The sequence below is a fragment of the Miscanthus floridulus genome, chromosome 4 (assembly GCF_019320115.1).
Source record: "Miscanthus floridulus cultivar M001 chromosome 4, ASM1932011v1, whole genome shotgun sequence".
Taxonomy (NCBI): domain Eukaryota; kingdom Viridiplantae; phylum Streptophyta; class Magnoliopsida; order Poales; family Poaceae; genus Miscanthus; species Miscanthus floridulus.
This window is the reverse complement of record NC_089583.1, coordinates 31625112-31697200: the sequence shown is the minus strand read 5'-3', so window position 1 is coordinate 31697200 and position 72089 is coordinate 31625112. Positions and strand designations below refer to the sequence as shown.

The 72089-nt window shown below is 42.8% G+C and overlaps 2 protein-coding genes and 1 pseudogene across 2 annotated transcripts in view; all 3 read left to right on the top strand.

Moving 5' to 3' along the window:
- Positions 1-364, top strand: part of LOC136551251 (uncharacterized) — a 3013-nt gene extending 2649 nt beyond the window's left edge. Inside the window, exon 3 of the mRNA XM_066542836.1 lies at positions 93-364. Within this exon, the coding sequence (XP_066398933.1) occupies positions 93-98 (6 nt within the window). The 3' untranslated portion in view covers positions 99-364. The remainder of the gene's footprint in view (positions 1-92) is intronic.
- Positions 365-43669: 43305 nt separating this feature from the next.
- Positions 43670-56961, top strand: LOC136551250 (guanosine nucleotide diphosphate dissociation inhibitor 2-like). The gene is made up of 13 exons (XM_066542835.1): positions 43670-43832; positions 44297-44359; positions 44618-44701; positions 45263-45370; positions 45462-45634; positions 46387-46498; positions 47368-47448; positions 47535-47597; positions 55564-55665; positions 55938-56062; positions 56173-56383; positions 56461-56535; positions 56722-56961. The coding sequence occupies exons 1-13, from the start codon at positions 43746-43748 to the stop codon at positions 56776-56778; spliced, it is 1341 nt and encodes a 446-aa protein (XP_066398932.1). The 5' UTR covers positions 43670-43745; the 3' UTR covers positions 56779-56961.
- On the top strand, positions 48170-50215 carry LOC136550646 (uncharacterized; annotated as a pseudogene).
- Positions 56962-72089: the final 15128 nt, after the last annotated feature.

Genomic DNA, 72089 nt, shown 5'->3' with positions numbered 1-72089 from the left:
ATGCCGTTGTTTTTATTTAGAAAATATGAGTTCTTTTTGTTAATTTTGCTTCTTACTCTGATCTAATCTTGCGTATAATATGTTCTATGCAGGACTAGAAATGAAGGAATTAGCTTTCCTGAAGCAGATAACAAATAAGAAATATTGCCCAGTCAGTTTAGTTTGCTATTTAAGCTATCCTTCCAGCTTATAATCTCTAGTTAGCTTTACTCCATCCACTATTTGTTGTATACATCTGTTTTATCTGTATTTCTTATCTTGGAACTCACCCATCTTCATATATAGTGCTTCTTTGTGTATGGTCATAGTTTTGCATCAAGGACATCAAAGATGTGCAATGAGACAAGGTTACCCTTATTATACACATAGTTGATGTATTAAAGACACCCATCTAGTCAGTGGTGCTATATGATGTTTCTCGTGTAGAATGTAGTGGTCTAAAGTACCGATGTCCATGCACCAATTAAATAGATAGGTCCATGCATAGCATTGTTCCAAGTCAAATTAACATACACTTTCTATGGTGATGTATATCATTTTTTTTTAGAAAGGATGGCAAAAGCTTTGCCGCAATATATATTAGAAGAAGAAAATAAAAACAAGAGTTTGCCCAGTTTTTTGGGGAAACTGGACCTAAAACCCCTACAACCAAAGGTACAACAACTCATCGGAACAACTCCAAACACATCGACCGACCACCACTAAAACCGCTACCTACACGGTCAAGACAAAACACAAAGACCAGCCTGTCCAAACAGCTGACTAAACAACACTACTTACTCAGCCATGCATCTCACGACCACCCTGACCACAAAAATAAAACGCAAAAGGCTACAAAGACCACAACTCACTAAGCTATAAAACCACCATGCACGCCTAAGCAACAAACAACCAGTGACGAGCACCAAAGCCAAATCTGTACGTTGACAACAGCCCATCAAATAAAGCACCAGCTGCATATGAGTACTTCCATCAAGCCTCTAATTGTTCTTGAATTATTCTAGATTCCACTTTGGTTAGCTTGCCCCTCTTCTTCTTGCTTTTTTGTTGCCCCAGTTCAATTAGCACCGTGAGGGCCTCCATCTTCTCCTTGTTGAGTGGGCGCTCAAAATGTTGTGCATAAAACTCCAACTCCAACTGGTCATCTTCCTCTTGAGTTGTTGGTGGCGATAAGTCTCCCAGTTTTTTGACCAGCAACTCCTCTGCAACTTGGATTGCTCCTTTTCCTTTTGTGGTTTTGGATTTCTTGGCTAACCTACTGCTTTTACGTTGTGGGGTAATAACAGAGGGTCTTGGTGGTGGTGGGGTTTGAGGTGGTTTAGATGTGTTTCCTATTTCCTGATCATTGGGTTCTTCCTCAGGAATTGCTTCTGGTAGTTGTGGGATTAGAGGGGCTGGTACAGATTTAGTAATTGAAGCTATGAACCCATCAATTGTAACTGCCTTAGCTATCGCAGTTGGGTCTTGTGGCGAAGTGGAATCAACCTCATTCTCAACAATATTGGAAGGAATTTGAGGGAGAGCCGGCTCCTGCAGTCTAGAAGAGCTGGTATTCTGATCGTTGACGGCTTCCACACCATTACCATGTTGATCAGTGTGGCTCAGATTAGAAACTACACTTTGTTTGCCCATCTCTGGAGGTACGCTTCCCAAACTAGCACCAAGCGTTGACGCCCTACCAACAACAACATCTGTAGCCTCCTTTAAAATGTGCATTGGTTCCACTGCAAAACGTGGTGGATGCATAACTTCAACTGCATCCACTAGAGTCGTCATTCCGCCTTGTAGGATTTTTGTCGGTGCTTCTGTTTCTAGGCCCAATCTTTATCAGATGGTATCATTGACATCTCCAATAATCGTGAGTTTGCAGCAAGGGATGGGGTAGGATGTTGGGCAGTTTCCACAAATGTGTTGAAGCGGGATTCGAACAACATGGGATCACAAATGTATATACTTTCATTAAAGAGCGGGGGAGTACCTAGCAGATGAGATGCCCATCATCAACAATAGTAGGTGCCTGTTCCCCCCATGAATTGGGAAATAGGCGTCGTGAAGGAAACCCTCTTGAGGCTAGGTGCTTGCTTCATACAATGCCTATTGCTCCTACTACTAACATGATCCTCAACCTCCTCCAAGCCCATGTTGTAGTGAGTCCTATCCAGCTCTTTGCTATATTTGCAATTGAATCCCCTTCGCACTCCCTTCTACGGCCATGACAACTCTGGACTCTCTTCTCTCTCCCAACATTGAGGCAAACGATGAGAGTCGAAGTCACTCTGATGGGACGAATGCATTCTGGGTTGGTGAGATGCAATGTACTCCGAACACCGGTAAGGAGGAAATCTAAGACTTGGGCAAAAATTTGACATGTGTCCCTCTTCCAAACAACACCAATAGCGAGTGTTACTTCTGCAAGACACAACCATGTGCTTGGTAGAGAGGCAACTAAAGCAACGCCCTTTCATATGATGCAATAATTTCTGTCTCCTCAGCCCATGTTGTTCAGCTCAGTGAGGCTGTGACCTCGTTTGAAGTGTTTCCTGAAGTGGTATTTGTTGCTAGACATGTTGCTTGGCTGGTGGTTCCTGCTCTGAAATGTTGATTTTTCTCTTTCTTTTCTCCACCAGCGCTCTGGGCAAACTGGAGACCAACCATCTTCCATTTCAGCTGAGGCCAACAACTGATGTAGCAGCTACATGCTAGCACGCTCCCCATCGGCCTAGTCTTCCACTGTCTGTAATTGCTGGTGCATGTGTGTGCCTCGTCCTTTGTCAAATTTGCAGCTGGAGTTTTCCCAAGTTTGTTCATGGCATGCTATCTTGCCATTACTAACAGGTGGGTTTTTTGTTTGAGTTTTGCACTCCTTGTTGGCTGCAATTGCAACTGAATGATCATTGTTCACCAATTTCTCTTTCTTTTCATATGGTATCCTTTTTTGAATTAGGTCCTTCTCGATCCTTGCGAACACCTCTGGGTGCAGCGGATCTGATCTTCTATGGGCCTTTGTCTAAACAATCTTCTTCTAAAGCATATCTTCAAGTAAAAAATCATGGTGCTGCTGACGACCTTTCACTTGAGTAGTCGCCATCAATTCTGGCTGGCATTGGAGTAGCCCCTACAGCTCCTGAGCCAACTCTAGAAGGAAATCCTACACGCTTGCTTGTAGAGCCGGATCAATCTCTAGGGGACTAATTGCTCCTTCTTGATCTTGCTTGGAGTGCGGTGGGTCCATCTCTTGGGCCTGTAAGGCTTCATTGTTGGACATTTCATGAGATGTCTCCGTGGCCTCCAACCCCTGCTTTTCTGTTGAGTTGAGTCCAGCCTCGTGTAGATTATTAGGCAGAGCAGGCATCGAATCTAGAGTGAATGAGGACGGATTCACCGTGGTTTCGCCGGATCTGGGGTGGAGTGGTGCAGGGAGGGTGGCGGCATGGGGGATGCGTAGGCGAGTGGGGGTCATGGGGATCCATAGACGATTTTGTCATTGAAGATGAACTTGCTGCCGTGAGGATCTTACACAAGACCTGAGTTGTATGCTCACACGAGACCTACGCTGGATGCTCACATTGATTGCTTCTGCTTGCAGCGATGTCTTGACCGAAGTTGCTCCCTCCCGTCGATTGTTGCTTTCTCTGCAGCGGCGGTGCTTTCTCAGCCTACACTGCCATCTCAGCTGTCGCTGCATCATGGGGCAAAAGCTTGAGATCTTGTGGAAGCTCCACTGGGAATCCCTCCCTTGCTAGGTCGTTGACATCCTCCTTGTTGGTGACTAAAATTTCTTCTGATTCTTGGATGACAGTTGGGGGAGAGTCCACAAAACACCCATGGATCAGTAGATCAGCGCGTCGCGGACCTGGATCTATTTTTGGCTTGGGTGGATCAAGATTTTGGCTTTCGATTCCATGGTTGGGGGCAGAAGCGGCTGTGGGGGGGGGGGGGGGGGAGCGGAGGCACCTGGGTCAGGGTCGTCCATGGGAGATGTATGGTGATGTATATCGTGAGAATTAATCTTTAGCAATTTGAGAACCTTGACAAAACAACCTAATTTTGAGATATCTTAAAACATTTTAAGGTGGACATATATTATAATGTTCTATTATTAATCATTTGAAGATCTGCTTAGTTATATTGCGATACACGAAAAGGAAAAGTTTTCTCTTTGAACAATAGGGATGCAATTACATATAGAGTAGAGCTGCTTTGTTCAGTCACTATACCAGAAAACAAAATTTTCATGAGTGTGTGTCACAAAAATGATGCATTGGTGGTGAAGCGTCATGCAATAACCACAAAAAACTAGATGCTAGTGAATTACACTTTCATGACTATTGACTTCCACGATTTTTTATGACAGCCACACACCTCTACGAAAATTAAGGCATCACCATATTTGTGGAACATATTCATGGCAGCACCACTGTCATAAAAGCAATTTATGAGAGTTAAAAAACTGCCTTGAAAATGTATTTGTACTGCCATGAAAATATTTTTTCATGCGAGTAAACAGTCACGAAAATTCATCTATACAACAAGAAACACTTAATTTTCATGTGAATAGAAGATTGCCAAGAAAAAGCATCTCACGTTGCAAACCGAATCACAAATATGAATCGCAGCCACCACGGTGAAACTCACCAACAATTTTAGGCCACCACCATGAAACTCTGCAACAATTTGCATTGTGCTAGACAATTCCAGCAATAGCTGAGTGGCGTAGTGATAGGCGAAGTTAATCTCACCCAAGCAAAGATGAGGTGATTGTACCCAAACAAACCAGTCAACCAAATAACAAGACATACCTAGTGCACGCTTAGCTTATACAAGGAAACCAAACAATTTTGATATAAAGTTTGTCTTTGTTTGACTTCATATAAAAATATTATAAACTTTTTTGGGACAACTATTTCTAGAGTCGGTCTCTTCAGTGTGCAGTCTTTGTAATCGATTAACAGAGGAAGACATCTTTTAAGGCAACTGTCTTTATAAATAGTCGATTAATAGACTCGGTTTCCTTAGGATGCCTACCTTTGTTAACCATTAACAGATTGAGGTGGGCGTTTGCCAGAGGCCGCCTAACCATTTATAGAGGCAGCTCCTAAAAATACTCGTTTTTTTATTAATTAGGGGACTAGTCTCCTAAAATTATTTTTGTAGTAGTGGATGTCTCCAAGCTTCCATGTGGATGAGGAAGAGGATTCCAGAACCACCTTCATGTCTCTAGCAATGTAACACCCTAAAATTTGCCTCTTTTGAAAATAAGTATAAAATAATTTATTTCTGAATTTTGTGCTTATAAAATATAGGAAAATAATTTTTTTCAATTAATTAAAATTCATCATAAGGTTTAGCAACATGTTTGTGCATACATGCCCTTACATTTGATGTATTTGATTGCGTGGTTTTGATTAAAAAATTAAAATGGTTGAAATTGCTTTTGCAAATGAAATTAAAAATGGCTTTGAAGAAAAAGAAAAGAAAGAAAAAGAGAATTTGAAAATAAAAGTATTTTTTTAAGTTGTAAAATTTATTTTTGGGAACTTACCCAAAATTGTTCATTTTTATTTGACCTAAAAAATATATTTTAAACTGTGTTCAAATTTGATTTGGTTCATATTTGAATTGGATTTGAAAAGAAATTAAAAAGGAAAATGCTCTCTCTCTTTTAGCCAAAAGGCCCGGCCTCTTCCCTTCTCCTCAGAATTCTCCCTAGCCAGCCCAATTGCTCCCCTCCTCCTCCTCTGGCCCAAGCAGATCGAGGTCCAGCTCCTCCAGCTTCCTCCCGCGCCCCGCGTCTCTCTTCCTCTGCGCGGCCCGTTCCAGTCCCACGGCCCAGCTCCGTCCGTGTGGCCGCTTCCCACGTTGGCCCAGTCCCGCCGCGCGCCTCATTTTAGCTCCGCTCGGCCCAAGTCACGCCGCACGCCGCACGCCGCCTCCCTTCTCCCTCTTCCGCGCTCACCGACAGCCCGGGCCCACGGGTCAGGTCTTCCTCCTACCTCGTGACCCGCTCGGACTCTACTGACGCCGCCGTCCGAGTCCACGCTGTCCCCGTCCTCTATCGATGTCGTGTGCCCCAAGTTGCGCCAGCCTCTTAAATAGGGTGCCCCGCGCTGTGCCGCCTACCCCACGCCCAATCCCGCACTGCCCTCGCCCTGAGCCAGCTTAGCGCCGTTGCTCGAATCCCGCCGAAGGAGCTTGACGCCGCCGTGTCGTCTCCGTGCTTTCTCCGTTGTCGGAACCCTCTAGGTGAGCTCGCCTCAACCTCCTCTCTCCTCCCATGTCTTCCCTGTCAAAAACCATGAACCCTAAGGCCATTTTTGAGTTTTGCCGCCGAGCTCCCTTTGCCGGTCATGGCGCCGCTGCCGTCTGTGTCACCGCCAGTGGCCTCATCTCCCCCTCAGCCGTCCGATCTTAAATCAAGAGTCTAGGTTAGATCGTACCCCTTCTGATAAGGACATGAGCTCCATACATATGACTATGCTTGGAGATAGAGGCCAAGGAGATCAGCGAGGTTGTCCTAACTGAGAAGGGGGCCCGAAGCTCATCCGGTTCGAGTCACCGAGGTGGAGGCCCAAATCAAGTTCGAGCCCATCTCGGGTTCCAGGACTAGTCTATCATAAAACTAGTCACACAGGCGCGTACGGGCTCTGTTTTAGACGATCCGCATATGGATGGAAAACTAATTCGATAAGAAAGCCAATGCAAGTGGTCTCACATCAAAAGCCCTTTGGAATCAATATGAATCGTCGAAATAAGTCAGTGTCCAAAATCTGCCAGGGTGCTGCGACACCGTCTTTTGGTCCGTTGGACCGTGTATCATGTTTAGGCCCATTAGGGGGCGCGTCCATGGGGGTGACGCCCAAGACTCTATAATTAGTAGCCATCGCTCTCCTTAGGGTTTAGAGTTTTATTTAGTTCTTGATTTTCTTGTGAAACAGATGTCGTTTTGCTGCAACTGTGCCGCCAAGGTCGCTTGTTGGGAACCAAGGCCCTAGTTCTTGATCTTGTTCGCCTATGGCGATTAGTCCTTTTGAATAAAGACTTGAACTCCTTCTTGTTATCATAAGCCTCATATTTATTTGTAATTTCAGATTGCGTTCATCCCGTTCTTGCTTGTGTTCTCGATTCGCTTGCAGGAAAGCCTTCTCGGCGAGGTCAATCGCGTTCGCGTGGTTGATAACCAACGGAGCTGTGGTGTAACGGTTACGGGGTCCAAATTAGTCTCGGTTCAAAGCATAGATCATGAACGTCGAGTCTCTACCAATCGACGCTACCATACCTTTCGGAAGATCGGGCCTTGTCTACATCAAGTGGTATCAGAGCCCTTGTTGCCTATTAGGTATAACTTTGTGTTCCCCTTTAGATTGTTACTATTTTTGCATTACCTATAGTCCACAAAAAGCCAAAAAAATATATACGCTGCCACATATTCTATGTCCCATAGCCTTGTTGTGCCATGCAATTTCGTCTCTGTTTCGCGTTGTTGAGTTTGTGTCCTAGGGCAAATTCTGGTTGCTGGTTTTAGATCGTTTTTGAGTCCAGTTTGTGTCTTTCCCTTTGTTTTTTATCATAATCTGTGAACACCTTCAAGTCTTGCTATGTTTTCTTTGTATCCATCAAATTCTAGTCCACGCCATCTAATTTGTTACACTTATCTTCACTGTGTGCATTTATCCATAGCCGCCGCAACAACTTTTGCGCGTACTGTTCCCGTTTTGTCCTCTAATTCGGAGTTAGTTCTTAAAACTAATCTAGTTTTCGCATATGGACTCTGATTTCGATGTTACATATATCAAAATCGATTAGAAAAAAAATCAGATCTGTCAATTTTATTTTGGCTAAAAACTGGTCACAAGATCCTCTTTTCGTGGTCACAAGCTTTTTGTCAATTTTGAGCACGTCTTCTGAATTTTCCACAGGCCACGCCTTTCACTTGTTTAAGCTCATATTTTCTGTGGTTACTTGTTTTGTGCTCCTAAGTGAAGAAAAAATATCAAAAAAAGAAAAAGAAAAAGTCAAAGAATCCCAAAAATACAATGACAGCCCAAAAATAGAGAAAAAAGAGAGAGGCAAAAGTGGAATAATATCTAGAGGATCACATAGAGAGCGCCAATTGAGCTGTGTTTGCGTGTGCTGATTTCTGTCTTATTCCTAATCATATTCCTACTGTTCACATATCTTGATACATCTAGTACTTGGAACATGAATAGGCCAGCAATTAAGACAAGTATTCGGGATACTTATTCAGCTTTGCTATTCAGTTGTGAATATTGCTATTTCTCGCTACTATATTATGCCTGTCCAAGCTCCACTTTCTTCTAACCAAGTATATGTTTGCCTTGCAACTGTTACACTCAAGCTACAACGGTATTACAGTCACCGACCGATTGCATCGCCTGTTGCTTTGGTAAGAACACTTGTAAGACCGTGGTAAGATGCTTGAGAGTTGAGTGCCTTGTTTTTCCTTGTCCACAACCTAAGTAGTTGATAGGGATAATATTTTTTGTGTTGTCTTTTGCTGTTTTTTAACAATGACATGTTGTTTGTATCCACCGACTTATGATGGTATAGGTGCTAATGAGTACATAGAGTGGGAAATTACCATAGATAACATATTTGCTACTCGCTTTATGTGTCCAAGGAGGAAGGTAAAAAATACAGCTAGTGTTTTATGATATTCTGCTTTATCTTGGTGGGAGTCTTTAGATCTTTCTGATAAACCTCAAACTTGGAATGATATGAAACTCCTTATCCAAGAAACCTTTGTTAATCCACCTCTTGTTTTGACTTCATATGTTGAGGTGCACTATTTAAAGGAAGAGTCTATTGTTATTCCTCTTGCTATGACTAACCTTCTGCAGGATAATATACATAAGCGAGAGGATGACATGGAAGAAAATAAAGACCTCATAACCTCATATGCAAATTCAGAACCATCACTTCACAATGCACCTATTACTCCTTCTAAGAACACAGGTAACGCCCATGGTGCTACTCTCATGGAAGGCGAGAATTGTTTTAATGTACTAAATTTTTCCACAAACCATGCTATCATAGAGCAATTGTTAGTGGAACCCTCTCTTGATTTATCTTTGTCCCATGATAATTTGCTTGATGTTCCTTGTGATAAAGATGAATTGGTTGATGATGCTTCAGTTTTACATGTTTTGGAACCAATCACTTGTGCTGAAAATAAACATGTTATTCATATTGCTACTAAACTAATGAGCTCAAACTATTGTCTTATTTATATACTTTGGGTTACATTGAATTTGATGTTTTGTGTAACCTAGATTGTTTGGAGGAGAGCCTTTTTAAATATGCTGATTCGCCTTGGTTTTCTAAACACACATATCATGTTATTGGCAAATATAACAACAAAGGACAATATATGATACATCGAGTATACGTTCGTAGTAATATGAATTCTCTTTTTATTGTACAAGATTATGATCATTTAGAGGGCAGCCATAATAATACAAACATTTTCTCATGTTCCTCAAAGAAACAAGTTCACTTCCAAGAAAGGGACCATTGTTGGTTGCTACCTATGCCTGCTAGACCATTTATTCCTACATTGTCTTTGATTAGTTCTAATCTTTTATAGGATAGTGTTGACATACATCGTGTGCATTCGAATCATGGAGTCTACATGCTTGTTGAAATTTTTATGTGAGATGACACGCTAGAAACTTGGAAACATAGTCATGTTCCTTCTCACAATTATTTTAGTTTCCTTTGTCTTCGCAACCCCGTTCTCCTTTGTGTTGTGCAGGATTAGCTTCAAGCACAATCGATGCTGAGGACGGCTTTTCATCAAGAAAGGAAGGATGATAAGGACATGAGCTCCATACATATGACCATGCTTGGAGATAGAGGCTGAGGAGATCAGCGAGGTTGTCCTAACCGAGAAGGGGGCCCAAAGCTCATCCGGTTCGAGTCACCGAGGTGGAGGCCCAAATCAAGTTCGAGCCCATCTTTGGTTCTACGACCAGTCTGTCATAAAATTGGTCACATAGGCTCGTACGGGCTCTGTTTTCGATGATCTACATATGTATGGAAAGCTAATTCAATAAGGAAGCCAATGCAAGTGGTCTTACGTCAAAAGCCCTTTGGAATCAATAGGAATCGTCGAAACAAATCAGCATCTAGAATCTGCTAGGGTGCCGCGACATCGTCTTTTGGTCCGTTGGACCATGTATGGTGTCTGGGCCCATTAGGGGGCGCGTCCAGGGGGTGACGCCCAAGACTCTATAATTAGCAGTCATCACTTTCCTTAGAGTTTGGGTTTTTGTTTAGTTCTTGATTTCCTTGTGAAACAGACGTCGTTTTGCTGCAACTGTGCCACCAAGGTCGCTTGTTGTGAACCAGGGCCCAACTTCTTGATCTTGTTCGCCTGTGACGATTAGTCCTTTCGAATAAAGACTTGAACTCCTTCTTATTATCATAAGGCTCATATTTATTTGCAATTTTAGATTGCGTTCATCCCGTTCTTGCTTGTGATCTTGATTCGCTTGCAGGAAAGCCTTGTCGACGAGGTCAATCGCGTTCGCGTGGTTGATAACCAACGGAGCTATGGTGTAACGGTTGCGGGGTCCGAATCAGTCTTGGTTCGAACCCTAGATCATGAACGTCGAGTCTCCACCAATCGACGCTATCATACCTTTTGGAAGATCGGGCCTTGTCTACATCACATTCGCTGGCGTTTTTGCAAAAAGGCCATTACAACTAATTAAGTCTCAACCCGTCGTCCCAGTTTTTTTTAAAAGAGCCACTCTAGTTTTCTGTTTTCAAACCTACAGTCCACAACACTTTTTTAGAATCCGTTTTCTTGTTTGGAAAGCGTAGTTTCGTCGATTTGATCCAAAATACTTTTTCACTTATTTACAGATTTGCCACTAATTTTGTTTTAGCCATAACTTCTCCGTTTTAACTCCGATTTGACATGTTCAACTTGCGTTAGGTTCCTAATTTCATAATCTACATGTTCATACTACTGTTAAGTATGTTTTCAACTTTTAAAATTTGAGGTTAGATTTAATCTATTATTTTAATAAAGGACATCTTGTTTATTTCATATCTTCTGCGTTTTAGCTCCGTTTTGATCCATTCAAGATGCGTTAGATTCATAGCAACGAGATCTACGCGTTGGTAATAATGGTTACCATGTCACTATTCCTAGAATTTCATGGTTTAAACTCTAATTTGAATAATAATTATGCAACTGGATTTTATAAATAAAATATGATTTATTTTACTTTAGTTTTATAATTCAAACTTAATTCAATTTATATTGTCTATAAAATATCTTATATATATATGAATTTATATAGTTAAAATAAATGGAGCCAATAGTTTTCTTTTCCACATATAAAGCAAATCTTTCGGTAGTTGTATCTTTTCGACCGTATCTCCAATTAGAGTGATTTTTGCGTCTATGTGTTTGTAGCCAGGCGTAGATTTGTTTTATAAACTTTTCATCTTGATTTTATGTTTGGTGTAGTGTTCTAATTTAGATCTATTGTTTGCTTCATGTATGATTGTATGGATGCTTGTGTGGTGCTTTATGATTACGTTCAGTCGGTGAGATGTACGTATTGATTAAGAAGAAGAAGAAGAAGAAGAAGAAGAAGAAGAAGAAGAAGAAGAAGAAGAAGAAGAAGAACATTGAAGATTAAAGCTCGCCGAAGGATCAGTGTTTTAAGGCAAGTATAGCATAGGATCATCCTTGTTACCTATTCACCTTTAATCATTTAAGTCATACTGCATGTGTCTACCTTGACTGCCACTAAGGATTTCCTAGTACTTTGCTACCTTGTACCTTGATACCTATGGGATATTGCATTGGGTAGTATGATGCTAGTGCTCAACTAAAGCCATGATCTTGTTACTTGACTAATGGTATATGCAATAAACTTTAAAAGATGCTTTTAGCAACATGGAACAAGGAGGCTAGAGCATTGGGCTATTTTTATGGTGCTCTAGATTCCTCTCTCTAAGGACTTATCTATAAGTGATCATCTGAGACTTATAGTACAACTATGAAGGCTATATGGCTCTAGCTTTAGCTCAGTATGAGGACTTTTCTAGCTTATTAGAGGTTACCTTTATTGGTGTAAGAATGGCTTGCCAAATCAGGTATAGGACAGTCTCTACTCTTATGTGTATAGACGTGATGGAATTGTGCCATTCGACAGGGGGGTTCCTATATCTGTTTGCCAAGTGAATCTAATGGCCCTAACTTGTTAGACAAACCTTTGAAAGGCTTCATAGTGAACCCTGCCGACCTTCCTTGGTAGTGGGTCAAGAGGTTGGCCACCTTGAGCGAAAGGGTAAATCACGACTCACAATGAAAATGTACAACCTCTGTAGAGTGTGAAACTGGTATATCAGCCGTGCTCATGGTCACGAGCGGCCTTGGAACCCTTACGGAATAGATGATGAACACTAATGATACTGATGATAAAGATGCTCACTAATGATACTGATGATAAAGATGCTCACTAATGATTACCGTTTATGCTATTCATTATTCATGTTTACCTAATCATGTATTTATGGGCTTGTGATAAACTTGTTGCCACCCAATTGCTAAAACATGACTCATTAAAAGCTAATCGTAGTTAAACCAGTGTCAGCCTTTTGAGCCTCATGAACCCCATGTTATATTTGTTGAGTACGACATGTACTTATGCTTGCTTTACTTTTCAAACTATTGTCTTCTTTACATACTTTGGGTTACATTGAATTTGATGTTTTGTGTAACCTAGATTGTTTGGAGGAGAGCCTTTTTAAATATGCTGATTTGCCTTGGTTTTCTAAACACACATATCATGTTATTGGCAAATATAACAACAAAGGACAATATATAATACATCGAGTATACGTTCGTAGTAATATGAATTCTCTTTTTGTTGTATAAGATTATGATCATTTAGAGGGCAGCCATAATAATACAAATATTTTCTCATGTTCCTCAAAGAAACAAGTTCACTTCCAAGAAAGGGACCATTGTTGGTTGCTACCTATGTCTGCTAGACCATCTATTCCTGCATTGTCTTTGGTTAGTTCTAATCTTTTGTACGATAGTGTTGACATACATCGTGTGCATTTGAATCATGGAGTCTACATGCTTGTTGAAATTTTTATGCGAGATGACACGCTAGAAACTTGGAAACATAGTCACGTTCCTTCTCACAATTATTTCAGTTTCCTTTGTCTTCACAACCCCGTTCTCCTTTGTGTTGTGCAGGATCAGTTTCAAGCACAATCGATGCTGAGGACGGCTTTTCATCTTGCTAAGAGAAAGTGTTATCATTGCCAATAGAAAGGACATTATGTTAAAACTTGCCCACAGAAGAATCAACAATTATACCATGAAAATAGCTAGAGTCAGATCACTACTGGACTAGCACCAGCAAGTGATAAGTGACACGCAACACGAAGGAAGCCCATGATGAAATTGATGAAGTGGATGATGTGTCGCTCTCACTCCCATGCAAGTTATGCTACCCTAGATGCTCATGTAATGGCACCATGTTTAAGGAATAGGAGTTTGTGCCCTTTATGTAATAAAAACGATAGTATAGCAAGTTGAGTCAATGATTGAATTGTGCATCTTTACTGTTTTGTTGAATTGTCATTATGCTTATGATTGTTTTGCATCTTTGTAATGATTGCAATGATCTTGTTGGATGTTCCCACAATTTCATTTAGTTTATAGGCCTAAGGTATAAGGATTAATGCAGTAAATAGATGAGTTTCGCTTATCTCTTGTTTTCCGTATTCTGTCTTTTGGGTGCAAACTGTCTTTATTGGCTTATATCTCTGTTTTTGGGCTATCAAAAATCATGAGAAAATTTTGGACAATAGTAGACTTCAATATCTTTCTCTGAGCGTAAGAATCAGCTTGATAGCTATTTTGGTTATGGAGATATGAAAATCACAAGACGATGCATTTGTGTTGTTTGGAACCTGGAATAGTTTCTCTTATGCACTGTTTTAGACCAAGTCAGCTGCAGAATTTGGAGAAGTGTTCTATAAGGAAGTTGTGGAGAATTTTATAAGCTTTCCAACGGTATAAGCTACAACTCTATTGGATTAACAGAATGAGAGTTACAGCCATTCTACTGCGCTGCTGTTTTTCTGCTCGTGAGGAATTTCGTATTTCTTGTTCTTTTCCCTACACGAGAGTATCAATAGGATGACAGGATGTCTTGATATTAGTTAGCTCATCTGGAAGGAGATGCAAGCTATACTTTGGTGTCCCCTAGTTTATCTTTTCTTAAGGGGGTAGCCAAGTTGAAGAATTTGCAAGATGAAGTGTCCCACGTTCTAGTTTGCGCAGCAGAAGCGTGCTGGTACCCAAAGATGTGAGAGAAACTCAGAGTTTTAATGAGGTTTGGTTAAAGGTTTAACGAAGGTTTATCTAAGATCATCAAGATTTTGGTAGAGCTACCGGAGAAGTTTTCAAGTTAGTTTGTATCAAGAGACCTCAGCTAAGTGTTGAAGGAGTCTAAGAAAAGGTTGAAGGAAAACCTATGTATTAGCTTTGCCAGATCCGGACGAGAGCTTCATATCTACAATGATGCACCTTGTCAAGGTGTGGGATGTGTCCTTATGCAAGAAGAAAAATGTAGTACCTTGTTCATTAAGTCAACTAAGGAAGCGTGAGTTGAACTACCTAACATGCATCTGGAGTTATCCATTATGCAGCATGGAAATAATACCTTCTTGGAAGTAAGAGTGACATCTAGGAGGATCACAAGAATCTACAGGACATCTTCACCAAGTTGGTCTTGAGCTTGTGATATCCTCGTTGGAATGAAATTGGTTATGACTTGGAAAAGTGCTATCACTTTGAGGAGCAAAGTCATGGCCGATGCCCTTAGCAATGGAGAGTTGTGCTAAGAATGTTCGGGTGACACCAAGGACTAAGAATTTTATTCCAAGTTTGAGCAACTTAACCGGAATCATTAATGTTTTGAAGATGGGTGGAAGAATTTCCTTCTAACCAATAAAGTAAGGAATTTTCGTTGGAAGGTGGATATTTTAAGAAAAAGAATTGGTATTGTGGACTCAAAAGGAAAGGTGGCCTAGTGATTGGAGTTACGTGAGTATCGTTTGGAGTATCTATCAGAACCTTAGAATCAGTTTAGCAAGATACTTGGAGTAAGGTCAACAGGTATGCAAAGTAAAGTGGGATCATTATCAAGACGATGGAACTACACGAGGAAGTAAAGAAGAATTCAAAGATAGAGTATCCCTTTCTCCTAGTCGATGCTTTCTGAATCTCGGGGACGAGATTCATCTTAAGGGGTTAGAATTGTAACAACCTAAAATTTGTCTCTTTTGAAAATAGGTATAAAATGATTTATTTCTGAATTTTATGCTCATAAAATATAGGAAAATAATTTTTTTCACTTAATTAAAATTCATCATAAGGTTTAGCAACATGTTTGTGCATACATGCCCTTGTATTTGATGTATTTGATTGAGTGGTTTTGATTAAAAATTTAAAATGGTTGAAATTGCTTTTGCAAATGAAATTAAAATGGCTTTGAAGAAAAAGAAAAGAAAGAAATAGAGAATTTGAAAATAAAAGTATTTTTTTAAGTTGTAAAATTTATTTTTGGGAACTTACCCAAAATTGTTCATTTTTATTTGAACTAAAAAATGTATTTTAAACTGTGTTCAAATTTGATTTGGTTCATATTTGAATTGGATTTGAAAAGAAATTAAAAAGGAAAATGCTTTCTCTCTCTTTTGGCCAAAAGGCCCGGCCTCTTCCCTTCCCCTCAGGATTCTCCCGAGCCAGCCCAACTGCTCCCCTCCTCCTCTTCTGGCCGAAGTAGACCAAGGTCTAGCTCCTCCAGCTTCCTCCCACGCCCCGCGTGGCCGCTTCCCGCATTGGCCCAGTCCCGCCGCGCGCCTCGTTTGAGCTCCACTCAGCCCAAGTCGCGCCGCACGTAGCCTCCCTTCTCCCCCTTCCACGCTCATCAACAACCTAGGCCCACGGGTCAGGTCTTCCTCCTACCTCGTGACCCGCTCGGACTCTACCGATGCCGCCGTCCGAGTCTGCGCTATCCCTGTCCTCCGCCGATGCCGTGCGCCCCAAGCTGCGCCAGCCTCTTAAATAGGGAGCCCCGCGTCGTGCCGCCTACCCCGCGCCCAATCTTGCACTGCCCTCACCCCAAGCCAGCTTAGCGCCATCGCTCGGATCCCGCTGAAGGAGCTTGACGACGCCGAGTCATCTCGATGCTTTCTCTGCCGTCGGGAACCCTCTAGGTGAGCTCGCCTCAACCTCCTCTCTCCTCCCGTGTCTTCCCCATCGAAAAATGTGAACCCTAAGGCTGTTTTTGAGTTTCACCGCCGAGCTCCCTTTGCCAGCCATGGCACCGCCACCGTCTATGTCACCACCGGAGACCTCATCTCCCCCTCAGCTGTCCGATCTTAAATCAAGAGTCCAGATTAGATCGTACCCCTGCGCTGGCATTTTTGTAAAAAGGCCATTACAACTAATTGAGTCTCAACCTGTCGACCCTGGTTTTTTTAAAAGAGCCCCTCTAGTTTTGCGTTTTCAAACCCGCGGTCCATAGCACTTTTTCATAATCCGTTTCCTTCTTTGAAAAGCGTAGTTTCGTCGGTTTAGATCCAAAATATTTTTTCACTTATTTATAGATTTGCCACTGATTTTATTTTAGCCATAACTTCACCGTTTTAACTTCGATTTGACCCGTTCAACTTGCGTTAGGTTCATAATTTCATAATCTACATGTTCATACTACTATTAAGTATGTTTTCAACTTTGAAAATTGGAGGTTAGATTTAATCTATTATTTTAATAAAGAAAATCTTGTTTATTTCATATCTTCTGCGTTTTAGCTCCGTTTTGATCCATTCAAGATGCGTTAGATTCATAGCAACGAGATCTACGTGTTGGTAATAGTGGTTACCATGTCACTATTCCTAGAATTTCATGGTTTAAACTCTAATTTGAATAATAATTATGCAATTGGATTTTATAAATAAAATATGATTTATTTTACTTTAGTTTTATAATTCAAACTTAATTCAATTTATATTGTCTATAAAATATCTTATATATATATATATATATGAATTTATATAGTTAAAATAAATGGAGCCAATAGTTTTCTTTTCCACGTATAAAGCAAATCTTTCGGTAGTTGTATCTTTTCGACCGTAGCTCCGATTAGAGTGATTTTGGCGTCTGTGTGTTTGTAGCAAGGCGTAGATTCGTTTTACAAACTTTTCATCTTGATTTTATGTTTGGTGTACTGTTCTAATTTAGATCTATTGTTTGCTTCGTGTGTGATTGTATGGATGCTTGTGTGGTGCTTTATGATTACATTTAGTCGGTGAGATGTACGTATTGATTAGGAAGAAGAAGAAGAAGAACGTTGAAGATTAAAGCTCGCCGAATGATCGGTGTTTTAAGGAAAGTATAGCATGGGATCATCTTTGTTACCTATTCACCTTTAATCATTTAAGTCATACTGCATGTGTCTACCTTGACTGCCACTAAGGATTTCCTAGTACTTTGCTACCTTGTACCTTGATACCTATGGGATATTGCATTGGGTAGTATGATGCTAGTGCTCAACTAAAGTCATGATCTTGTAACTTGACTAATGGTATATGCAATAAACTTTAAAAGATGCTTTTAGCAACATGGAACAAGGGGGCTAGAGCGTTGGGCTATTTTTATGGTGCTCTAGATTCCTCTCTCTAAGGACTTATCTGTAAGTGATCATCCGAGACTTACAGTACAACTATGAAGGCTATATGGCTTTGGCTTTAGCTCAGTATGAGGACTTTTCTAGCTTGTTAGAGGTTACCTTTATTGGTGTAAGAATGGCTTACCAAATCAGGTATAGGACAGTCTCTACTCTTATATGTATAGACGTGATGGAATTGTGCCATTCGACAGGGGGGTTCCTATATCTGTTTGCCAAGTGAATCTAATGGCCCTAACTTGTTAGACGAACCTTTGAAAGGCTTCATAGTGAACCCTGCCGACCTTCCTTGGTAGTGGGTCAAGAGGTTGGCCACTTTGAGCGAAAGGGTAAATCATGACTCACAATGAAAGTGTACAACCTCTGTAGAGTGTGAAACTGGTATATCAGCCGTGCTCATGGTCACGAGCGGCCTTGGAACCCTTATGGAATAGATGATGAACACTAATGATACTGATGATAAAGATGCTCACTAATGATTACCGTTTATGCTATTCATTATTCATGTTTACCTAATTATGTGTGTTATGGGCTTGTGATAAACTTGTTGCCACCCAATTGCTAAAACATGACTCATTAAAAGCTAATCGCAGTTAAACCAGTGTCAGCCTTTTGAGCCTCATAAACCCCATGTTATATTTGTTGAGTACGACATGTACTTATGCTTGCTTTACTTTTCAAACTATTGTCTTCTTTACATACTTTGGGTTACATTGAATTTGATGTTTTGTGTAACCTAGATTGTTTGGAGGAGAGCCTTTTTAAATATGCTAATTTGCCTTGGTTTTCTAAACACACATATCATGTTATTGGCAAATATAATAACAAAGGACAATATATGATACATCGAGTATACGTTTGTAGTAATATGAATTCTCTTTTTATTGTACAAGATTATGATCGTTTAGAGGGCAGCCATAATAATACAAACATTTTCTCATGTTCCTCAAAGAAACAAGTTCACTTCCAAGAAAGAGACCATTGTTGGTTGCTACCTATGTCTGCTAGACCATCTATTCCTGCATTGTCTTTGGTTAGTTCTAATCTTTTATAGGATAGTGTTGACATACATCGTGTGCATTCGAATCATGGAGTCTACATGCTTGTTGAAATTTTTATGCGAGATGACATGCTAGAAACTTGGAAACATAGTCACGTTCCTTCTCACAATTATTTTAGTTTCCTTTGTCTTCGCAACCCCGTTCTCTTTTGTGTTGTGCAGGATCAGTTTCAAGCACAATCGATGCCGATGATGGCTTTTCATCAAGAAAGGAAGGATGATAAGGATATGAGCTCCATACATATGACCATGCTTGGAGATAGAGGCTGAGGAGATCAGTGAGGTTGTCCTAACCGAGAAGGGGGCCCACAGCTCATCCGGTTCGAGTCACCGAGGTGGAGGCCCAAATCAGGTTCGAGCCCATCTTTGATTCTACGACCAGTCTGTCATAAAACTGGTCACACGGGCTCGTATGGGCTCTGTTTTCGACGATCCACATATGTATGAAAAGCTAATTCAATAAGGAAGCTAATGCAAGTAGTCTCACATCAAAATCCCTTTGGAATCAATAGGAATCGTCGAAACAAATCAGCATCCAGAATCTGCCAGGGTGCCATGACACCGTCTTTTGGTCTGTTGGACCGTGTATGGTGTCTGGGCCCATTAGGGGGCACGCCAGGGGGTGATGCCCAGGACTCTATAATTAGCAGTTGTCACTTTCCTTAGAGTTTGGGTTTTTGTTTAGTTCTTGATTTTCTTGTGAAACAAACGTCGTTTTGCTGCAACTGTGCCACCAAGGTCGCTTGTTGTGAACCAGGGCCCAACTTCTTGATCTTGTTCGCCTGTGGCGATTAGTCCTTTCGAATAAAGACTTGAACTCCTTGTTATCATAAGGCTCATATTTATTTGCAATTTCAGATTGTGTTCATCCTGTTCTTGCTTGTGTTCTCGATTCGCTTGCAGGAAAGCCTTCTCGGTGAGGTCAATCGCGTTCGCGTGGTTGATAACCAACGGAGCTGTGGTGTAACGGTTGCGGGGTCTGAATCAGTCTTGGTTCGAATCCTGGATCGTGAACGTCGAGTCTCCACTAATCGACGCTATCATACCTTTCGAAAGATTGGGCCTTGTCTACATCACCTTTGCTGGCATTTTTGCAAAAAGGCCATTACAACTAATTGAGTCTCAACCCGCCGTCCCAGTTTTTTTTTAAAAGAGCCCCTCTAGTTTTCTGTTTTCAAACCTGCAGTCCATAACACTTTTTTAGAATCCATTTTCTTCTTTGCAAAGCGTAGTTTCATCGATTTAGATCCAAAATACTTTTTCACTTATTTACAGATTTGCCACTGATTTTGTTTTAGCCATAACTTCTCCATTTTAACTCTGATTTGACATGTTCAACTTGTGTTAGGTTCCTAATTTCATAATCTACATGTTCATACTACTATTAAGTATGTTTTCAACTTTTAAAATTTGAGTTTAGATTTAATCTATTATTTTAATAAAGGAAATCTTGTTTATTTCATATCTTCTGCGTTTTAGCTCCGTTTTGATCCATTCAAGATGCGTTAGATTCATAGCAACGAGATCTACGCATTGGTAATAGTGGTTACCATGTCACTATTCCTAGAATTTCATGGTTTAAACTCTAATTTGAATAATAATTATGCAATTGGATTTTATAAATAAAATATGATTTATTTTACTTTAGTTTTATAATTCAAACTTAATTCAATTTATATTGTCTATAAAATATCTTATATATATATGAATTTATATAGTTAAAATAAATGGAGCCAATAGTTTTCTTTTCCACGTATAAAGCAAATCTTTCGGTAGTTGTATCTTTTCGACCGTAGCTCCGATTAGAGTGATTTTCGTGTGTGTGTATTTGTAGCAAGGTGTAGATTCATTTTACAAACTTTTCATCTTGATCTTATGTTTGGTGTACTGTTCTAATTTAGATCTATTGTTTGCTTCGTGTATGATTGTATGGATACTTGTGTGATGCTTTATGATTACATCTAGTCGGTGAGATGTTCGTGGTGATTAAGAAGAAGAAGAAGAACATTGAAGATTAAAGCTTGCCGAAGGATCGGTGTTATAAGGCAAGTATAGCATGGGATCATCCTTGTTACCTATTCACCTTTAATCATTTTAGTCATACTGCATGTGTCTACCTTGACTACCATTAAGGATTTCCCAGTACTTTGTTACCTTGTACCTTGATACCTATGGGGTATTGCATTGGTGAAAGCTCTAGTTTGGTTTTGGTTAACTGATAAAACCCTAAGTGCTAACCTAGTTTATCAAAGTGATTATGAGATAGGTAGCACTACTCCAAGTGATGAAGCAATGGCGAAGATCATGACGATGGTGATGGCATGGTGATGATCAAATGCTTGAACTTGAAAAGAAGAAAGAGAAAAACAAAAGGCTCAAGGCAAAGGTATAAATTGTAGGAGCCATTTTATTTCGGTGATCAAGACACTTAGCGAGTGTGATCACATTTAGGTTAGATAGCCATACTATTAAGAGAGGTGAAACTCTTATTGAAATGCGGTTATCAAAGTGCCACTAGATGCTCTAACTCATTGCATATGCATTTAGGATCTAGTGGAGTGCTAACACCCTTGAAAATGCTTGTGAAAAAATGCTAACACATGTGCACAAGGTGATACACTTGGTGGTTGGCACATTTAAGCAAGGGTTGGTGCTCTTTACAGAAAAGATGAAGGTCACTGAAAGTGACCGAACGCTGGTCTCGGTTGGACCAGTGTGTCCAGTCAGTGGCAGCAGAGGGCGCGTGTTTCGGTCTTCTATCGGACGCTGGCGCTAAAAGTGATCGGACACTGGTAGGGTGTGTCCGATCAGTACTGACATATGCTGACGTGGGGCGCACAAAGGAGACGTTGAGTGATCGGACGCTGGGTGAGTCTGGTCGAGCATGACCGGACGTGTCCGGTCATAAAATTTCACATTTGGAACCTTACTAGAAACGACCGGGCGCTAGGGTCCTACGTCCGATCACTTTCTAACTGAAGCGTCCGGTCATCACTTGACCGTTGAGATCGGGCGATCGACGTTTGAAGCTGATGACACATGGCAAGCATCGGGCGACCGGACGCTGGGGTCCTGTGTCTGGTCAAAACGACCGGCGCGTCCGATCAACCCGGGTTGTGCCCAGTGAAGGGGTACAACGGCTCTATTTCGTGGGGGCTTCTATTTAAGCCCCATGGCCAGCTCAAGCTCACTCTCTTGGCCATTTGCATTGATATAGCAACCTTGTGAGCTTAGCCAAAGCCCTCCCACTCTTCTCCATCATTGATCCATCATCATTGTGAGATTGAGAGAGAATCCAAGTGCATTGCTTGAGTGATTACATCTAGTGGCACTTGGTATTTGTGTTTCGCTATGGGATTCACTTGTTTCTCTTGGTGGTTGCCGCCACCTAGACGGCTTTGAGCAGCGAGGATCGTTGAGCGGAGGTTGGTGATTGTCTCCGGCTCCGATCGTGGTGATTGTGAGGGGTCTTGTGCCTTCCCCGACGGAGCGCCGAAAGGTAACTCTAGTGGATTGCTCTTGTCATTGAGTTACCTCACTTGTGGGTAGGTTCTTACGGTGTTCAATTGTGTGGACGAGGTTCGTGCAACACCTCTTAGCCGCCGAACCACCAAGTGTTGGTCGACACAACGGGGACTAGCGTGCCGGCAAGCACGTGAACCTCGGGAGAAAAATTGGTTGTCTCTTGCCCTTTGGTATTCTCCCGGTGATTGATTTGGTTTTCATATTGTGATTGGTTCACTCCTCTACAAGGCGGTATAATCACCCTACTCACTCATTTATATTCTTGCAAACTAGTTATAGCAAGCTCTTTAGTGTAGCTAAAATTGAGAGCTTGCTTTATAGTTTAAGTTCATCTAGTGGAGCTCTTTAGTGTAGCAAGTGTGAGAGCTCTTAGTGAGTAGTGACATAGCAAATTATGTGTTTAGTGATCATAGCAACTAGAATTATTGGATAGATGGCTTGCAACCCTTGTAGAGCTAGAGCAAGTTTGCATTTCGCTATTTGTTATACTAATCAAATTGCTCTAGTTGGTTTGTAAATTTTTAAATAGGCTATTCATCCCCCTCTAGCCATATTAGGACCTTTCAATTGGGTAGTATGATGCTAGTGCTCAACTAAAGTCATGAGCTTGTAACTTGACTAATGGTATATGCAATAAACATTAAAAGATGTTTTTTAGCAACATGGAACAAGGGGGCTAGAGCATTGGGCTATTTTTATGGTACTCTAGATTCCTCTCCCTAAGAACTTATTTGTAAGTGATCATCCGGGACTTACAGTACAACTGTGAGGGCTATATGGCTCTGGCTTTAGCTCAGTATGAGGACCTTTTCTAGCTTGTTAGAGGTTACCTTTATTGACGTAAGAATGGCTTGCCGAATCGGGTATAGGACAGCCTCTACTCTTATGTGTATAGCCGTGATGGAATTATGCCATTCGATAGGGGGTTCCTATATCTGTTTGCCGAGTGAATCTAATGGTCCTAACTTGTTAGACAAACCTTTGAAAGGCTTCATAGTGAACCCTGCCGACCTTCCTTGGTTGTGGGTCAAGAGATTGGCCGCCTCGGGCGAAAGGGTAAATCACGACTCACAGTAAAAGTGTACAACCTCTACAGAGTGTAAAACTGGTATATCAGCCGTGCTCACGGTCACGAGCGGCCTTGGAACCCTTACGGAATAGATGATGAACACTAATGATACTGATGATAAAGATGCTCACTAATGATTATCGTTTATGCTATTTATTATTCATGTTTACCTGATCATGTGTTTATGGACTTGTGATAAACTTGTTGTCACCCAATTGCTAAAAGTTGACTCATTAAAAGCTAATCGCAGTTAAACCAGTGTCAGCCTTTTGAGCCTCATGAACCTCATGTTATATTTGTTGAGTACGACATGTACTTACGCTTGCTTTACTTTTCAATTATTTAAAAAAATCCCGGATGGATACTAGATGGCTAGAGTTTGGAGGAATTATGCAATCAACCAGTCAGTTATCCCTATAGAATTAGAGTATTTACCCGAAGATCGGAGTTGTCTTTTCGCTGTTTGCTATGTAAGGTTATATTCTTTATACTAAGTACGTTATATACTGAGGATTGTCTTTCGATATTACCCTTATTTGTAGCTATATATGAGATTTGACTTTCTGGGCTCACAAATGGTGTGTATCTGATTTTGTTCTTAAAATCGGATGCTACAAAGTGGTATCAGAGCAATGCTGACTGTAGGATGCAAGCCTAGATAGAACCGGAAGTTTAAGCATGCTTCTATCTTAGCTTAGTTCTTGCTTTCACTGAACAACACTGTTTCGACTGATTTGTTGTGGGCCTATGTTAGAACCTTTCACTGAACACCAACTAAAGATAGAAGATGTACAGAGAACCAGTTGGCAGTCTGATAAGGAGGAAAAGGAAAGCCGATCGAGATGATTTAATTTGGCAACTTTTGAGGCATTGCAACAATTACTATGTTGTAATGTTAGTACAACTGGTTTACTTAATGGAATTTCAGTTATCCCAATCTTTGTAAAGAAGATGTTAAAGATAGAATTTGGAAAACAAGATATTTGAAAGAACCAAAATATCGTGTTTTCCAAATTTAGCAATTTGTCCGTGCTTGTAGAATTTGCCTGAATACAAGGTCCAATTATATGTTCATATGTTGGATGTGCACATTATTGAAAACTGACAACCAATTACTTTGTAACATTATTTCATCTTTCAGTTTATTCATTCGTAGTTCCCTGTTATCACCCTGGAAACTGAATTACAAATGAGTCACAACCACACAAGCCAACTAGTAAATTACGGAGTCACTAAGAAATATCCATCGAGGGAAACCCCATTGGATCGGAGGTTGCGGTTGTCTATCGCATCTAGACAGCTCTGCTTGTTATGGTCCATACATAGGACACCACACAAGACAACTGTTTCTCCCTGGGGCAATGCTTTGGTACACCCATTAGCGAGAAGGAGGTAATATCTCAAATAAATCTAAGGCCCTGTTCGGCTTACCCCATATTCGATTTGTTCGGCTTCTTTTTTCAGCCGGAACAGTGTTCTTCTCTCACAACAATTCAACAAGAACAGTATTTTTCAGCCAATTTCAGCCAAAATTCTGCCAGCCGAACGGGGCCTAAGTCATTGATTTTTTATTTATAGATAAAATAATTAAATAAATAATCTCTGGAAAAGATAAAAAATACCAGCCGATTCCTAATAACCAGAGAGAGAGAAGCGCAAGTGATCTCCTTTCTTTCTTCGTGTGTGAGGGGCAGGGATGCGCGATCCCGGCGGCGCATGGCCGGCATGGAAACCAATTTCTCCAATCACGTGACAAAACAGAAACACGGACGTACATGCTAACATGTTGTGCACGACACGACAACATAATCTTGTACAAAATCACATTACGTACATATCAAGTGTGTGTCATGTGCACATTTACACGATAATCAGAATATATCAAGTCTAAAGTTGCAAAATAAAAAAAAAAGATTTATCATATCTGCTATATCACACATGCATCAATCAAATCTAGAAAGTTTTTTACCTTAAACTTTCTTTCTTTATCCTATTTTACAAAATAAGAAATTAAATAAATATGTATTTCACATATTACCTCCTCTGAGGTAATAAGCGATCGTAATCGTCCTAATGATAAAAATGCGGCTCACGGTCATTTGGGTATACCACAACAAACCTCTTCTCTCTGGCTAGCTCTTCTCATCCACTGTGATCCATCACGCCACACTTGCCAACATTGCAGAAACATCTAGCAAGACATATACCAGTGGAAAATCATCAAACAATAAGCCTGCATGGTATGCTATTTCCTAGTGACTCCCATACCTATACGTAAGACAAGTTTTCTTTGTCTATTCTCCCCTCCTGCTACACAAACTTTTCTCTGTCACCGCCGTTGTGCGTTGCTCCATGCATGGCTGGCTAACATAAAGGAAGCTAGCGGGAATGTTATCTGAAGTTTAGTAGGTGGCAAGATGATGTGAGTGCAATAATACTATACTAGTACACTGCATTTAGTTATGTTCATACATGCTACCTACTTCTAAAATGGGTGTTTCTATGGTACACCAAAATAGCCGTGCACCGTCCATTTAGCTTCATATATATAGATGGATATGGTGACTTATTATACCTCCTAAGAGGTAATAGAATAAATATTGAAATAAATATTTTCCTTTGAGATCCATATAATGCATTCGTGTAGCATGGTCAAGTGGCAACAAGACCATGCTCGTACAAACCGTGATACTGCTCTTGCCTCTTTTAACTATTGTGTTCGTAATGTACATCGTGAGCTTGCGTCCATATACGTAAACTTGTCTCAGCATATGCGTATAATTATGTGATAACTGGAGTACATAAGTACCTCACAAGAGTGACTTTTTCCTTCATAATGACCAAGACCAGACAAGAGTTATGAACTTATGATCATCCGGCCACAAATAATAAAGGTTGAAATGATGCAAGCCTCTTTGCATTGCCATGACACATGAAGGTCCTGTGTCCTGTACAAGAACCCACGTTCTAGTGAAATTTGACATGGCTCATATAGCGTAACATGTTCTTAATGTATTAGCATTCCACGTGCCCACGTCTCTAACGTCTTAGACCGACATGGATGCAGCTTGTTTGGAAACGTATGGTCGTCCTGTGACTTTAATTAGGAGTGCATACTCTAATATCAACCCGCAGCAACCAGTGAATAGGCTTTTCTTAACTTTGCAATTATTTTTCTTTTTATAAGAACAAGGGCCTAGATGTGTTAGCCTTCTTTCCTTCTAGGAGGTAAGAGGTGTACCATAGCAGAGCTCTCTAAAATATATTTCTCCTAGCAAAATACTTGCAACACTTTGAGAGCAAATATGCATGATACCATATTCCACCACAACAATGGCAAACCAGAATAACCAGATTCTGATTCTTTTGTTCCAAGTCCTGGTGTTCGTCATAGATACAATTGATCTTGAAGAAAACTGCAAGACACTAATGAGACATGCAAGTATGATAGATAGAGGTTTCAAAACCATGGAGCAAAAATGGCACTTAAGTTGTCACTCATCAGTTCTTCACAATCATTAAATGTCCAAGATACTAATGCCGAGTAATGATCCTTGCGGCTACGCACATGCATGTGTGAGCTTAAGGGCAGTCTCAATGGAAGAAGCTGATGTGGTTTCCATAGCACAAGAAATCATCTATAGAAACTACCTTCCGCAGTGGAGGTGTCTTTGTGTAATAATTATTTTCTCTTTCTCTCTCCCAACTCTATCTTCTTCCTCCAATGGGAGTGTGGCACGAGCCCCCTGGAAACTGGTGGTTTCTCCCCAATAACGATTTCATGGTTTCTTGGTGTATTGGGTCAAGAGAAGACCTGATTTCTTCATGAGGAAACCATTTCTAGGATTTTTGCTCTCTTTCTTCATTAATTACGTTGCCATGTCAGCATTTTGCCTACATGGCAAGTCATTTAATGAGGATAGAAACCATCATCAATACACCATTGGGACTGCCCTAAGAGAACTAGAGATGAAACATATGTAGGGATGAAAACGGATCGGATACGGACGGATATCACCGATATTACATTTGTTTTCATATTTCTGTCAGGATTCGGATTCGAATACGGATAGTGTCAACTATGTCGGATATGATACGATTGGATATCGACATCATAAATATGCGATTTGAGTATTCGGATACGGATATGGTATCGGATGTTGGATATCCGGACTCGGATACGGACAGATCTCAACCCCTCTAAACGGATTCGGTTTCGAATACGATCGGAAAATATCTGTACCGTTTTCATCCCTAAACATATGCAAAACACTAGACTGGTCAGGCCACAATTATTCTTTTGATGTCTGTACACTACTGGAAAACTGGACTTTGCCGAGTGCCTGAGACTTTGCCAAGTGCTTTTTATCGGGGCACTCGGCAAAGCAATATTTTGCCGAGTGCCGCACTCGACAAAATAAAGCACTCGGCAAAGGTGGATTTGCCGAGTGCTGGGCACTCGGTAAAGCCTGGCTCTCGGCAAAACTGGGCTTTGCCGAGTGCCGCGGCACTCGGCAAAGATCCCACTCGGTAAAAGGTGGCCGGCCCGTGACGGCGGCCACCTGGCGTTAGATTTTGCCAAGTGCCTAACGGCCGGCACTCGGCAAATTTAAAAAAAAAACTTATTTTGCCGAGTGCCTGCCCCAGGCACTCGGTAGTTTTTTTATTTTTAAAAACTTATTTTGCCGAGTGTCAGTCCCAGGCACTCGACAAATTTTTTTTTAAAAAACATATTTTGCCGAGTGCCCCCTGGGCCGGCACTCGGCAAAGTGAGTGCCCCGCATAGCACTCGATAATTTTTTTTTTATTTTGGGCCCAAATTTTTTTCTAGGGCCTTGTGACAGTATTTCAAACTCTATTTTAAAATTTGGGGCAATTTTGACTTTTTTTATATATTTCATTAGTTTATTTCGTTTCATCGAATTTTTCGGGATATTTCAAATTTGAACTGCAGGTACATGGAATAATGGACTTTGGTCATCCAAAAATTGATACTCATGATATTTAGGGTATGTTTAGGCCGTATACAGGAACTCACATGAAATCTCGAGCATCTCGTTGATGTAACATGTCGAGGTACTTGCCGGAAATGTGATTTTAAATTATATAAAATGCAAACGAAGTCCGAAAATCATGAAACTTGTCGAGGCGTCGTGTTATCGCATGTGGAGGCTCCTTAGTGGTCAGAGGTGGATCGATGGTGTTTGACGCCGGAACCATAGCCACCAAAAGCTGGTCTAGAGGCTTGTCAACCGTGGGATCTTCCTCTTCGATGGAAGGCGTGAGCAGGTCTTGAACAAATACGCCATGTGGGACTTTAGCTTGGGATGATCCTAACTTTGACAGCGCATCTGCTGCTTGATTTTTGTCCCGGACCACATGTGTGTACTCAATGCCATAGAACTTACCTTCTAGCTTTCTGATCGATTTGCAGTATGCATCCATCTTTTTGCTAGTCGTATCCCAGTTCTTGTTGAGTTGTTTGATGACCAGAGCCAAGTCTCCATAGACATAGAGACGTTTGACACCGAGCTCGACCGCAATGCGTAGACCATGCAGGCATGCTTCGTACTCGGCGGCATTATTAGACGCCGGGAAATAAATCCCAAGGACGTATCGAAGCTGCTCCTTGGATGGTGACACGAAAAGGACTTCTGCTCATGCACTGTCAATGTTGAGAGAGTCGTCAAAGTACATCTTCCAATACTCATCGGGCCCCTGAGAGGCAGGTGTGCTTAAGTCTGTCCACTCGACAATGAAATCGACAAGTGCCTAAGACTTGATTGTAGTACGGCTTGCAAATTCCAAGGAGAAAGGGCATAGCTCCATTGCCTATTTGATGATGCGCCCGTTCGCATCCTTGTTGCGAATGATGTCTCCCAGAGGGTACTCGGTCATGACCACCACACGATATCCGTCGAAGTAATGTTTCAACTTTCAGGATGTTATCAATATGGCGTAGATCAGTTTCTAGATCTGTGGGTACCTGGTCTTGGATTCATTGAGTACCTCACTAATGAAATAGATTGGTCGCTGTACCTTGTAGACGTGGCTGGGCTCATCACGCTCGACCACCATGGCAGTGGAGACCACTCGATTAGTTATCGCAATGTAAAGTAGGAGAGTTTCATCTTCTCTAGGAGCAGTGAGGATTGGAGGTGATGTAAGGTATTGTTTCAGCTGTGTGAAGGCAGCGTCTGCTTCCTCCAACCACTCAAACTTCTTGGATGCCTTGAGTAGCTTAAAAACGGTAGTCCTTTTTCGCCTAATCTTGATATGAAACGACTGAGGGCAGCCATGCATCCGGTAAGCTTCTAAACATCCTTCACCTTTTTGGGCGGCTTCATGTCCAAGATAGCTTTGACTTTCTTCGGGTTAGGGCGTATGTCATCGTGACTGACGATGTTGCCAAGTAGTATACCAGAAGGAACACCAAAGATGCACTTCTTTGGGTTTAATTTCCATTGGAATGTATTAAGGGCTACAAAGGTACGTTCCTGGTTGTCAACAAGGGTATACGCTTCCTTGGTTTTGACAACTACGTCATCAACATAAGCGTCGACAAGGTCGTCTTTTATCTCGTCTTTGAGGCAGGCCTTTATGGCGCGTTGGTAGGTAGCCCCGGCGTTCTTGAGCCCGAACGACATGGTTGTGTAGTAGTAGGTGCCGAAAGGCATGATGAAGGATGTCTTGATCTGGTCATCTTTTTTGAGAGCGATCTGGTGATAACCAAAGTAGCAATCGAGAAAGGAAAGCAGCTCGCAACCGGCAGTTGAATCTATGACCTCGTCTATGCGAGGTAAGCCAAAGGGGTCTTTAGGGTAGTGTTTGTTGAGATCAGTGTAATCAACGCACATTCTCCATTCATTATTCTTTTTGTGTATAAGAACCGGGTTGGCTAACCACTCCGGATGATACACTTCTTTGATAAATCTGGCTACCAAAAGCCATGTAACTTCTACCCTAATCACCTCCTTTTTGTCGCGAGCAAACCATCGTAGCTTCTGCTTGATAGGTTTGGCCTTGCCGTCGACATTTAAGGAGTGCTCGATCAAGTTCCGAGGTACACCGAGCATGTCAGTAGGTTTCCATGCGAACACACTCATGTTGCTCCTCAAGAACTTGACGAGCGTGTCTTCCTATTTAGGATCCAGGTTGGCCCCGATAAGGGCCGTTTTGCTGGGATCACCGTCGACCAGCTGGATCGCCTTGTGCTCTTTGGACTTTATGTTCTTGCATGGAGCCTCAAGCTCTAGGATCTCTAGGTGGTCGGCTAGGGTCTTCTTGGCATCGAGCATGGTCTCAGCCATGCGAATAGAGAGGTCGTGAGCCTCTGCTATTTTGAAGCTGTCGTCCTCACAGGTATAAGCTGCGTATATGTTGCCCCTGAGAGTTAGAACCCCTTTTTCTGTAGGCATCTTGAGCACCAAATACCTGTAGTGAGGTATGGCCATGAATTTGGTGAGCGATGGTCGACCAAGGATAGCATGGTAGGTGCCGTCGAAGTCAGCGACCACGAAGTTGACGTAGTCAGTGCGGAAGTGGTCCGGGGTACCAAACGACATAGGTAGCGTGATCTGCCCAAGAGGTGTAGAGCTCTGTCCGGGGAGGACACCCTAGAACTGTGCCTTGTATAGTTTGAGATCTGCCTGGGTTATCTTGAGGGCTGGCAGACTATTCTTGAACATATATCGATGGAACTGCCGCCGTCAATCAGCACTCTGTCGAACTAAACCTTGTTGATACAAGGATCGAGGACCAAGGGAAAACGTCCTGGCTCAGGTATTGCAGCCCATTGGTCCTTTCTGCTGAAGGAGATCTCGCGGTGAGACCAAGGAGGGAGCCATGGATCGGCGATGAGGTTGTCGGTGTTGGCCACGTTCAAGCAGGCATGGGCGAGCAGCTTGCGTTCTCGTTTGGTCTCGATGGACACTTTGCCTCCAATGATGGTGTGGACGCGATCGGTTGGCTTGACATACTTGTGACGGGGATCTACGTCTTCATCATCGTTGTCCTCGTTGCGCTGTTTCCCTGCGTCGTTAGGCTTGTCGAACATATCCGGAGCCTGTTGACGCGTGTAGATAGACTTGAGAACGCGGCAATTCTCCATGGTATGGTTTGACTTGGGGTGGAGCTGGCAGGGTCCTTTCAATGCTTTGGCGTAGTCTTCTTCATAGTTGTGACGTCCAACACCTTTCTTAACGGTGTTGACCTCGCCATCATCTTCCCGAGCACGCTTGCCCCTGTAATTGTCATGGCGATTACGCCACTGATTACGCTGGTCGCGGTGGTCGTGGGGGTCGTTGCGCTGGTTGCGGCGATCAAAATTGTCGTTCCGACCACGATTGCCGCGGTAGTCGTCGCGGTGTGGGGGGTGGTCGGAGCGTGGAACCCTTGCTGCTTCTTCAATGATTATCTTTTTAGCATCGTCGGCATCCGCATATTTCTTGGCAGTGGCCAGGAGCGCTGTGACTGATTTAGGTCTCTTGCGGAGGAGCTTGTCCTGTAGGGCATCGTGGAAGCAGAGACCAGTGATGAAAGCCTCAATTGCCTCGTTGTCGGAGATTGACGGGACCTTGATGCGCATCTCTAAGAAATGCCGGACGTACTCGCGTAGTGGCTCATCTTTCCGGTCTCGAATCCGCTGTAGATCATATTTGTTGTCGGGTTGCTCGCAAGTAGCAATGAAGTTGTCGATGAAAGCTTGCTTGAGCTCTTGCCAAGAATCAAAGTAATTCACTAGCAAGCTGACCGGCCATTGGTGACCTGCATGACCGACAGCGACTGGGAAGTAGTTAGACATGACGTGCTCATCAGCCATGGCTGATCTACACGCGGTTTCGTAGAGCATGACCCATAATTTAGGGTTCTCCTTGCTGTCGTACTTCTGAAGTTTTTCGAGCTTGAAGTTCTTGGGCCATATGACTTGGTGAAGGTGTGGAGTAAACTGCTTCAAACCCAGAGGGCCGTGGGCAGTATCATATTCCATACGATGATAGCTTTCGTGGGATGCACGATCGTTGGCTCTTTGGTTGATGCTATCATGCAGATCACGTTCTCTAAGGTAATGGTGGAGATCGTTATTGCCATCACGGCGATCTCGGTTGCCACCCTAATTAACCCTGCGACCGTGGTTATCACAGCGATTATCGCGGTTGTCTCGGCGGTTGTCGTCCCAGAAGTCACGGCGGTTGTCATCCCAACGGTGGTTGTCATCCCGACCACCATCGTGGCCACCGTTTCTGCCTTAACGGTTGTCTGATGGGTCATTGTTGCGCGAGCCACGTTGGTTGGGTGGCTGTGAGCGACTTGAGTACTGGCGGCTGTGGCTTGATTTGACTGAGACAGATGGAGCCCGGGCTTGATTTACAATCTCTACGGTCTGGGCCATAGCAGCCGTCAGGTAAGGTTGTATATCATCATGAACTGCCTGTGTTTCCGAGGTATTGGGTAGTCGTTGCATTGTCGCCATAGCAACAGCTATGTTGGCGCTTGGAGTCCTGAAGACCTGCTTGTCCCCCACCCTATCAAAGGCATTGTTAAGGTCATGTGGCTAGACCCTTATGTGTCGGGCCTCCTCTTCTGCCTCGGCTTTGATTTGTCAGTGATTAAACTGGTCAATATTGCGTGCTTCGTGTGCTAGCCTTTCTTGTTCTATTTCACCAACTACCAATGGTTCGTCATTATTGACAATATTGATCAAGTCTCCTCGCCTTGGTGGGAAGGATGGGAATCGCGGGAATCCCGGGGCATGGTCTGGGATATCCAGATCGTATTCAATGCCTTCATCGTCATGATGCTGGAGCTCGGTGTGAATGGAGGCATTAGATGCGATGCCAGACGAGGAGCCTAAGCCACCCTCTTGAACTGTGTGGATCGGTCCTTCTTGATAATCCTCAATCCAGACCATGTTGACGAAGTTGCGCAGGCTGTAGGGCTGGGCCTGGTGGTTCTCCATCGAGGCTTCGTACTCGGAGAGCCGGAGACCCGTCACAGGGGCTGGCCGGCGACGAACGGAGCGCTCTTCAGGAGTAGATGTGACCACGAGATCCGTACTGAGTCATGCAGGACGACTGGCCTGAGCTAGTTGGGTAGATCTGTTGTGGGTCGTAGTTACCTGCTCATTAGGTTGACTTTGAATCGAACTTACCAGAGCCAGGGTTTCGGCAAGTTTGGTGCCGACCCGATCGATGGAGTCGAGCAAGTCGGTGTTGTCGATCTGCCTCCTTTTGTAGCGAGGAAGCGGACGATGGGTTGTTGGCATGGCTGAAGACGATGCTGGCATGGTCGGACCCAGATCCACCGTGGTCGGAGCCAGATCCACCATGGTCGGAGCCGTAGCCGATGCAGGTGAAGCAGTGGTTGGCGCAGATTGAACCCGCACCTCCTCCTGGGTCATGGCGATGAAGTCATCGGAGCCAGTGGTCCAGGTGATCTGGCCGATGGTGAACGTGAGGCCATTCGGCGTAGCCATAGAACCGGGGATGATGACCATCTTGTTCGCCTGGAGGGCAGTATCCATACCCCCTACCTGGCGCGCCACTGTCGACGAAATATGGTCGGCAGTCTACCTAGGGGTATGCCCAAGGTAGTAGATTATCGGCAGACAGATGCGCAAGCTACAAACAAGATGGTGACACAAGATAGACACGGGATTTTATCCAGGTTCGGCCGCCGTAAAGGCGTAATACCTACGTCCTGCGTCTGATTGTATTGCTGTATGTCAATGAGAGATGTTTATTAGAGAGGTCCCCTGCTCGCCTTATATAGTCCGGAGGGCAGAGTTACAGATTTGGAAACTAATCCTAGCCAGTTACAATTGCCATAGATGGCCGGATAAGGATTACTATTCTAACCGACCAGGATCTTGCTTGACCTCCAAATCTGCCTTGATTCCTTGCGCGGGATTCCGAACAGATTGGTCAGACCGTGCGTCGTCATCTAGTGGGCCAAACCCCCTGATCCGGGCCGGCCCAAACCTGGCCGTAAGGGTATAGGGGTTAATACCCCCACATCCTGTAAGCCAGGATCTAAGGCCCCGTTCGTTTTGCTGAAAAAATGAGCCGAAATACTGTTTCAGCTGATTTGTTGTGAGAGAAAAACATTGTTCTAGTTGAAAAAACAAGTAGAAAAGTACGGATTATAAGAGAAGCGAACATGGCCTATGGGATGAAGAGTATAAGACAATTAAGGTAAGTAACAATGAATGCATGTGTCGATTTCCTTGTGAACATTTCGTGCACTCTTGGTAGAAAAAAGATGATAACTAGAGCTGAAAGTAGAGAAATAGTTTACGAAAACAGATCAACACACTCTGATTCTTTTGTGCCTGGTGTCACCTTGCCGGAATGGATCATGGCAAAAAAACTGGCTGGATCCAGCACAAGAACTGTCATAAAAACATCTAGTTCAATAGCCTGTAGATGAAGCTGACTTAGCTTGAGTAACACACCAAAGCATTTGGGCTGAGGCTATTCTTTGTGAACTCATAATGGTCAACTGACCATCTTTTTTTCTTGTGAATTACACAGGTACAGATGCAAACGCTTACAACACGCACATATGCTCACCCTTATGAACACACACGCAAACCCTACCGCTATGATCACCTTTGAAAGACTGTGTCGGCACATCTCGAGATTGACAAAGTCACCACAGATGCCTCGCTGCCGACGGAAACATCGCCTACCACTGAAAGCACAACGTCGTTAAATCCTGAAATAAATCCAGGAAAATGTAAGCACCTGTGCCAAGTCAAGGACTTGAACCCCAATAGGCATGTTCCACCACAAGGAACCTAACTAACTGAGCTAGGCTCATTTTGCCGTCACCTGGCCATCTAGTATGATAGAACCTAGAAGGTCTCATACTAGAGAGTTGCCGTCGCATATTTCCTTTTGCCCTCCATTCCAATGCATAAACATTTGTGATATTTTCTTCTTCTACCCGCTCTTTCTCCTCCATTTTATGTTATCCCTAGCCTTTCTTCCTCGTGGCAGTAGATGGAAGATGGTGGTGCTACCATACAGTAGGGGTGGAGCTTAAGCTAGGCCAAAGGGGGCCATGGCCACTCCTCACCCTGTGCACTTTCTATAGAATATGTGAGTTTAGGGAGCAAATTTGTTAAACAAAGGGCCTGTTGGTTTGAACTTATTAGCCGACTTATTAGCTTAGTATTTTTCTCTCACAACAAAACAGCTTTAACCGACTTATCAGCCGACTTTAATACCAACCAAACATGCCAAAGAAATATGTACATAGCTTGGCCCCTCCTATATTTGTCAACAAACTCCACGGGTGCCATACAGTGAAGCAAGATGGTGGTGCTACCGTCGAATATATAATGGTACCCTTCAAGAATCAGGCCATATACTAGTTATTATTGTTTGGCGTGTAATGTAAGCTTGTGATACTAGACGAGTCTACAATGTTCTAGAGGCACAATGGAGGCACAATGGAGTTCTTAGGTGGCATCAATTAGCCTGTTCGCTTGTTGGTTTCAGTCAGGGCTTATCAGCTAGATAATAGTGTTTTTCTCTCACAACAAACTAGCACCAGCCGGGCTTATCAATCTAGAAATCAACCAGCGAACAAGCCGAATACGTACTAGTGCCTTCAACCCTACATATTTATTGTACCATGGGGACTTTAGAAGTGGCCATTTGTGTCCATAAATTGCTACTCTTGTCAATTTAGAACCTTATAAGAAAAGTATATGTACATGCAATTTTTTTCTGCACAGCTAGCTGTGTAGGTAATGTGTAACTCGTAAGCATATGGAAACATGCTGTGCTGACAAGCATGGATAGCACAATGGAACTACAGTTGAAGATGAATGAAAACGTTCTTATAGGTTGACATTCTCCCTCAAACATTCATCTTGAACAGTACATTGGAACACAGTTTGCTGAAACTGATGCATTATTGGTACACAAAAAAACATGGAAGTGCATATACAAAGAAAAATGAACAAATAACCATGTTGCGTTTTTTCCCTTGTCGCTTGTGTTGCTAGTACAATTAAGTATTTACTGCTTGCTCGTTTAAGACAAGCTTGAGCATATTAGGCTATTGAAAATCCTACATAAAGATTCTTTGAAATCAAATAAATATGACCTTGTATGTTCGGAAGCCAAGTGTATTGCTTGAGGGTTTGTAATCACAAAAAAGATTGTGTTACGCAGCAAAAAGCTGGTTAAAATGTGGCCACGGTTTGCTATACTCGGAGTCCTTGTGTTTTGTCATGAAACCTTTAGCTCCTGCCCATTTCTAGGATCCTGTGAGCAGCATCGACAATGGATACTTTGCTGCCTCTTCCTATCTCCAGAAGTCTCTAAAATTTCACAAATTGTTAAAAAAATTTGTATCTTCTCCTGTTACATGGCACCGTTCGATTGTGTGCATGCATGGTTCTCCTGGTGGTGTCTAGCTGAACTGCCAAGGGAGAAAACAAGACATATATATTTACTCTCAAAGCGTGGCAAGGCGCTGCGTGGTTATTAATTTGTTATTACTGCTTGTGCTTGGTAAGTGATCGACGATGTGGCATGGTTATTACTCTCAAAGCGAGGATTTACTTCATTTATGGCATTTAATTTAACCACACTCAGTTTTATCAAAACCCATCTTCATAATGTATGAAACAATTAATTCATCGTTAAATGAAGGATCTAAATGATGTCCACCCACCGTGTCATCCACTAACTATAGAAAGCCTTTTACTAAAAAAAGAATCTTACCATTACTAATTGAAGAACCTAAACGAGTCTCCATGTTAATTCTCACAAGATATGTCTGGAAAACAAGTAAATAAATCCTAAAAAAATCTTACAATAATAAAAAGAATATATCATTGAAGAACCTAAACGAGTCTCCATGTTAATCTCACGGAATACATGTTAGGAAAAAAAGTAAATCCTAAAAAAAATCTTACAATAATAAAAACATATTATCATTAATTTGATAGAATCTAATCACCATAGCCAATAATAGCTAATGGATATATTCTATGTATCACCCGATTTTAAGAACAAAATCAGATACATACCATATATAAGCCCAGGAAGTCAAATCTCTACAAATAAGGGTAATATCAAAAGACAATGCTTAAATATATAGCGTATTAGTATAAAGATTATAACATCAGAGTATAGACAGTGGAAAGATAACTCTGATCTTCAGGCGAAGACTCCAAATCCATAGGGATAACTGACTGGTTGATCACAAGCCTAATTCCTCCAAACCCTAGCAATTTGGTACCCATCCAGGATTTTTCCAAAGATTTAAAAAGTAAAGCAAGCGTAAGTACATATCGTACTCAACAAATATAACATGGGGTTTATGAGACTCAAAAGGCTGACACTGGTTTAACTGTGGTTAGCTTTTAATAAGTCATCTTTTAGCAATTGGGTGGCAACAAATTTATCACAAACCCATAAACATATGATCAGGTAAACATAAATAATGAATATCATAAATAGTAATTATTAATGAGCATATTCATCATCAGTATCATCCATATTCATCATCATTAACCATTAGTGATCATCTATTCCGTAAGAGTTCCAAGGCTGCTCGTGACCGTGAGCACGACTAATATACCAGTTTTACACTCTGCAGATCTTGTATACTTTCACTGTGAGTCGTGATTTACCCTTTCGCTCGAGGTAATCAGCCTCTTGACCCACTACCAAGGAAGGTCAGCAGGGTTCACTATGAAGCATTTCAAAGGTTCGTCTAACAAGTTAGGGCCGCTAAGGTTTCCCCATCAATAAGCATGAACCCCCCTCCAAAGAGTGACTAACAAAATACAAAGAAACCAAAGTGCACCCTCTTGGCAGGCCGAGATCATACAAATCGGAGCACCTCTTGCGCCATAAAGGTAACCACTAACAAGTTAGAAATAGTCCTCATACTGAACTAAAGCTAGAGCCATGTAGCCCTCACAGCTGTACTATAAGTTCCAGATGATCACTTACAGATAAGTCCTTAGGGAGAAGAATCTAGAGCACCATAAAAACAGCCCAATATTCTAGCCTCCTTGTTCCATGTTGCTAAAAAACATTTTTTAGTGTTTATTGCATATACCATTAGTCAAGTTACATGATCATGGCTTTAGTTGAGCACTAACATCATACTATCTAATGCAATACCACATAGGTATCAAGGCACAAGGTATAAAGTACTAGGAAATCCTTAGTGATAGTCAAGGTAGACACATGCAGTATGAATTAAATGATTAAAGGTGTATACGACAACAAGGAAGATCCCATGCTATACTTGCCTTAAACTTAGATCCTTCTTCAAGTCCAAAACTATAAAGATCTACTTCTTGATTCACCACGTATAACTCACTGAAAGACAAGATCATAAAGCACCGCACAAGCATCCATGCAATCATACACGAAGAAAACAATAGATCTAAATTTAGAACAATACACCAAACATAAAATCAAGATGAAAAGTTTGTAAAACGAATCTACGTCTCGCTACAAACACACAGATGCGAAAAGCACTCTAATCGGAGCTACGGTGAAAATGATACATCTACCGAAAGATTTGCTCATAGGAGAAAATATAAAACTATTAGCTTCATGTATTTTAATTATATAAAAACATATATAAGATATTTTATAGATAATATAATTTAAGTCAAATTTAGATTTGAATTATAAAACTAAAGTGAAAGAAATCATATTTTATTTATAAAACCCAGTTGCATAATTATTATTTAAATTAGAATTTAAACCATGAAATTCTAGAAATAGCGACATGGTAACCACTATTACTAACATGTAGATCTCATCACTATGAATCTAATGCAACTTGAATGGACTAAAATGGAGTAAAAACGTAGAAGATAGGATTTAAACAAGATTCCCTTTATTTAAATAATAGATTAAATCTAACCTCGAATTTTAAAAGTTGAAAACATACTTAACAGTACTATAAACATGTAGATTATGAAATTACGAACATAACGTAATTTGAACGGATTAAATCAGAGTTAAAACGAAGAAGTTATGGCTAAAACAAAATCAGTGGCAAATCTATAAATAAGTAAAAACGTATTTTCAATCTAACCAAAACAAAGTACGCTTTCAAAAGAAGAAAACAGAATCAGGAAAGCCGTTTTGGACTACGGGTTAAGTCTCAAGTATTTATAAGGGGCGTTTTGTAAATCTAACAGTGAAGGGGTATGATGAAATCTCGACCGTCGGATCAGATGCGGGCGGCCGAGATTGGATCGACGGTGTAAGTGGCCGGTAGCGAGGTGGGTGACGGCGGCGCCATGGCCGGAGCAAGGAGTGCTCGCCGACGACGTTAGTTCTTGACCTATGGAGCACGGTTTTTCGAACGGAAAAGTCTGGGAGAGAGAGAGAGGAGAGTGGGGAACTCACTGGACCCAAGAGAAGCGAGCGGGAACCAACGGAGGGCGGTGCGACGCTTGACGAGCGACGGCGGATGGCGGCGCTAGGTGGCAGCGTGGCTGCAGGCGCTCGGGTGATGCGGCTGAAGCATTGGTGCAGGATAGGGAAGCGGCGCAAGGTGTGGCTCGGCTTATATGGGGCCAGGAAGCGTAGGGCGCACGACACGCGCGGCGTAGTGGAGCCGGACACGGCGGCGTCGGTGCGATCGTGTTCGGAGCGGAGAGGAAGAAGGCGGGCCAGCGCTGTCAGCGGGATGGAGGGAAGGCGCGCGTGTGGCGCGACCTAGGCCAGGCAGACTCGGCCGTGCGGGAGGAGCGGCGGCGATGCTGGGCTAGTGCGCGCAGCTGGGCCAACGCGGGAAAATCAAGGCCGCGCGGAAAAAAACAAACACGCGGATTGAGCCTGCGGTGGAGAAGAGAGAAATGGAAGATCGCGTTGGGCCAGCAGGCCGAATATAGGGAGAGGGTGAGTTTCCATTTTCCCACTTCCAATTTTTTTCCTATTTCGTTTTCAAAACCAAATTCAAACATGACCAAGTCAAATTCAAATGGGGTTTCAAATATACTTTTTCAACTCAAGTAAAAATGAGGAATTTTAGTAAGTTTTCCAAAAACTAAATTTTACAACTTTTGAAATGCTCTTATTTTTCTATTTTTTTTCTTTTATTTTAAAGCCAATTTCAAATTTACTTTTCAAAAACATTCCAAATTACTTTGGAGTTTTGAATAACACCACTCGTCACAATAAACTTTATGCACCAACATGTATGCGCAACCGGTTACTAAACCTTATGATGAATTTTAATTTAATGAAAAAATTTATTTTCCTAGGTTTTTATGAGCACAAAATTCATAAATAAATTATTTTAATCCTATTTTCAAAAGTGCAAATTTTAGGGTGTTACATTCTATTTTCTAAAAATACATGCAGTAAACCCCTAAATTTGCATATAAATTACCCACCTATATCATTATGAAAAAAGCATAAATTGCATATAAATTACCGATAAGAAAGATAATTTAAAATAAAACTCTACATTTGTATCTAGATTGCCCATGTCTGCAATTATGAAAAGATAATGCAAACTAACCCCAAAGTTTGGAAATAAATTACCCGCCCATACCCTTACGAAAGATAATTTAAATGAACACTCCTAATTTGTACTCACCTCTAACGTTATAAAAAGTAAACTACAATACCCCTCAATATAAATACGTACATAAATGAGAACATGTTTTTTTTATTTGTACATCATTTGAGTCTCCATGGTTCTCACTGATATTGTTCCAAAAGCTCATGCGTATTTGTGCAAGCAAAAACACCATTTGGACACACTGTCACAAACAAAGGACAATATGGTAGATTTAGCAATAGCATCCCGTTGTCTCTCAGTTTTAATCTCATTCTTCTTCTTGCCCTCATCAGTGACATGCCAAACATCAGGCCCCCTGGTGCGAAAGTGTGCTTCCATGAGCTCTTCCATCGAGTAAATTGTGTGTCATCAAAATGTGGGGCCCTATTTGTATTCATACCACATGCTGACATTGTACGCGCACTTGACGGTGAAGCCAAATGGTTCCAAATGAGTTAGTTTCACAAATATTCCAAGTAAATGGCTAGTCTTGTTAAGGGTGCGAGCATCTAGTCTGATACCAATTGAAAGGATATGAGTGCCGAGAGTAGGGTTCAATTGGATGCTTAATTAAAACATTAAACCTAGAGCTCAACCAAAATATCAAACCATAAATTACTTATAGCATGATGTGCACCTAAAGTTTTTCTTGTGTGCTCTAACTTACCCTCAAAACCACAAAGAGGTTTGTTACCTAGAGCTAATCCTACCAACTAGCCTAGCCTAATCTAGGAACTTAAAGGTCACAGAAACAAAGCACAAGCAAAGGCCGCAACAATAAAAGTTGCAAGTAAAAAAACAAGAGATAGGAGATATGACAAACTCGCAAAGATGAGGCAATTTATCACATAGTATCGGATGCCATCCATGTTAGAGATCTACCAAGGTACGCTCCTAGTCACCAAGCCTTCCCCAGTCATGGTATTGGGCTCGCCACCAAGGATCTCGGTAACTAAGGCAAGTGCCATAATTAAGCCACCTAGGCTTACTCTTCCACTCACCTTGGCGTTGTCTTCACTATGGAGTTTCTCCAACAAGTAAGGGGTCTCCTTATCCCCCACATACCAAGACGCTACCGCTCTACACCAAATTCACCAGAGGGTAGACACATGAAGGTTACCTAAGGCCTTCACCGGAAGGTCACCAAGATCTTAAGTGTTTCGGCTCACCAAGTTACAATGTTAGTCCTAGTGCTTATGTTGTCATCTAAATCACCAAGGCCCCGTTCAGCTTACCATATATTTGGCTTGTTCGACTTCTTTTTTCAGCCGGAACAGTGTTTTTTCTCTCACAACATTTCAGCAAGAACAATGTTTTTCAGCCAATTTCAGCCAAGATTCAGCAAGCCGAACGGGGACAAATATGGCAATGCATAGGACACATGATCCTTTCATCAGGGTATATTACATGCCTCCGGATGAATAATAAATGTGTTCTTAGCAAATGGTTATTTAAGTTAGTCCACTAAGAAGGGACATGGTAAATCTGTCTCAGAAATAAGTATTTGAGCTCAACGGCCTTACCGCAGGTTCAGATTAAACCAAGTAATTCACTGTTTTGGAAATATTTATTAAAGTTCAGGGGCCAAATTTTATGTTACGCGGCTTTTAAAGTAAAAGGTGGCGCTCCCACCAAACATTGCATAGATATTTTGTTTTTGAGTTATCACTTCCAAGTTTGACATCTCATATGCTAGTGGTCACTGGCTTACTAACATCAGAAATGATGATACAAAAGACATCGTTGTGAGTGGGGCTGCTCTTTTTGGACAATTTGGTGCTATCATACTGAAATTGTGTTTCACAAAAATCAAATTCCATGTTTTATGCAAGCTATGTTCAAGAAAATTTATTAGGCACTGGTTTGGGATGTTTGAAATGGGTAGCTCTTGCTATGGACTTATTTTCTAAGAACAAATGAAGAAATGACAAAAAAAAAAGACGTTGCTTGTGTAGTTGTGTTCACGGTTTCCTATTCATTTGCTTCTCACGACATCTTTAACAAATCTCAGCCATTTCAGCTAAAATTATAAAGATGTAAATACGGCTTTTGTTTGAAGTGCCCAAACTTTTATGAATGGGTAATATAGAACACACCAACGGGAGTGATAACAAAAAAAAATGAGTTCAATCCAGGTCACGTACTCACACGTCTCCTCCGTCAGCTTCGTTCATATAGCGACTTCGTGGCCACGTGGGTACCTACCACGGTGCCAGGTCCTGGGGAAATTGGCTTCGATGCCAAGTAAGGCAGCGCGTGCCGCGTTTAACGTATTGGATGTTAGGTGCGGACGAATATTAATAAAAAAATAAATTATAGAATTCGTGAGTAATTTACGAGACAAACTTATTAAGTCTAATTAGTTCATCACTAGCGTATTGTTACTGTAGTATCATATTATCAAATCATAGACTAATTAAGCTTAAAAGTTTTGTCTCCTAAATTAGTCGTAAACTGTGTAATTAGTTATTTTTAGTCTATATTTAATACTTATTATAATAAAAAATCTGAATTCGTCGTACGGGTTACCACAGTGCCAGGTCCTGAGAAAATTGGCTTCGAGGCCAAGGAAGGCAGACCGTGACACAGACGGCCGGCGACGAATAGCCGCCCACTCCGCGCGGACTCCCTCCTCTGCTGCCCTCGATCCACCAAACCTCTTTCTCTTTGACGACCGTGACTCGAGCCGTTGGAGATCCACACTTTCCTCTCTCCCTCCCCCTCCCCCTCCCTCCATCGTTTCTCGATCAACCGGCGACGCCGCCCGCCCGCCATGGACGTGGAGTACGACGTGATCGTGCTGGGCACGGGGCTCAAGGAGTGCATCCTCAGCGGCCTCCTCTCCGTCGACCGCCTCAAGGTACGCTACCGCGGCGCCTCCATCGATCTCCTCCTCCTCCTCCTCTCTCATCTCTCTCTCTCCGTCGTCGCCACTCCACGTTCACGGTGGGATTATATATATTATCTAATAAGATAAGATCGCGCCCTGGAGGCGGAGGGCTAGCCTTATTCATTTTCCGTATGATCTTTTAAAATTGGCCGGGATCGCACACTTTATTCAATTGCAAATTCTCTTAAATAAATAAAGAAAGAAAAACAAGCGGGTGAGGGTGACACCGAATCATTTCCGGCCGTCCCTCCGCCACCAATTTATTTACCGGGACAAGATCAATAACACCGCCAAATTAAACCATCTTTCTTACTCATAAACAGTTCGGTCATCTTAATATATATTGATTGATCTGGTAAACATACATGTGACTCTCAGCTGCCACTATTTGAACGCATTATTAATTTTGCAATTCTGCATGTCATTGTCATCAGGTGTTGCACATGGACAGGAATGACTACTACGGTGGAGACTCCACATCGCTCAATCTCAATCAGGTGACCATTATTAATGCAAGCCTGAGCTATCTGTTGACCATATTTTGGAATGCCCCTCGCCCCACATTTCTCTGAGGCTGTGGGTGATGGCGATCCATGAGACTCGCCTGTGTATATATAGCAAATACCTGATGATAAACCATGCACATGGATTACTTCTTCGCCTGTCTTGTTTATGAGGCCCTCTTTGGATTCTACCTGCTGTTTTCATAATGATGATGTCCAAAACTGTGCTGTAAATTAAACTGCTATTTGCAGCTCTGGAAACGGTTCAAGGGTGAACAAACACCCCCTGCGCACATAGGAGCTAGCAGAGACTACAATGTCGATATGGTTCCAAAGGTCTGGTCTTTTCCAATTTACTACTTTTTATTTATTTTTTTAGATTTCTTCAGGAAATCTACTTTCATTATTTTATTATATATATATAGTATATTGGACTGAGATATCCATGACACAATTGCAATGATGGCCATGCATGCAATGCCTGTTGAGATTGGCTGTAAACTTGGAACTTCTAGCATAGTTACATGTGTAACTGACTGTGTGATGCACTTTCATATATGTATTTAACAAAAACATGCTACACTTGGATGTGCTTTAATGTGGCTTCACATGATCATAATTTATTAATCACTGAAGACAGAACATAAAAGAAGTATTAGTATAAGTTCATTAATTTACGTTATGAATGGTCAAACAAAATGTTGTATTAGGAAAATGAGCAGTGGCGGGCACCTGCCCTTCCGGTTCTCATAAACTCTCTTTTCTATATTGATTAAATGACAAAGCTCCAGACTGTTTCGTCCAAAACAATGAGCAGTGGTGATTGGGTTGAATACCTTACCACATTGCTGTATGAAACCACATTCTGACATGTAATACCTTTACCATTTTGACTAGTTTATGATGGCAAATGGTGCTTTGGTCCGTGTGCTCATTCATACTGGCGTAACCAAGTACATGTCCTTCAAAGCTGTGGATGGAAGCTATGTTTTCAACAAGGGAAAGGTTCAATCCCCTTCCTCATGCATAAGCACTCCATTTTTATCAACATTTTTACCCTTTTGGGCACATGTTTATCTATGTTCTTGGGCTCCAGATCCACAAGGTTCCTTCTACTGATATGGAAGCTCTCAAGTCTCCACTGATGGGATTATTTGAGAAGCGAAGAGCTGGGAAATTCTTCCTTTATGTCCAAGATTACAAGGAAGATGACCGAAGTACTCATAAGGGTTATGACCTTACTAAACTAACGACAAAAGAACTCATCTCGTGGGTACCCATTTCACTTCTATGCCTTTTAACATTTTTACATGATTAGAATGTAACGGAGTATTTGTTTATACTATTTGTATTTTGAGTTCTGTATGATCTTGTTCCTTTTGCTACTGTGGCTCCATGTTACATTTCTGGTGTCTTGGTTACCAACTTTCTCAAGTAGAAAGAATTTACATGAAACCTTGATTTTTGGAATGTAACTTCTTTTATCCAAGTTTAGTTTGGAAGCCTTTGATGGTACTATTATGGATCATCTGTTGCGCAAATGAAATGTAGTTTTGGAGTGATCGAGCAAGCATGAAGAGATTCCATAGTTTTACCTGTTTATTTGAATGCAGTTACTAAAGCTACAATTGTTATCCATTAAGGCTGCAACATGATATTCCATTTTAAGAGTTGGGACTATAGGTAGGCAAACCAACATCTATTATTTGTCATTTAGATTCAGAAAATTGTATCTATATAAACATCAATAATTAATATTCAGATCAACTGAGAAAGGCAAAGGAGGCCACTTCTGTCTGGCTATCTATATATCTTTTATCATCACTAACACCTTCCTTCGATCACATAAGTAAAGAGGCATTAGAATTAAGGCGATTCAATTACTGGCTATGTAACTATAAACAATTCTTTATTTAGGAGCATTCTGGTTTTCTATCCCTATGTTTCAAGTAAATTTTCTGCCCTAGTGCTCAATTAGGATTCAGTTTACTGAAACTCCTATGTTCTAATTTGTTCTTCAGAAAATATGGTTTGGACGATAACACGATAGACTTCATTGGGCATGCAGTGGCTCTTCATAGAGATGATAGCTACTTGACAGAACCTGCAATTGACACTGTAAAACGGATGAAGGCAAGTCTTTATAATGACATAACAAAAATTTCCCTACACAATTAAGGTTTTGTGTTGAAATTTTTATATTGAAGAAACAGCTTTGAATGCAGTTTTTTTTCTTAATAGCTGCTCCTCTAGTAGTTTCGTGCCAGCTCACTGAGTCGAGCTGTTGTTTGGTCTTCTAATAATATATGCAGCAATGCTCTTTGCTGCCCTTTCAGAAAAAAAAAGAAAGAAATGCTCAAATAGCTTTGACCTGAATTTCTAGGACCTTTTCTTTCAAGTGATCTTATTGATTGATTGTGCCCTGATCTAAAAATACTATCTTGAACCTTAGACTCAACTTAGCTAAAAGTTTGACCAGAAAATTGTGAAGAAAGTCATATTGTTATGTTAACAACATATTACTATTATTATAGTTAGAGCAGGTAGGCCTAGTATGTGACATGGGAGGAGTTATGAGGTACCAAATAGATACTTGAAAGAATTGAATAAAACAGAGTTATCCTTTGATAGGCACACACAGACATTGCAGTCGAAGTGCCTAAACCATTATATTATATAGGCAGCTGCCAACTGGACCCTTTTACTGTTACTAATAACTTTGGGAGTGTTCGGCTCACTGACTGCCGCTTATGGTGTTACAGTTGCAGACTTTTGCTACAGTGATTTCATTGTAGCAAAAGCAGCTGAGCGGAGCCGTAAAACTTTTGTGCCCTTTTATTTGTTGCTTTGCTCATTTCATTCTAGCCTACCCCAACTCTTTGGACTAAAAGACCTTGTTGCTGTTTTATTGTTAACATTACTTACATGTATGTGGAGTTAAGTTATCCCTTCACTTCCGTTTTGTGTCATTAATTACCTAACACCATTTTAGAATATTTCAGCTTTATGTAGAATCAGTGGCTCGCTTTCAAGGAGGATCACCATATATTTATCCCTTGTATGGTTTAGGAGAGCTGCCACAGGTCAATACCTATAACTTTGTTCAACTGCTTCCAGCATTTATAGGTATCATAAGTAGGTGATTTATAATTTCTCCTATTTAACACAGGGTTTTGCAAGACTTAGTGCTGTCTATGGTGGGACCTACATGTTGAGTAAACCAGAGTGCAAGGTACAAACAATTTGGGTTATAGTCAGTAATTTTCTGCATTGTTTCTTCACTTCTTCAGTGACTTTGGCTCATCAATTAATAAGTGAAAGGTGTGGCAATACTTTCATGTTTGGCATAAGGATAGTATATTGAAACTAAAAAAAATTATGATTAAACTAATGAATTTAAAGAGTATTAATGTTTCTTGCATTGTTGAAAAAAGTGTAAAGCCTTCTTGAATACAAGAGTGTATATTTTCTGACTTGATATATTGATGAAAGAATACAAGAAACTGGAGCGGTGGTGCTCCGATAGCCCGCTCTCATCTGGTTCAGACGGTCTTCTACCCTCGTACCGCAACGTCGTCTTATCTTCTTCGGGTGTGTCCTGTACGGCGGCTTCGGCGGCGGGTGGAGGCGGGCCCGTGATGGCGGACGCGGGTGTTTCCTCCATGGCGGCTCCTGCGGTGACCGCTGATCCTCCTCTGCCGGCGGCCTCCAGGTGTGCGCCAAGGATTACGCTCCTCCGGCGGGACCTTCACGGGCGGAGGGGTGCAGTGTTCTCTTCTGGCGCTGTGCGTCCCGATCCAGAAGGATGAGTCTCGCTGCGCTCGGCGTCACCGTCGGCGCGCGGCTCGTCCTCCACACCGTCCAATCCCGGTAGACCTAGTTGGCAAGTGCTTCAACTGTTTTTCGCCGTCGCACACAGCTTCCCACTGTCGCCCGAAGCCTCGCTATTTTCGCTGCTGGTCCCTGGGCCACCGCTCCTACGTGTGCCCTGGGATGTTCAGAGGCGGGGACTCTGCTCCTGGCCGTGTCTCCGTGTGGCGACGGATTTCTCCGGCCAACGAGGCTACTAGTGCTGCCCCCCCCCCCCCCCCCGCAACAGCTTCTCCGGCGGGTGTGGCTGGTGGCGTTCATGCCCGCGTCGGAGAGGAAGAAGGCGACGGATTTCTCCGGCCCATGAGGCTATCAGTGCTGCCCCCCCCCCCACCCCCGCAACGGCCTTCTCCGGTGGGTGTGGCTGGTGGCGCTGGTGTGATGCAGGGCACTATGTAGGTACAAGACCAGGATCAAGGTTTGCAGGCAGGGCAGCCGCGTCGTCGCCGACGTCCGTGCTTCTGGCGGTATCCTATGCAGGAGCAGCACGGCTCTGATCAGGTTGCTGGTTCCTTGCCGGGCACTGCCTCTTCAGAGTTGTCTTGTGAAGCTGTGAAGCCCCCTCCATGCATCATCGATTGGAGCGATCAGGTGGCCAGGGCTGAAGAGGACCTTGCACGTGCGGTTTTGGTATCGGTAATCGGCGACGAACCGCTGGCCGCGGTGGAGGTGGTGGCAGCGGTGATTGCTGCCAGAATTGACATGGTTGCCAGCTCTCTAGTGCTTCGTCGGTCTTCTCCATCAAGTTACCTGCTGGTCCTTCCTGACTTGGCCTTCGTTGAGCGACTGGTTGGGCTGCAGCAGCCCTGTTTGTCTGGCTTCAACTTCAGTCTCCTGTGCAAGCGATGGAGTCGTCTGTCTGGTGCCCATGGTCGTGTTCTGCCGTTCCTGATCGACATCGAACTTCGTGGCATACCTGCTCATGTCTGGGAAACCTCTACGGTGGATTGTTTCTTGAGTCCTCATGCTTGGGTTCAGCAGTGGGTTCAGCAGGTGCATCCTGATACCCTTGGGCTTGTGGACCTGTCTTGCTTTTGTTGCTTGGCCTGGAGTTCTGACCTGTCGGCGCTCCCATCATCGAAGGAGCTATGTGTGGTTGAGCCACCGACGGCCGTCATTGAAAATCCTCCTGTGAAGAGAGTTCTGGCGTACCCTATCGAGTTGCTTTATTCTGATGCTCATTGTCCTGAGGGTGTGGACCCGAGCCCTCCTCCCTCTGATGGAGGGGATGATGAAGATGACTATGCAAGGCGGCGGCGGCATGTCCGTTCTTCCTCGCCACAGCTTGGCTCAGGTCCGACGGGGGGCGGTGCTTCCAGTCATGGTGGTTCACGGTGGGAGACTACCCAGGAGCACGTGGGGCCCTCCTCTTAGGGGAAATCTCATGCATGCTCCCAGCTATTGTCCAAGGGTTCCAAGGAGGCCATCCAGGTGCGGGACTCTCCAAGTGATGGTCGCCCAACGTTCGTCGCGGCGGCGCATGGTCTCGAGGATGTCCACGTGCCCGTAGAGGTGGCGGTAGTAATTGCAACTGTCTTGGAAGCCGCCGTGGGGGGTAGCTCGATCGACGTCGCGCGTTCTCATGAGGCGTTCCCCTCGATGGCTTCCCCTACCCTGATGCAGTTTGAAGTGGAACCTATGTTGATTTCCATTGATGGCGTCCTTGGGCTGGTCTTGGACCGTCAACCTGTGGCTGGTGCTCCCTATGGGCCGGGCTGTACCCCCCAATTGGATTCCGCAAATGCGACTCATGCTGGATTGAGCTTGGGTAAGGCTACGGATTGGAATCCCCCCGGCTGGCTAACGGAGCCTCTCTGTCGGCTTGGCAATGGATGGACTTTCATCTCCAGCTTCTTGTCGTCAACGACCCCCTGCGCCTATAATCTTGGAGCTCAATTCGCCGACGCCTGCTCCTCCCTTGCCATCATCTGGCGTGGGGCCGGCCTCGCCGCCAGCGGCCAGCTGCCTGTTAGGTGTTGAACCCCCGAGTTCGGAGGCGCCGGCTCCACCAGGACCTGCTCCGCCGCCTAGCCTCTCCACGCTTCTGGGAGGGGGTCTGGTTCACCATGAGGTGTGGTCCTTGCCTCACTCCCCCCTCCGAGGCTACTCTAGGCAGCGGCGCCGTGCTCGAGCCCCTGCCCCGGTCACCATGGATGGCTCCTCCCATGGTCCAGGAGCGGGAACTCCACTCCAGGATCTCGACAAGGTGCGCAGGCCGGTGGATAGGCTTTCCTCTGCCCATGATCCAGAAGCGACGAAAGAAGGCCCCTCCTCCAGGTTCCCTGACACGGCATAGCCGGCGGGTCGCTCGCGCTGCTCCCTACTCTCCAGGCCGGGTGTTCTCGGAGGCCCAGAAGAAAGTGATGCGGCAGCTTGGGTTTGAGGAAAGGGAAATCATCCAGCCGAACGCAAGATAATTACAGTAACCTCTTCAAGCCAATGCTTTCTAATTCGCTTGTTAGTGCTTTGGCTGCTATTTTTGGCTGGGAAGTTGGAGATGGTGAGCAGGTGCGAGCTTCAGATGTCCTTACAATAATGTAAGGTCTGGTTCTGAGTTGGGGTCGATTTATTTCTTCTGTTAAGATGTATCCTTCTATTATCCTTGTTTGGAACGTGCGAGGCCTAAATCAAAGGGATCACCGGAATTCTGTCAGAGATGTGCTTTCCAGCAATGCTGACATTGTGTGTTTGCAAGAAAATAAGGTCGCGAATATATCCCAGCATATGTTCCTTTCGGTATTTGGTTCTGCGTATGATAATTTCGTAGCACTCCCAGCCAATGGGACTAGAGGAGGGGTACTGATTGCTTGGAAGGGATGTTCTTGCCAGGCAGTTGCTTCAAGGGTAGACAAGGCCCCAGGGCCGGATGGATTCACGGGCAGGTTTTACAAATCTTGCTGGAACATTATTAAAGGTGATGTGCTGATGGCCTTGGATGCCATCCAGCGAGGCCATGTTTTCAAATTTCGTCTTCTTAACACGGCCTTGATTACCCTGCTGCCTAAGAAAGTGGATGCGGTTGAAGTGAAGGATTTCCGGCCTACAAGCTTGATTCATAGCTTCGCCAAATTGGTGACTAAGATCTTGGCTAATCGGCTGGCCCCTCTTTTACCTTCTTTGATCTCTGCAAACCAAAGCGCCTTTGTGTGGGGAAGGAAGATCCATGACAATTTTATGTTGGTTCAGCAGATGGTAAAAACTTTGCATCAGAAGAAAGAGGCACATGTCCTGCTCAAGCTGGATATCTCCAAGGCGTTTGACTCTGTTTCATGGTCGTTTCTGCTAGAAGTCATGAGCAAAGTGGGGTTTGGTCAGCGGTGGCGGGACCTCATATGCTTGATCCTATCCACCTCTTCGACACAAGTCCTGGTTAATGGAGAGCCAGGGGCACCATTTATCACCATCGCGGTCTTAGACAGGGAGATCCCCTATCACCCATGCTGTTTATTCTAGTTATGGATGTGCTGAATTCCTTGGTCATTTATGCCACATTGAAGGGTTTGATGCAGCCTCTAGATATTCAGCAAGCTCGGCACCAGGTATCCTTCTATGCTGATGATGCGGTCTTATTCTTGAGACCCAACATTTTGGATTTGGCCACTATTAGACACCTACTTGATCTGTTTGGACATGCCTCCGGTCTTAGAACCAATCTGTCCAAGAGTTTAGTTTCCCCTATTCATTGTACTGATGATGAGTTGGCACTCACTGCAAATATCCTCTCCTATTCCATGAAGGCTTTTCCTTGTATGTATCTCGGCCTCCCTCCAACAATTGGTAAACCAACTAAAGAGGTGCTGCTACCTCTAGTTGATAAGGTGGCAGATTATCTCCCTAGATGGAAGGCTTCTCAACTGAACAGGGCAGGGCGGCTAGTATTGGTGAAGGTGGTGCTGACTGCTGTCCCTATATACCTTTTAATAGCCATGGACCTCCCGAAATGGGTTCTAAAAGCTATTGATAAAAAGAGGCAAGGATTTCTTTGGAAGGGTCATCAACAAGCCAATGGTGGCAATTGCCTGGTAGCATGGGAAAAAGAAAAAGTGCAGAGACCACTTGAATATGGAGGCCTTGGGATTCATAACCTTGAACTTCTTGGCTGGGCACTTAGGATTCGATGGCTGTGGGCACAAAAGACAAATGCTGATAGGCCTTGGGCTGGTCTCCCAATCACTGTTACTCATAAAGCCAGGGCCCTCTTCAATGTTGCAGTTGATGCCATAGTCGGAAATGGGGAGGAAATCTTGTTCTGGACATATAGATGGTTGGATGGGCATACCATGGCTGAAATAGCGCCTAACTTGTTCAAAACTGTCCAGAAGCGAACAACCAAAAGAAGGACTGTGGCTCAAGCACTGCATAATAGAAGTTGGGTTCAGGATATTAAGGGAGCTCGTACAATAGAGGTCCTGCTTGAATTTCTCCACATTTGGGATATGGTGGATGGCTTTATTTTGCAACCAGAGATTCCAGACCGATATAATTGGAAGTTAACGCAAGATGGTTCTTATAGCAGCAAGTCTGCCTATGTGGCCTTTTTTGTGGGCTCCATCAAGTTTGGTCCATGGAGAAGAATTTGGAAAACCTGGGCTCCCCCGCGCTGTAAGTTTTTCTTCTGGTTAGTGGTTCTTGTTAGATATGTATGTGCTGTGTGCGTGTGTATGGGCCTCCTGTGGCTGTGCGCCAGGCCCATGTCGGCTTCCCGCCGTGCCTAGATAGATTAGGATAGGAAGGTTATCCCTTAATTGGTTCTGTTTCTATAAATCTCTCCCAAGGGCTGCCTATATATTTGTATACCTTGTATACCCTAATCAATCTACTATTCCACACAATCTCTATTGCTTTCATGGTATCAGAGCTAAGCGTTTTTGTGGGCAAGATGTTGAGCAGATGGGTGGCAGTGTGCAAAGACTCAACCTAATAAGAAGGTGACATACTGGCCTGAAAAAAAAGGGAGCGAACAACATTGTTGATACTCCGAATCATGCGCTCGGCCCGGCCGTTCTAGGGCGAGGTGTAGGGGCAGGACATGCACAGGTGGACCCCATGTGTAAGAAAAAATGTGCGTGAGCTGGAGTTGTCAAACTCGCGGCCGTTGTCGCACTGAACAGCCTTCACAGTGGTGCCAAACTGAGTACGCACAAAGGAGAAAAAGTTAGCCAAAGTCGCAAATGTGTCAGATTTGAGACGTAGAGGATACGTCCACAAATAGTGAGAGTAGTCATCAAGAATGAGCAAGTAATATTTGTATCCAGAAACACTGGGAATAGGAGATGTCCACAAATCACAGTGAATGAGATCAAAATTGCTAGATGCTCGAGAAACGAATGACTGAAAAGGAAGGCGAGTATGATGCCCTAACTGACACGCATGACAAATGGGACTAATGTCTTTATTACAAAAAGGGATAGCCAAAGTGACTTTGGACAACTGATTTTCGAAGCCTCATTGGTGCTCTCCAGTATCTCACCTTCACTCGCCCAGATATTGTTTATGCTATTCAGCAGGTCTGTCTCCACATGCATGATCCTCGAGAGCCTCATCTTGCTGCTTTGAAGCGCATTCTGTGGTATATTCGTGGCACTCTTCACTTGGGTTTGCTTCTACGGCCCTCTACTCAGTCGGATTTGCTGGTCTACTCCGACGATGATTGGGCTGGCTGCCCAGACACCCGAAAGTCCACTTCCGGGTATGCGGTCTTCTTGGGCGATAACTTGGTCTCCTGGTCATCCAAGCGTCAGAATGCAGTCTCCCCCTCGAGTGCCGAGGCCGAGTATCGGGCGGTTGCCAATGCCGTTGCCGAGGTCTCTTGGTTGCGCCAACTCCTTGTTGAGCTGCACATTCCTCTGCGTCGCACCGCCCTTGTTTACTGTGATAACATCAGCACTGTTTACATGTCTTCGAACCCTGTTCAGCATTAGCGCACCAAACACGTGGAGATTGATCTACACTTTGTTCGTGAGCGCGTTGCTACCGGTGATGTCCGCGTTCTTCACGTTCCGACGAGCTCTCAGTACGCCGACATCTTCACCAAAGGCCTGCCTTCTTCGGTGTTCACGAAGTTCAGGTCTAGTCTGAACGGTCAGGCTTCCGACGATCAGACTGCGGGGGAGTGTTAGATATGTATGTGCTGTGTGCGTGTGTATGGGCCTCCTGTGGCTGTGCGCCAGGCCCAGGCCGGCTTCCTACCGTGCCTAGATAGATTAGGATAGGCAGGTTATCCCTTGATTGGTTTTGTTTCTATAAACCTCTCCTAAGGGCTGTCTATATATTTGTATACCTTGTATACCCTAATCAATCTACTATTCCACACAATCTCTATTGCTTTCAGTTCTTAACCGGGTTTGGATAGCCGATCGCCTAGCAAGAAGGAATCTGCCCCATCCAGAGTCCTGCCCCCTATGTGATCAAGTGGACGAAACAATAAACCATTTGCTAGTGGGCTGTGTCTTCGCTCGACAAGTTTGGACCCAGATTTTGCAATAGTTGGGGCTGCTACAGTTGGCACCACAGCCTACTGTGTCTTTTCTCGCGGTGGTGGAAGAGATCGATTGCAGCTGTCCCCAAGGAAGTGCGTAAAGGACTCAACTCCTTTATAATTTTGGTGGCATGGGAGATCTGGAAGCATCGCAGCTCTTATGTCTTTGACAACAAGAGACCAAGTGTTCAGGAAGTCATTAGGGCTGTTAGCTCGGAGGGAGGTCTCTGGTGCTCGGCTGGAGCCTCCAAACTCCATAAGCTTGTTCTCAGGTCGCTGCCTACTGGAGCTTAAAGCTCGGAGGCATTTGGTCGCTTCTACAATTTTTTGTGTCGAGTCTGTAACTTAGTGTTCAGGGTGTGGTGTGTGTGAGTTGGGTCTCTTGACCCGTGTAACATTTTTCTACCTTAATGAAATGACGCACAGTTCTCCTGCGCTCTTCGAGAAAAATATATTGATGAAATGGAACCTTTAGAAGAAATCATCTATTTCACAAAATATTTTGATACTAACACAATAAGTTGTGAAAGTTTTCATGAAAATTTTCTTCTTTGTAGTCTAGCTTAACTTTTCAGCCTAGTTGCTTCACGGGTGTGACGCCACCTGGTAACAAGTTGTTCGTAGAGATAGCCAACCTAACATGGTCTTAGGGGGGTTGTATAAGTATTTATGAAGAAGTTATTTGATAGATAGCACTTCTGTTCTACGATGCTCCTGTGTTAAGCAACATTCACATGAGAGAGTAGAAATTTTGCTGCAGGAACTAATATAATTTGTTTTTTGTGCCACACCGTTCTCTGCATTTTAGTGTTCTTACGGTTTACAATCTGACATAAGCCACTGCATTCAGGTTGAATTTGATAGTGAAGGCAAAGTTTGTGGTGTTACGTCTGAAGGGGAGACCGCAAAATGCAAAAAGGTTGTCTGTGATCCTTCCTACCTACCTGACAAGGTAAAACCCTTCCATTTTTTCATTATAAATATGGTACTATCTATTATGTAAAGATATTTCTTACATCCTCGACTTAAGTTTCATTATTCCATTACTTTCTTCGAAACTCAATACAAGCAAACCAAATCCTTCTGATTATACGATGTACGAGGACAAGAAATTCATTTAGTCCTTCCCTTTAAAGAGTGTCTATGAGAAAACACCGTTAACCTTATAAAATTTCAGAGGTGTCAGAAACAAATGTAATTACTGAGTATTTTACATGCTGCCAGGTTAAAAAAGTTGGAAAAGTTTTTCGGGCAATTGCTATCATGAGCCATCCCATCCCAAATACTGCTGAATCTCACTCAGTACAGATCATATTGCCACAGAAGCAGCTTGGCCGCAGATCAGACATGCAAGTATTTCTTATATCATCTCCCAAATTTATCCATTAGTTGGTTGTGTTTCACCTTCACATTTCTTTTGTTTTTAATGTGCGAAGCAATGTTCATGTGTGCATACCAGGTATGTTTTCTGTTGCTCCTACTCTCATAATGTCGCATCAAAAGGCAAATTCATCGCATTCGTGTCAGCACAAGCAGAAACTGACAATCCAGAGAAGGAACTAAAGCCTGGGATCGATCTTCTTGGGACAGTAGATGAGTTATTTATCGACACATATGACAGATATGAACCTAGCAATGACTCATCAGCAGACAATTGTTTCATCTCAACGGTAAGCATTTTCTGACATGCACCTTTGGTAGAATTTTCAAATATCCGTAATTCCATTTCAATTTACTACCTTTTCAGAGTTATGATGCCACAACACACTTTGAGTCCACTGTTATGGATGTACTTTCCCTTTACACAAAGATCACCGGAAAGGTACATATATATACATATATTTGTACAATTGTTCTCTTGAGAACTTTTTGTCATTTAACCTCCAGGACAAAACAATTGTCAAGACCAGCCTATATCCATTTTAGTTACACTAAACCAATGTGATTCGACTGGTCCTATTTCTCTGGTTTCCTGCTATAAATATAATCCTCATGCATTTTTTTTCAGACTGTTGATCTCAGCGTGGATCTAAGTGCTGCAAGTGCTGCTGAAGATGATATCTGATACTTATCATAGTGCTATGTGGTGTAGTGCTGAAAAGATTTAATTAAGCTTTGCTTTCGTAACTCTTATTAGGTTCACCTTTATTTTTCCAATTGTTGTTATTAGCGAGTTCTGACAATGATTAAAGATTGCATGCTGTAAATTTGAAGGTACTTTTTTTTATCAAAAGTTTGATATAACACATTGGTCCGTGCTTAGATTTTGAAGGAAGAGTAACTACACCAGCAGTTTCTAAGCTATCAAAACAAAGAAATTGCGTATCTAGGCCCTAAACTATTGAAGTACCCTATAATCTCAGGCAAATCTATTATTTGACGTGGCAGCTCAATTGCATGGGCAGTGGTGCTCCAACGTGGAACCACTCATAATTACATGGGCGATTAAACTAGTACATGATTCTCACCCAAGGCCACAAACTAGAAACTGCAAATATGTATCCCTAATCTATTAAAGTAACCAATTTAGGTACAAAGCATCTTCCTGCCTCCACCATTGCTTGAAGAATGCTGTTGGACAATGTCAAAGTAGTCACTAACAACAACCGCCACACCACCAAGAATGAGCTATATGTTGTCGCCGGGTCAGCAATATCGAAGCGCCAGCATCTCGTTTGGCTCTTGCTGGAAGCTCCCTGTTACATGCACGATGCACAGAGTGAGCTGTTGCGCTCCAGGTCTTCATGCAGGAGCTATTCTTTGAGACGCACGTATGACAACACTGTCCAACCGATGTTATAAAAAACATTGTTCAACCGGGCAATTGTGGCGCAGGCTTGGCATTATGAAGATTGCCAAGACAAGATGGGCGGTAGATGATAAGAGGTCAAGAACAAACAAAGGCTTCAGGCCTCTCTAGTGAGTCAGGGGACAATGGATGGAGTATGGAGGGACTGGTTTGGACCAGGATTGCAGTAGTTCAATAGATTTGGGATCTATGTGAGAATTTAGGGACTCATATAATTATGAACTCTGGACCCATATGTCAGTTGCTGTGACATGACCGATTTGGATCGGGATTAAATAGCTACCCTGTTTGGGAGAGCTTCTAGCTTTTGCTTCTCAAGAAAGCTCAAAAAGCTACAAGCTTCCCCAAACAGGGCCACAATCTTGAATTCATTTTCAATTTGCCTGACATAGGCTTCACCAGCAGTAATTATAATGACAGCAATATTAGACATATATCCTTGATGCCCTGATCCAGGGCAGAACTTTCAATGAAGTGAAAGCCTTGTCCATTAGCAGAAAAGCCAAAAAAAAAAAGGGGAAATGAATTCACATCGCATTTTCTCAGTACAAATTTTGGGTATACATGACCCTCCTTTCTGCATCTATCACACCTTGATGGATTGGGGCAAACCTCTGGTAAGTGCCCTACCTTTCTGTTCTGTAGCACTTCCCTCATCTTAACCATGTCTAATACTCTGATCAGGGTTTGAATTCACTTGTACAGAATTACTGCCTGATCCTTCTCAATTGGTTCAGATTTGGAATCATTCCTTTCCTCCCCTGCCAAATTTCTTTGTTCTCTATATTAAGCTCTTGGTCTGGATTAGGATCAAACCTTTCTCTATGCTCCATATCCTAGTGAGTAACCTGATAGCTTTGGGATATTCCCCCTCAATTTCTTTCCTTGTGAATCTGAGAGTGTACCAGTTCTGATTGTGACATGCTTGAAAACCTTGACCTCTGCCATTCTTTCCACCATCTGTTTGCTCATCGAACCTTCCATGAAATTGCTGCCTTTGCTCTATATCGGTCCGTGACTTCACATGAGCCTAGAGAACTTGGGAGAATGATCTTGTGTCACCTCCTAGAGTTGTCTAGCTTACCAAAGAACTACTTCCATATAGAGGGGAGCCTGCTCAAATATGGGATTGACAAGGGAGGAGATGGGTGAATCAACAAAAACCAAGTCATAGACTCTTAACTCCTCACTACAAGACCAAATATGCTCCAATCTTATACTCAAATTGCATCAAGATGGTCACTGACCTTGTGCAGAGGCGCCTCCGCTTTGGCTTCGGATCCAATGGTCATGAGCCCACCAATCAAGAGGATTAGTGCTTGCTAGGGTTTGAGTTCGTATTATTGAAAGCTCTAGTTTGGTTTTGGTGAATTGATGAAACCCTAAGTACTAACCTAGTTTATCAAGTGATCATGAGATAGGTAGCACACTTCAAGTGGAGAAGCTAATGAAGATCATAACATGACAATGGTGATGGCATGGCGATGATCAAGGGCTTAAACTTGAAAAGAAGAAAGAGAAAAACAAAAAGCTCAAGACAAAGGTATAATGTGTAGGAGCTATTTTGTTTTGGTGATCAAGACACTTAAAGAGTGTGATCACATTTAGGTTTGATAGCCGTACTATTAAGAGGAGTGAAACTCGTGTCGAAATGCGGTTATCAAAGTGCCACTAGATGCTCTAACTCATTGCATATGCATTTAGGATCTAGTGGATTGCTAACATCCTTGAAAATGTTTATGAAAATATGCTAACACATGTGCACATGGTGATACACTTGGTGGTTGGCACATTTGAGCAAGGGTGAAGAAGACAGAAGAGATGCCAGCGTCGGTCAAGTGACCGGACGCTGGATCTGAATGCACCGGACGCTGTCTGCCTGCGTTCGGTCGCGCTGACTCGGCGGTACAGTGGCTAGGGTTTACCACCGGACGCTGGGCTGTGTCTGGTCGAGGTGGACCGGACGCGTCCGGTCAAGGAAAAACGGATTTGGACCCTTACTGTACTTGACCGAACGCTGGGGCTCCAGCGTCCGGTCAATTTTGCCAGAGCGTCTGGTCAGCTTCGTAGCCGTTGAAATCTAACGAACAGCGTTTGAAGCTAGTGATGCGTGGCGTCCATCAGTGGACCGGACGCTGAGTCCAGGGTCCGGTCAGTTGGACCGGAGCGTCCGGTCAGAGTGCAGTGTGCCCAGTAAAGGGGTACAACGGCGCTATTCCATGGGGGCTTCTATTTAAGCCCCATGGCTGGCTGTAGCTCACATCTTTGGCCATTTTCATTAACATAGCAACCTTGTGAGCCTAGCCAAAGTCCTCCCACTCATGTCCATCATTGATTCATCATCATAGTGAGATTGGGAGTGATCCAAGTGCATTGCTTGAGTGATTGCATCTAGAGGCACTTGGTGTTCGTGTTTCGCTGTGGGTTTCGCTTGTTACTCTTGGTGGTTGCCGCCACCTAGACAGCTTGGAGCAGCGAGGATTGTTGAGCGGAGGGTGGTGATTGTCTCCGGCTCCGATCGTGGTGATTGTGAGGGGTTCTTGACCTTTTCCTGGTGGAGCGCCAAAAGGTACTCTAGTGAATTGCTCGTGGCTTGTGTGATCCTCATCTTGTGTTGGTTGTACGGCACCCTATTGAGGGTTTGGCGTATGAAGCCAATTAGCGCGTGAACCTCCAAGTGAGTGAATCGCCACAACGAGGAGTAGCTTGCCGCAAGCAAGTGAACCTCGGTAAAAATTATTGTGTTCATCCTTTGATTCCGAGGTGATTGGTCTTCATTGTTATTCATCCTTGTGATTGATTGGTTCACTCCTCTACACGGCGGTATAACTATCTTGATCACTCTCTTTATATTATCGTAAACTAGTTGACAAGCTCTTTAGTGTAACTAATTGTGAGAGCTTGCTTGCTTGGTTGGTGTGGCTCTTTAGTTAGCCATTGAGAGCACACTAATATAGGGTAGTGTCATACCTTTTGGGTGAATCGATACTATCTAAACTAGAATTATGGTAGGTGGCTTACATTTTGAGTAGGCTAGCATAACACTTGCTTCGCCTCATAATTGTCTAACCTTTTGTTAAGTGTTGTTGTAGAAATTTTTATTAGGCTATTCACCCCCCCTCTAGCCATTAGGACCTTTCAAGTGGTATCAGAGCCGAGGTCACCGTTATTTGAGGCTTAACAACCTTTGGTGTTAAAATGGCTCAAATCAACAACACCATACCCCCAAGAAAGGCAAAGCGGCCTTTGCTCCTCATAAGACTAGTTTTGTGAAGAACAATGGTTGGTTTTGCACTAGTTGCAAGCAAGTTGGTCACAAAGAGCAAGAATGCAAAAATAAGAGCAAAAATGCTAATGTATCCTTCATAAAGCTGGATTCATGCTATATGCTTACTAAGGGTACAAATGGTGTAAAGGCTAAGTTCATTGGTAAACCATGGATGGGCTCAAAGAAGAAAGCCATTTGGGTACCAAAGAGCCTAGTGACTAACCTTCAAGGACCCAAGCAAGTTTGGGTACCTAAAAAGAATTGATCTTCTTTTGTAGGTCAATTATAAAGCCGGAGGAAGGCATTGAGTTCTTGATAGTGGGTGCACTCAACACATGACCGGTGATGCAAGAATGTTCAACTCAATCAACACCAATGGCAATGATGGTTATGATAGTATCACATTTGGTGATAATGGCAAAGGCAAGGTCAAAGGGTTTGGTAAGATTGCAATATCCAATGACTTGAGCATATCAAATATGTTGCTAGTAGAAAGCTTGAACTTCAATTTGTTATCCGTGGCACAATTGTGTGATCTTGGATTCAAATGCATATTTGGGATAGATGATGTAGAGATCATAAGTGTAGATGGCTCTAACTTGATCTTCAAAGGCTTTAGATATGAGAATCTATACTTGGTTGATTTCAATGCTAGTGAAGCTAAATTATCTACATGCTTGTTCACTAAGTCTAGCATGGGTTGGTTATGGCATAGAAGGCTTGGTCATGTTAGAATGAAATAATTGAATAGATTGATTAAGCATGACTTAGTTAAAGGCTTGAAAGATGTTGTGTTTGAAAAGGATAAGCTTTGTAGCTCTTGTCAAGCCGGAAAACAAGTTGGAAACACCCATCCTAAGAAAAGCATGATGAGCACTAGTAAGGCATTTGAGTTATTACATATGGACTTGTTTGGGCCAACACAATACACTAGCATTGGTGGTAATAAATATGGTTTTGTGATAGTGGATGACTACACTAGATACACTTGGGTATTCTTTCTAGTGGACAAAAGTGATGTATTTGCAATATTCAAATCATTTGTCAAGGGCATTCACAATGAGTTTGAAACAACCATCAAGAGAGTTAGAAGCGACAATGGTAGTGAGTTCAAGAATACTAGAATTGATGAGTTATGTGATGAATTTGGAGTTAGACATCAATTCTCGGCTAAGTACACACCCCAATCAAATGGCCTTGTTGAGAGGAAGAATAGAACACTTATTGATATGGCAAGGTCTATGCTTAGTGAGTACAATGTGAGTCAATCCTTTTAGACTGAAGCTATCAACACGGCTTGCTATTGTAGCAACCGCCTCTATTGTCACCGATTGAAAGAGAAGACACCATATGAGCTCTTGAATGGTAGAAAGCCCAACATTGCATATTTTTGGGTCTTTGGTTGCAAATGCTATATCTTGAAGAAAGGCACTAGATTGGGCAAGTTTGACAAGAAATGTGATGAAGGATTCCTACTTGGTTATTCCACTACAAGCAAAGCATATAGAGTTTGGAATTTGGATAGTGGTACTCTTGAGGAGGTTTATGATGTTGAATTTGATGAAACCAAGGGTTCACAAGGAGAGAATGAGAACTTGGATGATGTTAGAGGCATTCAACTTTCAAATGCCATGAAGAACATGGATATTGGTGAATTGAGACCTAGGCAAGTGAATGGTGATGAAGATGATCAAGTGCAAGTGCTCTCTAACTCAAATGTGCAAGATGATACAAATCAAGTTAGTGCAAGTGACTCTCATGACAATGAACAAGATCAAGTGGCTAGTACATCATCTCAACTCAATGATCAAGCAAGTGCAAGCAATCAATTTCCAATCCTCCAACCAACCAATATTGCAAGAGATCATCCTTTGGACACTATAATTGGTGATATTTCAAGAGGTGTACAAACAAGATCAAGATTGGCATCATTTTGTGAACACTTCTCATTTGTGTCATCCATTGAACCAAAGAAGATAGATGAAGCTTTGAAGGATGTTAATTGGGTGAATGCTATGCATGAAGAATTGAATAACTTCACAAGAAATCAAGTATGGGAGTTGGTAGAAAGACCAAAGAGACACAATGTGATTGGAACCAAATGGGTCTTTAGAAATAAGCAAGATCAAGATGGGATAGTAGTAAGGAACAAAGCAAGATTGGTAGCACAAGGCTATACACAAGTTGAAGGTCTTGACTTTGGAGAAACATATGCCCCGGTTGCTAGATTAGAAGCAATTAGAATCTTGCTAGCCTATGCTTGTGCCCACAACATCAAGCTCTATCAAATGGATGTTAAGAGTGCATTTCTCAATGGTTATATCAATGAAGAAGTATATGTTGAGCAACCTCCTGGTTTTGAAGATGATAAGAAGCCCAACCATGTGTACAAGTTGAAGAAGGCATTGTATGGCTTGAAGCAAGCACCTAGAGCATGGTATAAGAGATTGAGGGACTTCCTCCTCTCTAAAGGGTTCACAATGGGCAAGGTTGACACCACTCTTTTCATCAAAAAGATTGGGAAAGATCTATTTGTGTTTCAAATATATGTTAATGATATCATATTTGGATCAACCAATCAAGAATTTTGTGATGAGTTTGGAAAGATGATGGCTAATGAGTTTGAGATGTCCATGATTGGAGAATTGAGTTACTTCCTTAGTCTTCAAATCAAGCAATTAAAGAATGGTACATTTGTGAGTCAAGGCAAGTACATCAAGGACATGATCAAGAAGTTTGGAATGATTGATAGCAAAGTCATTAGCACACCAATGGAAACAAATGGCAACTTGGATAGTGATGTAAGTGGAAACATGGTGGATCAAAAGTTGTATTGGTCTATGATTGGAAGCCTACTCTATGTGACCGCATCAAGGCCGGATGTCATGTTTAGTGTATGCATGTGTGCAAGATTTGAAGCCTCGCCAAGAGAAAGTCATTTGAATGCTACAAAGAGGATATTGAGGTACTTGAAGCATACACCAAATGTTGGTTTGTGGTATCCCAAAGGAGCAAAGTTTGAGCTAGTTGGTTACTCCGACTCGGACTATGCGGGATGCAAGGTTGAAAGGAAGAGCACCTCGGGCACATGTCAATTGTTGGGAAGATCACTTATTTCATGGTCATCAAAGAAGCAAAATAGTGTTGCCTTATCAACCGCCGAAGCCGAATACATATCTGCCGGTAGTTGTTGTGCACAAATACTTTGGATGAAGGCTACTTTGAGTGACTTTGGAATCAAGTTCAAGAAAGTGCCATTGCTATGTGACAACGAGAGTGCAATCAAGCTAACCAACAATCTGGTTCAATATGCAAGAACAAAGCACATTGATGTCCACCACCATTTCATAAGAGATCACCAATAAAAAGGGGACATTTGCATTGAGAGTGTAGGCACCGAAGATCAACTTGCCGACATATTCACCAAGCCATTGGATGAGAAAAGGTTTTGCAAGCTAAGGAATGAGTTGAACATATTGGATTTCTCAAATATGTGTTGATTCACCCCCACTCATATGACATGTCTCTCCTTCGAGCAATCCAAGGTAAAAGTTGATTGGCATGGCATACATCCTTGCTAAGGACATGTTTAGTGCATCTAGTCATATTTTCAATCTTATTAGGACCTTTCAAATAGTTCTATTTTATTAGGCTCATTCATGAAAATCAAATGATTTTGATGTTTAAATGATATCACTATTGCTTCTATGCTTAATTTGATCTAGTGATAGCATATGACATGTTTATGGGCTTGTAAACCTAGTGTTTAATCTAGAAAATGAGCTATAATTGTTTAACTCAACATGGTATAAGATAACCCTTATTTGGAGGTGTGAAGAAGCTTGTCCTTGGATCAAACCGAGTTAAATATCTTTGGTAAATGATCTAGACTAGACTAAATTTGGGAAAATGATCGTCACCCCATTGATTGACATTGGTAATCTCGACCCTACAAGTAATACTATCTATATTTAGAACCTTTGTGATCATTGATGACAAAGGGGGAGAGAAACAAAGATACTAGTACATGGGGAGAAAAATGAAGATATTAGTGTACTAAGATAGTGAAAAGACAACAACGGGGGAGAACTTGACATAGGGGGAGAGATATGACAAAGGAAAGGAATCAATTAACATTTTGAGCACACAAGTAGGGGGAGCAAGCTCATGAACATGTATGGTGCATTTGTATGTGCATTTCATATGTTTGCTTGCATGGCACAAGTATTAAAGTTAAACATCCATACTTGTGTGATGAATGTTTAGTTGTAAGATTGAATGATGAAATGAAATCACTAGATAACTTTCATTTCCAAGTAAGTCTTTACAAGTGGTATCTTTCTAAAGTATGTTTCCAAGAGGTATTGAGCTAACCATGGTGCTAAGGATGGTATATTGGTGCACTCCGATTGGTATCACGCTTCAAAGGTCCATCTTTTATACCTTAGCATCAGTTGGTAGACATTGACTCCTATATTTCCTATCTAAGCATATGTGCAAGCTTCAATCTAAACTCTTAGCACATATGTAGGGGGAGCAATTGCTACCATTTGGGGTTCATGAAACTTGTCCATATCCTTTTACAAATGGTAAATATGCTTGGGCAAGCAACATGGATTCAATTAAATTTTAATTCATATCTTTATATAAGGGTTGTCATCAATTACCAAAAAGGGGGAGATTGAAAGCTCTAGTTTAGTTTTGGTGAATTGATGAAACCCTAAGTGCTAACCTAGTTTATCAAGTGATCATGAGATAGGTAGCACACTTCAAGTGGAGAAGCTAATGAAGATCATAACATGACAATGGTGATGGCATGGCGATGATCAAGGGCTTAAACTTGAAAAGAGAAAGAGAAAAATAAAAAGCTCAAGGCAAAGGTATAATGTGTAGGAGCTATTTTGTTTTGGTGATCAAGACACTTAGAGAGTGTGATCACATTTAGGTTTGATAGCCGTACTATTAAGAGGAGTGAAACTCGTGTCGGAATGCGGTTATCAAAGTGCCACTAGATGCTCTAACTCATTGCATATGCATTTAGGATCTAGTGGAGTGCTAACATCCTTGAAAATGTTTGTGAAAATATGCTAACACATGTGCAAATGGTGATACACTTGGTGGTTGGCACATTTGAGCAAGGGTGAAGAAGACAGAAGCGATGCCAGCATCGGTCAAGTGACCGGACACTGGATCTGAATGCACCGGACGCTGTCTGCCTACGTCCGGTCATGCTGACTCGGCGGTACAGTGGCTAGGGTTTACCACCGGACGTTGGGCTGTGTCCGGTCGAGGTGGACCGGACGCGTCTAGTTAAGGAAAAACGGATTTGGACCCTTACTATACTCGATCGGACGCTGGGGCTCCAGCGTCTGGTTAGTTTTGCCAGAGCGTTCGGTCAGCTTCATAGCCGTTAAAATATAACAAACAGCATTTGAAGCTAGTGATGCGTGGCGTCCATCAGTGGACCAGACGCTGAGTCCAGGGTCCGGTCAGTTGGACCGGAGCGTCCGGTCAGAGTGCAGTGTGCCCAGTGAAGGGGTACAACGGCTCTATTCCGTGGGGGCTTCTATTTAAACCCCATGGCTGGCTGTAGCTCACATCTTTGGCCATTTTCATTGACATAGCAACCTTGTGAGCCTAGCCAAAGTCCACCCGTTCATCTCCATCATTGATTCATCATCATAGTGAGATTGGGAGTGATCCAAGTGCATTGCTTGAGTGATTGCATCTAGAGGCACTTGGTGTTCGTGTTTCACTGCAGGTTTCGCTTGTTACTCTTGGTGGTTGCCGCCACCTAGATGGCTTGGAGCAGCGAGGATCGTTGAGCGGAGGGTGGTGATTGTCTCCGGCTCCGATCGTGGTGATTGTGAGGGGTTCTTGACCTTTCCCTGGTGGAGTGCCAAAAGGTACTCTAGTGAATTGCTCGTGGCTTGTGTGATCCTCATCTTGCGTTAGTTGTGCAGCACCCTATTGAGGGTTTGGCGTGTGAAGCCAATTAGCGTGTGAACCTCCAAGTGAGTGAATCGCCACAACGAGGAGTAGCTTGCCGGCAAGCAAGTGAACCTCGGTAAAAATCATTGTGTTCGTCCCAAACATCGCTCATGCCACCTCAGACATCGCCCATGCCGCCCCAAATGTCGTCCATGCCATCGGCCGCATCCCACGCGCATCCCATGTGGAATACTCGATCTACTTTTGAAACATCCAGATACAACAGTTGCAACATAGAAAAGAAGATAGATGAAACTCTTGAAACAAGCGTCTGAAACACTTGCAAAAATGTCTGAAAAACATTTGAAAACCATTGCAAACATTTGCAACATCCAGATGAAACACTTGCAAACCTATGTATGAAACACCTAAAAACACTTGAAATGTATGCTTGAAACATGCATGTATATGCGACATCTAGATCTACTTTTGCAGCTTCTAGATAAAACACTTGCAACATTGATCTAGAACAGATAAAACATTTGGAACATACGTGTATAGCCATTAAAACATGTGCAACATCTCGATCTACTTTTGCAACATCCATATGAAACATACATCTGAAACAAATAAAACACTAGAAACAAAGGCTTGCAACATGTCTGGAAAACACTTGAAAAACATAGCATTGCTAGCGGCCATGACCTAACTAGTGGGGAACTGCGGTGGCGTAGGCTTGTCCTTCCTGCCGATGACATGAGGTGGATGGGGGCACAGACGTAGGCACATGCCTCCCCTTCCACAATGGGCGAGATGGATGGGGGCGCGATGCTAGATGGTGGTGCGGCGCAGGCGTGCGGAGCAGCAAGGGAAGGGGTCGGTTGCCTCGCGGGAAGGAGCAGCGCAAGAAGGCCCCGACCACGCGGGAGAGACGCTGGAGCAGGTGGTTCATGCTAGGGAGGGAATGGGGAAGAGATAGCGCCCTGATGTGGAACCTTACGATGGCAGGGTTAGCCAGAGGTGCGGTGAGGTGAGGGCTTGGAGCAGCTGAGGTGGACACCACAGCCTGAGTGGGGATTTTCTCTCTCTTTTTTTAGAGGCTGGTTCGCTGCGCATGAGGAAGGGAGGACTAGGAGGAGCATCTGACGGCATGAACACCCATGGCCGAGCATTTCCGCACCTCAATCAGTGTTGTCCAGAGGAAATAGTACGTCCATATCACCTTTGTTAAGTCAAATTATATATTAGCACAAACTATATACTCTATCCATCCAAAAATAAGTATACATTTCGCATATTAAGGTGACATCTGATCTTAGGTTTGACCAAATATAAAAGACTAATAATATCCATGATATCAAATAAGCATCATTAGATTAATCATTCACAGTAAAACTTTTTAGATTTAGAAATGCTGATACTATTTTATCTAAATCTAGTTAAACTTAAAATTATTAGATGATTTTATCAAAATACGAGACGTGCACTTACTTTGAGACGAAGAGAATATAATAACCAATAAAAACATGTTGCATGGGACCAAAGCTATTTTTTTAGAAACTGGGACCAAAGCTAAATAAATAATAGATGAACGGAAAATGAAAGTAAAATAACAAACCATATCTCCCTGTTATATGGGCCCACCTTCATTTGTTTTTCCTTTGTGTACCCCAGCCGGCCAGCCCACGCTCGGCGCTCACCATCTCCTCTCTTGGTGTCTCACTGCCTCGTCAGTCGTCACTGAGTAGGGGCGTCTAGGGTCCGACCAGGTCGGCAGCATGCCCTGTCCCGACCAGCGACAAACAGCATGAGCAATCATGGCCTAGTTGGAATTTGAGTGAGCACGATTGAAAGGTCCTTGTTTAGTTTTGATAATTGAGTGACAACCTTAGGTGGACTAATATACAGTTGAGTGGGATACACAGGTGATTAGTCCACAGGTACATCATGTGAGAGCAACCTTTGCCATGGAGGTGAAATGGCTTAGAGATGTTGCAAAGCTCACACATGTGATGAAGGTGCTCATTGCATGAGACATATCATTGAGTCATGTGATCAAGGTGGAGAAGATCAAGACAAGACTTGGCTCGATGGACCGGTTGCAAGTATGAAGGGCAAATTGAGTGATGACTTGGTGCCAACGGACCGAAGCAACGGTGAAGAGCAAGTGAAGTCAAGATCAATGAACCAATATGGTCACATGATGATATGAAGTGGATCATATCATTTGGTGATTGGTTGGTGCATATGTTGCATCGACATCGAAGGAGATGGAATAGAATGCGCAAGGCAAAGATATAACCTAGGGCATTTTATTTCACCAGTCATAGGCGTGTAGAGAAATTGATGACCGAGTTTAGGATAGATGACCATACTATCAAGAGGAGAATATCAGTCATCTAGTGCCACTCGAGTGGTGTGGCAAGTTGAGTGACTAATCCTTTGAAAAATATTTGTGAAAATGCCAACACACTTGCACTCGGTGGTGTTGGCATATTTGTAAAGGAGTTGAAGTTGGTGAAGAACAGGAGTTGATCATGCTGGTCATGAGGTGACCGGACGCATCCGACACTATGACCGAACGTGTCTGGTGTGCTAGACTCAAGCAGGTGACGCAGACATGATTGGACACATCCAAAATTGCGACCAGATGCGTCTGGTATTTAGCCCTGTCGTGATCAGTTGAGGCGTGTGACCAGACTCTAGTTTGAGGAGGTGACTGGACATAGAGCAGTCACTATCATGCATCAGGTCATGGTGATGTGGCACATGGAGATTGATCTAGAGATGATCAGACATAGAGGTGCGTTCGGTCAGGCGTACCGGACGCGTTCGGTCATTGTTTTTCGTCTCTAGACCCTTACTGGAGTCGATCAGACTCTAGCTGGCCAAGCATCAGGTCGCGTAGTGGTGCGTCCAGTCTCGGTGTTGAGCAAGGTGGCATGTAGGCGATTGGACTCTGTGTGGGTGTGTCTAATCATGGATCTATGCATCCGACCAAGTCAGTGTTCAGCGCGTGAGCGAGTTAGCTGTTGGTGGTAATGGCTATTTCAAATGGCTAGTGCTACGTGGAGGCGGTACAACGATGTGCAATGAGCCCAGTGAAGGGGTAATGGCTCTATTTGTTTGTGGGGTTATAAATAGGAGCCTTAGCCAGCCTTGGGCCAGAAGCTAAGCACACTAGAACCTTGGTGGCTTTGTGTGGTGGTGCTTGGGAGCCCTCTAACTCACTTCTAGTTGATAGTGTTCATCCGATCGAGTGAGTGAGCAATTCTAGTGCGATTGCATCATGAGGTTGCATTGAGTGGCACTAGGTGATCGAGTTGTAAGCCGGTGGTGCTTGTTACTCTTGGAGGTTGCCACCTCCTAGATGGCTTGGTGGCTTGTGACTCCGTTGAAGCATGCGAGAAGATTATGCGGTGCTCCGGAGGAGGATTTGTGAGGGGGATTGTGCTCACCCCATGGGGATCACGAAGAGCAACTCTAGTTGAGTGTGTCATTGAGCTATCCTCACTCATGGGTAGGTTCTTGCGGTGCCCGACGTGAAGGCTTGGCGAGTGATGCTAATTAGCCACCAAACCACTAAGTGAGCGATCGACACAATAGGGACTAGCGTGTTGGCAAGCACGTGAACCTCAGGATAAAATCATCATGTCATCTTTGTCTTCCCATTGGTTTACATCCCCTTTACATAAGCTTGCAATTACTTTCATATACATTGTGCTTGTGTAGTTGCTCTTATAATTAGTCTGCTTATGTAGCTTGCTAGTTACCTTTTTGCTTGTGTAGCATAGAAGTAGCTCCCTTACGTGGCTAATTTGGTTTTAGTAACCTTGTTAGTCGCATTGCTTTGTTTGTATAGCTAAGTAATTTGCGCTCTCTAATTTGGCATTAGTTGCCTTGTCATTGAGCATTGCTAGTGAGCTTAGGAGATTTGTGCTTTTGCTTGCTAGAATGTGTAGGAGCTCCCCCGTTGCTTGAAGTACTAGTGACATAGGTTTGTGTGACCTTACTTGTAGAATTGGTTAGGTGAGCTCTAGCTAGCCCAGCACCTTTGTTGCCTAATTAGGATCTTTATAAGGTGCTTGTGAACTTAGATAGAGGGGTGTAGTCTTGGCTAGATCTATAGTTTTAATTCCGCATTAGTTTCGGTTAGCCAACGCTATTAAATTTTAGAAAGGACTATTCACCCCCTCTAGTCTGCCATCTCGACCCTACAAGTGGTATTGGAGCTAGGTCTCTCATTTGTGGTCTTCACTGACCCAAGAGGATGGCATCTAGTAGGCTAGTTGATTGTGACACATATTTTTGATGGCACAAACTTTGTACATTGGAAAAAACACATGCTTGATCATTTTCATACAAAGGGACCTAAGTTTTGGTGGATTGTCACTAGTGGTCTCACTCATGTCTTAGACCATAGAAATCTCTCCAAAGCTCAATGAGTTCTCTTTGAACTTGATGCATATGCTTGTTGTTATCTAATGGATGCTTTGAGCTTTGATTTGATGAAAAGGATAAACTACGTGGGAACGGCTCGTGAGATATGGGAATCAATCAAGCACACCTTCGGTGATTCCTCCACATGGGATGATGGCAAGTTCAAGAAGGAGGAGTCCAAGAAGGAGGTGCATGAGTGTGCCGAGCATGATCACAATTTGGTGATTGTGGAAGATTGCTCCACCTCATGGTCAAGTGATGATGATGATGATATTACCATAAGATCACTTGACAAGATTGATGATGATGCCACAAGTGATGCACATGATGATTCTATCTCAAGCACACTTGGTGGTGATCTTGATGATGTTGGTTCATTCTAGAGCCATGATTGTGATGCTACTACAAGCCTATTCACTACACCACATTGCTTCATGTCACAAGGTGACACCAAGGTATCTAATGCTAATGTGGTTGATCATGTTGATTCATATGATGAGCTTGTTAGTAGACTTGCTTGCATGAACATTGCTTTAGAAAATAAGAAAGACAAAACTTTAAAATTGAAAATTGAAAACTCTTTTCTAAAGAACTCATATGAAGAACATAAGCACTTACTTGATGTTCTTAAATCTTCACATGATGAGCTAAAATTGACTCATGAGAAGCTTTTTGTGTCTCATGAAGAATTATTAGAACAACATGCTTCTCTCATTAAAGCATTTTCAAAGAAACTTAAAAATAATGAGAGCTCATGACATGAGTCAAGTGATCAATTGCAACATGTGACTAACTCATGTGATGTAGGGAAGAAGCATGTATCCACCTCTTGTGATGATTTATTAGATATGCCATGTTCTTCACATATAGATGGTTGTTCTACTTCTATGTCTTGTGAAACTAACCTTTTGAAGGAGAATGATGAGCT

What these genes read in the sequence shown, in the direction of transcription:
- LOC136551250 (XM_066542835.1), top strand. Translation starts at nt 43,746, where the DNA reads ATGGACGTGGAGTACGACGTGATCGTGCTGGGCACGGGGCTCAAGGAG. An exon ending in ATGTCGATATGGTTCCAAAG is followed by an intron (nt 44,702 to 45,262) that starts GTCTGGTCTTTT and finishes CATTTTGACTAG; the next exon opens with TTTATGATGGCAAATGGTGC. An exon ending in GTTTAGGAGAGCTGCCACAG is followed by an intron (nt 47,449 to 47,534) that starts GTCAATACCTAT and finishes TATTTAACACAG; the next exon opens with GGTTTTGCAAGACTTAGTGC.